At 40.9% G+C, this 72,089-nt stretch overlaps 1 protein-coding gene across 1 annotated transcript; it reads left to right on the forward strand.

Annotated features, from left to right (window-relative positions):
- The first annotated feature begins 1,971 nt into the window (after positions 1–1,971).
- Positions 1,972–34,909, forward strand: LOC133540354 (fibronectin type III domain-containing protein 7-like). Its single transcript, XM_061882877.1, has 14 exons — positions 1,972–2,102; positions 2,233–2,248; positions 2,355–2,603; positions 4,065–4,325; positions 11,236–11,496; positions 13,511–13,774; positions 14,001–14,255; positions 14,315–14,572; positions 18,002–18,256; positions 22,849–23,103; positions 23,911–24,168; positions 33,761–33,790; positions 33,871–33,908; positions 34,274–34,909. Exons 1-14 carry the CDS (start codon positions 2,049–2,051, stop codon positions 34,295–34,297), a joined length of 2,478 nt encoding a protein of 825 aa, XP_061738861.1. The 5' UTR covers positions 1,972–2,048; the 3' UTR covers positions 34,298–34,909.
- The last annotated feature ends 37,180 nt before the right edge of the window (positions 34,910–72,089 follow it).

The raw sequence follows: 72,089 nt of genomic DNA on the forward strand, positions 1-72,089 counted from the left end.
TTTTAAATTTAAAAAAAAATATTCGAATTAGTTAGTTTTTTTCTTCTTTTTTTCGCTTGAATTTTGAATTTTAAAGAGTCGAAATTGAAGATAAACTATGTTTCAAATTTTAATTTAGATTTTTTTTGTGTTTTCTCCTCTTTTAAACCGTTCAATTAAGTGTTTTGTTCTCGACAAAAAACATTCCGTAAAAGGAAAAAAAAAATGTACGACGGAATGACAGACAGAAATACCCAGGGAGAATTCACATCCAGTGGGACGCCAGTGACAATGCTGACTATGAGAAACCTTGGAGAGGACCTCGGATGTGGGCAACCCCCCCCACCCCCCCTCTAGGGGACCGAAAGCAATGGATGTCGAGCAAGTCTAACATGATACTGTGAAAGTTCAATCCATAGTGGCTCCAACACAGCCGCGAGAGTTCAGTTCAAAGCGGATCCAAGACAGCAGCGAGAGTCCCGTCCACAGGAAACCATCCCAAGCGGAGTCGGATCAGCAGCGTAGAGATGTCCCCAACCGATACACAGGCGAGCGGTCCATCCTGGGTCTCGACTCTGGACAGCCAGTACTTCATCCATGGTCATCGGACCGGACCACCTCCACAAGGGAGGGGGGGACATAGGAGAAAAAAGAAAAGAAGCGGCAGATCAACTGGTCTAAAAAGGAGGTCTATTTAAAGGCTAGAGTATACAGATGAGTTTTAAGGTGAGACTTAAATGCTTCTACTGAGGTAGCATCTCGAACTGTTACCGGGAGGGCATTCCAGAGTACTGGAGCCCGAACGGAAAACGCTCTATAGCCCGCAGACTTTTTTTGGGCTCTAGGAATCACTAATAAGCCGGAGTCTTTTGAACGCAGATTTCTTGCCGGGACATATGGTACAATACAATCGGCAAGATAGGATGGAGCTAGACCGTGTAGTATTTTATACATAAGTAGTAAAACCTTAAAGTCACATCTCAAGTGCACAGGAAGCCAGTGATTCATAATTATTTTTTGAGCAATGACACTTAAAAACAAATCACACTAAAATAGTTGGGGATCCAAAAGTGTCCTACTTAATAAAGTGTTAAAAAATAAATTATACATTTTTTTTATTGTTTACTTTTAGCGCAGTAATCTCGAGATCAACTTCAGATATATCCGTCAATTTTAAGTTTTATTGTTGTTTATGTTTTGTTTGTTTGTTTTAGGCCCTTCTTTAAATAAAAAAAAACAGCTCAGTTTTTTGTATGGTAAAACACAAAATATGCAACATTTTCCCCAAAAAATATCTCAAAGTGGAATATTTAATGTGACGTAATTGACGCCTTGAATAGGTCAATAATTCATAATGACATTGATTTTGATTCATTATTATTTTTTAAAGAAATAAACAGCCTGCATGGCAGCTTTGTGTTATTAGAGTAATAAGCATTGCAACAATTTCTTGTTACATTTCACCTGTTTGCTCTTTTATACCACTTTTTATTTTTTAAATTTTTTTTTAAAATTGTATTCTTAAAATGTGCCGTGGCCGTTAAAAAATGACATGCGGGCCGCACTTTGGACAGCTCTGTGTTAAGCAATGTCAGCTAAGATTTATCTGAGAGCCAGATGCAGTCATCAAAAGAGCCAAATCTGGCTCTAGAGCCATAGGTTCCCTACCCCTGCTATAACATAACAAAATGTTAAAAGTTGGTATGGTAAAACGCCGTATTGTATGTTGTCTATTTGTGTTGGCATTACCATGAGCTGGCGACATGTCCAGTGTGGACCCCGCCTTCCACCCGTGTGCAGCCAGGATAGGCTCCAGCACCCCTCCCCCATTAAACCGGGAAAGTCCAGGTTCTCTGTCACATGTCATTGACCCATCCAAAAAAACCTGCCCCCTCTCTCCATTTGATTGGTTACCTGTGTGAAAGGGGCGGGGACAAAGTGGAGGCATTCCATCCAACACAGAGAGCAGGTACTTTTAAGAAAAGGTGAGACCACTGAGAGCGAGACTGAGGTTCAAATCTGACGATCGCTGGGAAAGAAAGCTACCAGTATTGAAACGGTTGTGAAAAATGGGTGCATCAAAGGGGTTGGTGGCTTTAGTCTTGCTGTATACTTGCACACAGGTAAGTCCTTTTAGGTTGGGAAATGTGTAATTGTAGAACAAAAAATGTGTAATTGTAGAACAAAATATGATATTTGGTTAAGGTTGGTGTATTATTTTGAATTATTTTTGTCTTTTTGTGGCATTGACAGGCTGCAGCGCTCACAGGTATTATTATTTCCATTCTTGTATTTTTTTATTTCAATAACAGACAAAAATAATTTTGACGTAGTGTTGCGAATTTTGTTTCACCTCTTGTGTTAAATGCTCGCAGTGTCCGTGTTCGCGACCACGTCCAAAAGTAAGACCCTGCGATGGAACAGGCATCCAGGGGCCGGCTCATACTTGGTCACCGTGCGGGAAAAGTCCTCATCAGCGGTGACCGCTTTTGTCCAATTCGGGGCCAACACCGTGATGGGCACCGTCAGGCCCCTGGCCCCCAACACGGTCTATGACTTCACCGTGGAAGCTTTGGACGCGGACCAACTGAGGCTGGATGTGGCGGTTGTTGAGTCCTTAACAGGTGAGTTGTGATTGGCGTTGAAGAGGTAAATATGTTCTTTTCTAAGATGCATCTTTTTGGTTGGACTCTAATATTTCTACTGTCGTCCTAAATATCAATTAATCAATCAATCAAAGTTTACTTATGTAGCCCTAAATCACGAGTGTCTCAAAACGACATCCTCAGCTCAGATCCCACATCAGGGCAAGGAAAAACTCAACCCAATGGGATGACAATGAGAAACCTTGGAGGGGACTGTAAATGCGGACTAACATAATAGTGTGAGAGTCCAGTCCATAGTGGATCTAACATAATAGTGATAGTCCATTCCATAGTGGATCTAACATAATAGTGAGAGTCCAGTCCACAGTGGATTCAACATAATAGTGGGAGAATCCAGACCATAGTGTATCTAACATAATAGTTAGAGTCCACTTCATAGTGGATCTAACATAATACTGTGAGAGTCCAGTCCATAGTGGATCTAACGTAATACTGTGAGAGTCCAGTCCATAGTGGATCTAACATAATAGTGAGAGTCCAGTCCATAATAGATCTAACATAATAGTGTGAGAATCCAGTCCATAAGGGATGAAATGAAATGAAATGAAATGAATTATATTTATATAGCGCTTTTCTCTAGTGGGATCTAACATAAAATTCTGATAGTCCAGTCCATAGTGGATTTAACATAATAGTGATAGTCCAGTCCATAGTGGATCTAACATAATAGTGTGAGAGTCCAGTCCATAGTGGATCTAACATTGTAGTGTGAGAGTCCAGTCCATAGTGGATCTAACATAATAGTGTGAGAGTCCAGTCAATAGTGGATCTAGTTAATAGTGTGAGACTCCAGTCCATTGTGGATCTAACATAATAGCATGAGAATCCAGTCCATAATGGATCTAACATAATACTCTGATAGTCCAGTCCATAGTGGATCTAACATAATAGTGAGAGTCCAGTCCATAGTGGATCGAGCGTAATAGTGAGAGTCCAGTCCATAGTGGATGTAACATAATAGTGAGAGTCCAGTCCATAGTGGATTTAACATAATAGTGAGAGAGTCCAGTCCATAGTGGATCTAACATAATAGTGAGAGTCCAGTCCATAGTGGATTTAACATAATAGTGAGAGTCCAGTCCATAGTGGATCTAACATAATAGTGAGAGTCCAGTCCATAGTGGATCTCACATAATAGTGAGAGTCAGGTCAGTAGCACAGAGACCTCACCAACTGAAGCACATATGAGTGGTCCACCCTGGATCCTGACTTTTAACAGCTATCATCTGTGGTCACCGAATCCGTGCGTTCCACGAAGGAGAGGGGGGGCAGATCAACTGGTCTAAAAGGGGTCTCTATTTAAAGGCTAGAGTATACAATTGAGTTTTAAGACAGGGCTTAAATGCTTAAATATCTGAAGTTATGAAGAAACTCTGCGGCTGAAAAATGAATATGACATCTCATTTTGTTCTGTTTCAGCACCTCCACTAATGGACCCCGTCCAAAAAGTCAAGCCGATGGACAGCGAGACCCTAATAGTGGAGTTTGACTCGGTCACCGGAGCCACTCATTACGTCGTACGGGTCCAAAACGATGACGGCTTTTTCAGAGAAGACACGGTCTATTCCTCCCCCGCCGAGATTGCCTCCCTCGCCCCGTACACAGAGTACACTCTCAGCATCATGGCGGGGAACGCTGGCGGCCGCAGTCAACCATCCCTTTCTGCGACTGGAAAGACAGGTAAATATTTTTGTCACACATTGTAAAAATTGTATTATTCATTGAATTATTGGCTAATAATTGTATTGTTAACTAGATGAGGCAATTCCTGAAGGAATTACATGTGAATGCTCCAATGCTGAAGTTGAACTGAAACCCTGGAATTTTGTTTAATTTATTTTAGAATTGTTGAAGTAGAGCACACACAATTCCCAAACAGGCTGAATATTTTGAAGTTAAAACGGTTTGAATCAGATGAAAAATGTGGGAATTGTGGAACTTTGAAGAATGTTCCATTGATTTCAATGGGAATTTCCCCCAAAATGCGGAAATTTCGGGAAAATCGGGAATTTTTTTGAAAATGATGAAAACAACTTTCAACGGTTTGAATGAGTTTTATTTGTAAAAAAAAAAAAAAAAAAAAGTATTTTTACATTGAGCAAACAACCTCAAGGTGCTACAGTGTATTTAAAAAAAACAAGGTAAAATAAGATAAAATAAAAATAATAATAATAGTAAAAAGATAATAAAAATAAAAAATATCCATCCAACCATCCATTTTGAATGAATGAATGAATGGTTTATTTTGAGCCATACAAACAAAACAAGAGAATGACATAAAATACAAAAGAAATATATAAATACATTATTTTTACACCTACATTGAAAACATTACATGCGACTAATCTTTTGTAGATGTCACGATTGGCTCAAAAGGGAGTGGGAAGAAGTAAACTTGAAATAGTTGTTGTTGAAATTTTTCAAATCGGTCAAGAAATGTTGAAGTACTAACATAAATGGTATTACAGAATTCCTGGAAAACCGGGAGTTTTTCCAATTCGAAAAACAACTTTGTTCCTTTGTCCTAATTAAGAGGAATGATTTGACGGTGGAACGGTTGAAGTGGGTTGAAAAATGTGGAGGGGAGTAATCTCCAGAAAAAAAGGTGAAAATAGGGCTTTGGAAAACCAGGAGTTCTGGAAAATCCTGGAATTTTTTGGAACTTGGAAGAACGGTAGTTAAAATTTCTAGAATGGTGAAGTAGGTGGAAGGTGGAATGGTTTTGAATAGGTTAAAACATGTGGAAAAAGGTGGGAGTTTGAAAAATGGCCAATTTTATTCTGAATGGGAAAAATGTCCTGGAAAACTTGGAATTCTGGGAATTTTTTTGTACTTGGAAAAAAGTTGGTTTAAATTACTAGAATGGTGGAATAGGTTGAAGGTGGAATGGTTTGAATGGGTAGAAAAACGTGGAAATGGTGGAAGTTTGAAAAATGGCCAATTCATTCTTAAAGGGAAAAATGTCCCGTAAAACTTGGAGTTCTGGAAAATCTGGGAATTTTTTTGAACTTGGAAAAAAAGTTAGTTTAAATTACTAGAATGGTGGAATAGGTTGAAGGTGGAATGGCTTTGAATAGGTTAAAACATGTGGAAAAGGTGGGAGTTTGAAAAATGGCCAATTTTATTCTAAATGGGAAAAATGTCCCGGAAAACTTGGAATTCTGGGAAATTTGGGAATTTTTTTGTACTTGGAAAAAAGTTAGTTTAAATTACTAGAATGGTGGAATAGGTTGAAGGTGGAATGGTTTGAATGGGTAGAAAAACGTGGAAATGGTGGAAGTTTGAAAAATGGCCAATTCATTCTTAAAGGGAAGTTTGTCCCGGAAAACATGTAATTCTGGGAAATGTGGGAATTTTTTGATTTTTTCAAATGGGCTGAACAGTTTGAAGTTGGAACAGTTTGAATCAGATGAAAAATGTGGGAATTGTGAAACTTTGAAGAATGTTCCATTGATTTTATTGGGAATTTCCCCCCAAAATGTGGGAATTTAAGGAAAAGCGGGATTTTTTTTTTAAATGGTACAAAAAAACTTCAATGGTATGAATGAGTTGAACTGGTTGGTGTTGAAATTTTTCAAATCGGTCGAGAAATGTTGAAGTACTAACATAAATGGTATTACAGAATTCCTGGAAAACCGGGAATTTTTCCAATTCGAAAAACAACTTTGTTTCTTTGTCCTAATTAAGAGGATTTGACGGTGGAACGGTTGAAGTGGGTTGAAAAATGTGGAGGGGAGAAACCTCCAGAAAAAAAGGGTGAAAATAGGGCTTCGGAAACCAGGAATTCTGGAAAATCCTGGAATTTTTTGGAACTTGGAAGAACGGTAGCTTAAATTTCTAGAATGGTGAAGTAGGTTGAAGGTGGAATGGTTTTGAATAGGTTAAAACATGTGGAAAAAGGTGGGAGTTTGAAAAATGGCCAATTTTATTCTGAATGGGAAAAACGTCCTGGAAAACTTGGAATTCTGGGAATTTTTTTGTACTTGGAAAAAAGTTGGTTTAAATTACTAGAATGGTGGAATAGGTTGAAGGTGGAATGGTTTGAATGGGTAGAAAAACGTGGAAATGGTGGAAGTTTGAAAAATGGCCAATTCATTCTTAAAGGGAAAAATGTCCCGTAAAACTTGGAGTTCTGGAAAATCTGGGAATTTTTTTGAACTTGGAAAAAAAGTTAGTTTAAATTACTAGAATGGTTGAATAGGTTGAAGGTGGAATGGCTTTGAATAGGTTAAAACATGTGGAAAAGGTGGGAGTTTGAAAAATGGCCAATTTTATTCTAAATGGGAAAAATGTCCCGGAAAACTTGGAATTCTGGGAAATTTGGGAATTTTTTTGTACTTGGAAAAAAGTTAGTTTAAATTACTAGAATGGTGGAATAGGTTGAAGGTGGAATGGTTTGAATAGGTTGAAAAACATGGAAATGGTGGAAGTTTGAAAAATGGCCAATTCATTCTTAAAAGGAAGTTTGTCCCGGAAAACATGTAATTCTGGGAAATGTGGGAATTTTTGGATTTTTTCAAATAGGCTGAACAGTTTGAAGTTGGAACAGTTTGAATCAGATGAAAAATGTGGGAATTGTGGAACTTTGAAGAATGTTCCATTGATTTTATTGGGAATTTCCCCCCAAAATGTGGGAATTTAAGGAAAAGCGGGATTTTTTTTTGAAAATGGTGCAAAAAAACCTCAATGGTATGAATGAGTTGAACTGGTTGGTGTTGAAATTTTTCAAATCGGTCAAGAAATGTTGAAGTACTAAGATAAATGGTATTACAGAATTCCCGGAAAACCGGGAATTTTTCCAATTCGAAAAACAACTTTGTTTCTTTGTCCTAATTAAGAGGAATGATTTGACGGTGGAACGGTTGAAGTGGGTTGAAAAATGTGGAGGGGAGTAATCGCCAGAAAAAAAGGGTGAAAATAGGGCTTTGGAAAACCAGGAGTTCTGGAAAATCCTGGAATTTTTTGGAACTTGGAAGAACGGTAGTTTAAATTTCTAGAATGGTGGAATAGGTGAAAGGTGGAATGGTTTTGAATAGGTTAAAACATGTGGAAAAAGGTGGGAGTTTGAAAAATGGGCAATTTTATTCTGAATGGGAAAAATGTCCTGGAAAACTTGGAATTCTGGGAAATTTGGGAATTGTTTTGAACTTGGAAAAAAAGATAGTTTAAATTAGTAGAATGGTGGAATAGGTTGAAGATGGAATGGTTTTGAATAGGTTAAAACGTGTGGAAAAGGTGGGAGTTTGAAAAATGGCCAAATTTATTCTGAATGGGAAAAATGTCCTGGAAAACTTGGAATTCTGGGAAATTTGGGAATTGTTTTGAACTTGGAAAAAAAGATAGTTTAAATTAGTAGAATGGTGGAATAGGTTGAAGGTGGAATGGTTTGAATAGGTTGAAAAACATGGAAATGGTGGAAGTTTGAAAAATGGCCAATTCATTCTTAAAGGGAAGTTTGTCCCGGAAAACATGTAATTCTGGGAAATGTGGGAATTTTTGGATTTTTTCAAATGGGCTGAACAGTTTGAAGTTGGAACAGTTTGAATCAGATGAAAAATGTGGGAATTGTGGAACTTTGAAGAATGTTCCATTGATTTTATTAGGAATTTCCCCCCAAAATGTGGGAATTTAAGGAAAAGCGGGATTTTTTTGGAAAATGGTACCAAAAAACTTCAATGGTATGAATGAGTTGAACTGGTTGGTGTTGAAATATTTCAAATCGGTCGAGAAATGTTGAAGTACTAACATAAATGGTATTACAGAATTCCTGGAAAACCGGGAATTTTTCCAATTCGAAAAACAACTTTGTTTCTTTGTCCTAATTAAGAGGAATGATTTGACGGTGGAACGGTTGAAGTGGGTTGAAAAATGTGGAGGGGAGAAATCCCCAGGAAAAAAAGGTGAAAATAGGGCTTCGGAAAACCAGGAATTCTGGAAAATCCTGGAATTTTTTGGAACTTGGAAGAACGGTAGTTTAAATTTCTAGAATGGTGAAGTAGGTTGAAGGTGGAATGGTTTTGAATAGGTTAAAACATGTGGAAAAAGGTGGGAGTTTGAAAAATGGGCAATTTTATTCTTAATGGGAAAAATGTCCCGGAAAACTTGGAATTCTGGGAAATGTGGGAAATATTTTTAACTTGGAAAAAAGTTAGTTTAAATTACTAGAATGGTGGAATAGGTTGAAGGTGGTATGTGGCTTGAATGGGTTCAAAAATGTGGAAATTGTGGAAGTTTGAAAAATGGCCAATTTGTTCTTAAAGGGGAAAAATGTCCTGGAAAACTTGGAATTCTGGGAAATGTGGGAATTTTTTGAACTTGGAAAAAAAGGTAGTTTAAATTAGTAGAATGGTGGAATACGTTGTAGGTCGAATGGTTTGAAAAACATGGAAATGGTGGACGTTTTAAAAGATGGCCATTAAATGCTGAATGAGGAAAAAAGTCCTGGAAAACTTGGAATTCTGGGAAATGTGGGAATTTTTTGAACTTGGAAAAAAGGTCGTTTAAATTACTAAAATGGTGGTATGGTTTGAATGGGTTGAAAAACATGGAAATGGTGCAAGTTTGAAAAATGGCCAATTCATTCTTAAGGGGAAAAATGTCCCGGAAAACGTGGAATCCTGGGAAATCTGGGAATTTTTGGAATTCGTCTAGGGAAAATCAGCAATTCTTAAATAAGCTGAACAGTTTGAAGTTGGAACGGTTTGAATCGGATCGAAAATGTGGAAGGTAGAGCGCGCCAAAATCTGGAGAAGAAGAAAAATAGATGGATGAATTTTGGTGTAGAAAATCATATTTAGCTCAAGTAGTCGACGGAAACCCTTAAGAGACAAACTAGTTTGAATTTACAGGGTTTTGACGCAATATTGGAGAGCACAATGATTACTGTATTTTACTGTGTTAATTACTGTAAAATATATATATATATATATAATCATTTGTTGCACTGTTACAGTACATTTTCAGTATAGTATTTTCACTGTTAAAACTTTATGATAAAGCCCCGGGTACATTTTTAAAGTGCATGTGCGATTTGCACATGAAAAAGTTTCATTTAAACGTCCGGTAAAAATATATTTGAGTCACGTCACTCCCTGATCCCGGTGGAAGTCACCGGATCGTACTTATTGTCCTATAGTGCGTGTTGTTCTGTACGATATCAGACTCCAGGTTGTCATTGTAGGAGATTTACACCCACAACCCCCGAGGGCTTGTCCTGTATCGCTTGTAACTCTCCCAGGATCTTCTATGTGAAACACAAAGAGTTGACCTCATACTGTATTTATCTTCTCCACCCTCGCCCAGGTGTGAGGTATCTATCACCTGATCTACAGTATCACCCAGAAACATAATCTAACCTGTGAAAGTGGTGCATTTCAGCTACCGTATTTCCTTGAATTGCCGCCGGGGCGCTAAATAATTTAAAACCTCTTCTCACTCCGGCGTTTACCAAAGGCATGCGGTAAATTTAGGCCTGCGTTTATACATTTGAGTGTGATGTAAGGATACCAGCATGAAAAGCACATTTAATAAAAAAAACGTAATGGTCTTACCTTTACTTATAAATGAAGCACATGCGCAGCTCCTTCTGATCAAAAGCTTCGATAACTTGTTTATAGAAGTCTTCCTTATCTTTCTTCAGTTTTAAAAGTATTTATGTCTCGATGGAGATATTCCTTTATTACCTCCTGCTTGGATTGAAAGTCCAGTTTAGAAAAAAGCCCAGGGAGCTCATCAGTGACAGGTGTGCAGATTGCAGATTGACCACACCAGTTTTGTGTTTGGAGGTACGCTCAGCACCAGCGTGCAGTTGAACGCGCCCAGGCCGTGACACTACCCTTCCTGGTGTGTGTACACCTGAACTAGTAAACACATCAACAGAACAATTAACCAGAAAAGCGAATCAGAATGCTTCGAGTCCCACTCATTGTTCAGCCTCGTCGGATGGTGTGTACATGCCAAGGGAAATTGGTGTAGAATATGTCTCCAAAACGGAAGGCTCCCAACCGGGAATCATAGACCTGTACGAAATATTTGACTCGTTTGCGAACATCAGATCTTTATTTGTAACTGAAAGCCATTAGTCAAACATATCTGTCAGGTTCAAACGCTGATGACATCTATTAAACAGACAAGAAGCAAGGAATCATGCAGAGACAGTGTTCAATTTAGCTCAACGAGGAGAGTAGTTTTAGCCTGTACTCTAGTTACAGACCCAAACTACGCTCTAAAGTCCAGCCCACGTGCTCCAGTATTTATTCGGGAGGTCCCTGGTTAAATCACTGAGGCTGCTGCTTAAGGGAGAGGGGTAATCTCAGCAGCGCCATTTAGACACAATATAGGACTATTCATGAAATGCAAATGTGCTGACACTCGTGATATCGCCCTGTCTCTGCTCTGTCTGCGAAGCTCTGGACACAAACACTGATACGAGACGATATCCCTTTGCACTGATAGAAAAGTACAACTTCAGCACAATTGATAACAACTATAGCAACGACCTTTAAGCATAAGAGTTGTGTGATAACTTACACATAATTATTCTAACAATATCACCTCATTTTCTATCAAAACTTGCTTCCATCTTCCACAGTTTTGCCGCCTCTCCAGCTCTCCGCCTCGTCTCCCAGTAACGACAGTATCGTGGTATCCTGGGACCTGCTCGTGGATGCCCTCCAGTACACCTTGAGCGTGTACGAGGTGGGCTCCAACAACAGTATAACAAAGAACACCACCAGCACGGATCTGACAATCTCGGGACTGGACGCTGGCTCTCTCTACATGATCATGGGCTATGGTTGGGACCCTGAAGAGAGAAAGGGAGAGGGAAGTTATTACATCAACCAAACCACACGTAAGGATGCACATTTCTGTTTGGGTTCTATAGGAGAGACACAGTACTGCAGGGATATACAACTGGTGGTCCGGGGGCCAAATCACCATACGGACATGGGTTCAGTTCAGAAACTTCCGACATTTGCAGATCCTTGCATTGACTTTTGAACCTCGCTAACAAACATAGAACCCCGGGCTCCAAACTTGTGACTTACTTACAGTACTCTCCTTTTGATTTAACTCACTAAGATGTCGCTGGAGCTGAACTTATTTAGTTCTACAGTCGTGGTCAAAAGTGGACATACCCTAGCCATCCACAAGCTTCTGGTTGAATTTTTGACCACACCTCTTGACAAAATTGGTGCAGTTCAGCTAAATGTGCTAATTTTCTGACATGGACTTGTTTCTTCAGCATTGTCCACATGTTTAAGTCAGGATTTTGGGAAGGACATTCAAAAAACCTTAATTCTAGCCTGATTCAGCCATTCCTTTACCTCTTTTGACGTGTGTTTAAGGTCATTGTCCCGTTGGAACACCCAACTAAGCCCAAGACCCAACCTCCGGGCTGATGGTTTTAGCTTGTCCTGAAGAATTTGGAGGTATATATATATATATATATATATATATATATATATATATATATGTATATGTGTATATATATATGTGTGTGTATATATGTATGTGTGTATATATATGTGTGTGTGTGTGTATATGTGTGTGTATATATATATATGTGTGTGTATATGTGTATATATATATATATGTATGTGTGTGTATATATATGTATATATGTGTGTATACATGTGTGTGTATATATACATATATATATATATGTATATATGTACATACATATGTATATATGTGTGTATATATGTATGTATATGTATATATATATGTATGTATATATGTATGGGTGTACATATATGTATGTGTGTGTGTATATATGTGAGTGAATTAGTGAATTATATTTATATAGCGCTTTATCTATATATATATATATATATATATATATATAATTATATATATATATATAAGTATGTATGTATATTTGTATATATATAGTGGTGTGTGTATATATATATATATATATATATGTGTGTGTGTCTGTGTCTATGTATATGTGTATGTGTGTACTATATGTATATGTGTATATGTATATGTGTATTTATATATATATATGTATATATATATGTGTATGCATATATATATATATATATATATATATATATATATATATATACATATATATATATATATATATATATATAGGTATATGTGTGTACATGTGTATATGTGCCTTGGAATTCATATATATGTACAGTATGTGTTTATATGTATATTTGTACATGTATGTATGTATATGTATGTATTTATATATATGTGTGTATATATATATGTATATGTATGTATATGTGTGTATATATGCGTCCATATATGTGTATATACATATGTATGTGTATGTATATATATATATACATATGTGTGTATATGTAAATATGTGGTATGTATATGTATGTGTATATATATATATATATATATACATATATATATATATATGTATATGTGTGTGTGTGCGTATATGTATATATATGCATATATATGATATATGCATGTGTGTGGATGTATAGGTATATTTATGTTTATTTATATTTAATTACTATATCATTGTGTATGCACCTTAGGGGATCTGCTCCAATTTTGTAGTTCTTTGAACCTGTTTACTGTATTAATGACAATAAAACTCTATTCTATTCTAAGTCTGACAAAAATCCAAAGACCAAAATCAAATGTCTACTGTAGAGGACACAGACTCTCTGGAATAAACAAAATAATAGTGAAAGAATAAGTCTGGCCCCCCGGTCCTTAGCTTTGTGTCTCCCAAAAATTACTAGTTGAATATCCCTGCATTACACTGATACCAAATCCTTGAAAGTCTGATTCAAACTTGGGTTTTATTCTAAGCATGATAATACATTCTACACACACAATATATACACTTTACTATTGTTGCATACCCATGTTCGTATTGACAGGGCCTCCAATGCCTGTTTCCATCAATGTCTCCGTGGTGACGGCTGATGACCTGGCCGGACTGTCCGTCTCCTGGGAATTGGATCAGCTGGTCTACGGGCCCATTGAGTACCACGTGACCAGCGATCAGAACCGTACATGTAACTCCACATCAAGCCTCTGCCTCCTCTCGCCGGTGGGCTGTGGGGAGATGCACACCATCCAGGTTACTGCCTCCAATGAGGCCGGGCCCGGTCATCCATCCGTGCCATTCCACTTCGTCACCTGTGAGTATGACAACTTCAACTCGCTATCATGTGATTCTCAATAATTTTCCGTCATGCTGCCACAGCACTAACATTAACACAGTAATAAAACTGATAATACCTCAACATCCAAGCATAATTGATACTGTGACAGAGCTCTTACCTTAAAACGCTCATCTGAAATCAACATCTCCGATTGAAATTTTGCTATGGTTGAAAACTTATTGTTGTGGTCTGTCTCTGTCAGTCCCCTGCCCACCTGAGTCCTTAGCTATGGTCGAGTCAATGGAAGCCAACTGCACTCTGTCTTGGGATACGGCGCCGTACGCCGACCGCTACATGGCCTACGTAAAGAGAGTTGACGGCACGGAGGAGACGTGCAACACCACCAGCAACTACTGCGCATACCACTGCCAGTGTGGCTACACGCACCTGGTGTCGGTCTTCGCCTTCAACGACGCCGGCTCCAGTCCTCAAGGACCGGTTATCAACCACACCACAGGTAAGTCCGAGCGCAGGCGTCCCCAGCTTGGTGTGTCTCAACCTGTCTGTGTCGGTCAGTGCCATGTTGTCCGGAGGGTGTGGCCGTCACCCTGGTGGGCACGGAGACCCTGGAGATCACCTGGGCGGCGTCACTGGGGGCGGAGCTGTACGAGACCCGGGCTGCGGACGGTTCGGAGGTCATCCTGTGCAATGACACGGCGCCGGTCTGCGCCCTCTCTGACCTGGGTTGTGACAGTCCCTACAGCGTGGTGGTGACCCCCTGCAATGACGTCAGCGGGTGCAATCGGGCATGCGGCGCCCACACCAGAGACACAGGTAAAGAACCCACACCTGGATGTTCATCTTGGCCACCGAAAGCTATTTTAATAGTTGATGTTTTTGTCGGGTTAATTCTAGGGTTGGGCAATACGGAAAATATAAACGATAAATACAGTCATGGTCAAAAGTTTACATACACTTGTAAAGGACATAATGTCCTGGCTGTCTTGACCTTCCAATCATTTCTACATTTTGTAGAGCCAGAGAGCCCATCCTAAGTTAATTAATGTCCTGAATAGTTATTGTATTATTAGAGTTATCAGACAGGTCCTAGTCTTATTTATATGTCCAAAAATATTTGAAGAAGAAGAAGACGGCACAGAATGCAGGGATGTAGTTTTATGTGTTCGTTATATTTACAAAAGTATGTAGTGTGAAACTAATCCAAAATGTTCACGGTGTGCGACTATGTGTCACGATTATCCGATGAGTGTTACCGGAAGTGTTGAAGTCCAAGGGAGCGAGGCAAGCATGGAAGTCTGTGGGACGGACATGAGATCAAGGGCAGGGGAAAGGTATCAAAGTCTGTGTCTAGGTGGGAGGTCGAGATCCAAGAGGCGGCCCGGGAACCAGAGGGAATGGGGGGAGACAAGACATGGTGCTTGTGATGTGGGAACGGAGGAATGCCGCTGTGGGGCGGCATAGCTCGGTTGGTAGAGTGGCCGCGCCAGCAACTTGAGGGTTGCAGGTTCGATTCCCGCTTGTGCCATCCTAGTTACTGCCGTTGTGTCCTTGGGCAAGACACTTTACCCACCTGCTCCCAGTGCCACCCACACTGGTTTAAAATGTAACTTAGATATTGGGTGTCACTATGTAAAGCGCTTTGAGTCACTTGAGAAAAGCGCTATATAAATATAATTCAATTCACTTCACACTGCTGGAAGAAGACACGGGACACGAGACAAATGAACACGGAGGAGGAGAAACCATACTTGCCAACCTTGAGAACTCCGAATTCGGGAGATGGGGGGAAGGAGGGTGGGGTTGGTTTGGTGGTAGCAGGGGATGTATATTGTAGCGTCCTGGAAGAGTTAGCTCTGCAAGGGGTTCTGGGTTTTTGTTCTGTTGTGTTTATGTTGTGTTACGGTGCAGATGTTCCCCTGAAATGTGTATGTCGTTCTTGTTTGGTGTGGGTTCACAGTGTGGCGGATATCTCTAACAGTGTTAAAGTTGTTTATACGGCCACCCTCAGTGTGACCTGTATGGCTTTTTGTTAATAAATTTGTTAGATCTTACCTTTGTTGTGTTCTTCGTTTGACGCATCCTCGAGGGAATCGAACCCGGTACCACGATGCCGAACCGGCGTTACAAGTAGTGTCAAAGCGCTTTGAGTACCTTGAAGGTAGAAAAGCGCTATACAAGTACAACCCATTTATCATTTATCATTTAGAGGACGCTAAAGGCAGTGACTTTTAGGCACGCCCCCCAATAATGTTGTCCGGGTAGAAATTGGGAGAATGTTTGCCCCGGGAGATTTTCGGCACTGAAATTCGGGAATCTCCTGGGAAAATCGAGAGGATTGGCAAGTATTGGAGAAACGATGAGTGTTACCGGAAGTGTTGAAGTCCAAGGGAGCGAGGCAAGCTTGGAAGTCTGTGGGCGGACATGAGATCAAGGGCAGGGGCAAGGTATCAAAGTCTGTGTCCAGGTGGGAGGTCGAGATCCAAGAGGCGGCCCGGGAACCAGAGGGAATGTGGGGAGACGAGACACGGTGCTCGTGATGTGGGAACGGAGGAATGCCGCTGTGGGGCGGCATTGCTCGGTTGGTAGAGTGGCTGTGCCAGCAACTTGAGGATTGCAGGTTCGATTCCCGCTTGTGCCATCCTAGTTACTGCCGTTGTGTCCTTGGGCAAGACACTTTACCCACCTGCTCCCAGTGCCACCCACACTGGTTTAAAATGTAACTTAGATATTGGGTGTCACTATGTAAAGCGCTTTGAGTCACTTGAGAAAAGCGCTATATAAATATAATTCAATTCACTTCACACTGCTGGAAGAAGACACAGGACACAAGACAAATGACCACGGAGGGGGAGAAACCATACTTTCCAACCTTGAGAACTCCGAATTCGGGAGATGGGGGGAAGGAGGGTGGGGTTTGGTGGTAGCGGGGGGTGTATATTGTAGCGTCCCGGAAGAGTTAGCTCTGCAAGGGGTTCTGGGTATTTGTTCTGTTGTGTTTATGTTGTGTTACGGTGCAGATGTTCCCCCGAAATGTGTATGTCGTTCTTGTTTGGTGTGGGTTCACAGTGTGGCGGATATCTCTAACAGTGTTAAAGTTGTTTATATGGCCACCCTCAGTGTGACCTGTATGGCTTTTTGTTAATAAATTTGTTAGATCTTACCTTTGTTGTGTTCTTCGTTTGACGCATCCTCGAGGGAATCGAACCCGGTACCACGATGCCGAACCGGCGTTACAAGTAGTGTCAAAGCGCTTTGAGTACCTTGAAGGTAGAAAAGCGCTATACAAGTACAACCCATTTATCATTTATCATTTAGAGGACGCTAAAGGCAGTGACTTTTAGGCACGCCCCCCAATAATGTTGTCCTGGTAGAAATTGGGAGAATGTTTGCCCCGGGAGATTTTCGGCACTGAAATTCGGGAGTCTCCTGGGAAAATCGGGAGGGTTAGATAGATAGATAGATAGTACTTTATTTATTCCGTCAGGAGAGTTCCTTCAGGAAAATTAAAATTTTCAGCACAATCCCATTCATCCATCCATCCATTTTCTACCGCTTATTCCCTTTCGGGGTCGCGGGGGGCGCTGGCGCCTATCTCAGCTACAATCGGGCGGAAGGCAGGGTACACCCTGGACAAGTCGCCACCTCATTCAGGTTTAGACAAACATTACAGGGAGACAGAACAGGATCGCTGACGGGTCTGCCGGCTTCCAGCGCCCCTTACAAAAACAAAAAAGATGAGATAAAGGTAAACAAAGAGGGGGGGTGGGAGAAAAAAAAAGTAAGTATTGGCAAGTATTGGAGAAACACAGAGAAAGAGAGTGTGTGAATAGAGCTAGAGATATTCCTACTTACTGTACTGGAACAGGTAGCTACGTTCTGGCCCGGAACACAGAAAAATTTGCATTGGAATGCGCCCGGGCCGTGACAATATTGTTATCAAAAAAGGCAACATAATTTAACTTGATATAGATTGCCCATCTTAAGTTAATTAATGTCCTGAATCGTTATTATCAGAGTTATCTAAAAGGTCTTAGTCGTAACCAGTAGGCTGCATGCTATCTATTGTGTTTATGTTGTTGGAAAGTCTGCTTTACGTCTTCTACTGCGATGCCACGTATTTACTTCGTATGTTGCTTCAGTGTTTTGGTAAAAACATGCTGATGGAACAAACACCAGACTCTAATTTTGCTTGTTTGAATGCAAACGATTTGACGGTTTCCTTCCTCTATTTGTCCCGGTCAGCTCCCTGCATGCCCGTGAACATGCAGCTCCATCAGAAAAACTCTTCCTGTGTCACGGTGAGCTGGACGGGAAACAACCGTGCCGCCAATTACAGTGTGAGCGCGGCGGGAGCGGAAGGTACGCTCACCTGCATCTCCGCTGGAAGCAGCTGTGACCTCACGGGTCTTCCTTGCGGCTCCGTCTTTGAAGTCAGCGCCATAGCGACAAGCGCTGCCGGACAGAGTTTACCCAGCTACTCGGAAACCTTGGAAACAGGTGAGTTGAATGCACAACTGCACATACCTTAAAGGCCTACTGAAATGAGATGTTCTTATTTAAACGGGGATAGCAGGTCGGACCGAGAAAACGACAATTCCCCCATTAATTTGAGCGAGGATGAAAGATTCGTGTTTGAGGATATTGATAGCGACGGACTAGAAGAAAAAAAAGGAGTTAAGAACGCAAATGCATTGGGACTGATTCCGATGCTTTTAGACACATTTACTAGGATAATTCTGGGAAATCCCTTATCTTTCTATTGTGTTGCTAGTGTTTTAGTGAGCCATAGCATGGATGTACCTAATGAAGTGGCCCATAGCATGGCTGCCTTATTAGCATCGCCGGTAAAATGTGCGGACCAAACGATCAGGACTTTCGCATCTTGTGACACTGGAGCAACTTAAATCCGTCGATTGGTAAGTGTTTGTTTCGCATTAAATGTGGGTATCTAGTTTCAAATGTACATACAGCTAGCGTAAATAGCATGTTAGCATCGATTAGCTGGCAGTCATGCCGTGACCAAATATATCTGATTAGCACATAAGTCAACAACATCAACAAAACTCACCTTTGTGAGTCTGTTGACTTAATGGTTGCAAATGCATCTGCAGGTTATCCATACATCTCTGTGCCATGTCTGTCTTAGCATCGCCGGTCAAATGTGGAGACACTCTGGCACATTCAATGGGGGTCTGGCGGCAGATTTCTTGCCAGTGGTGCAACTTGAATCCCTCCCTGTTAGTGTTGTTACACCCTCCGACAACACACCCACGAGGCATGATGTCTCCAAGGTTCCAAAAAATAGTCGAAAAAACGGAAAATAACAGAGCTGAGACCCGGTGTTTGTGATATGTTGAAAATGAATATGGTGGGTGTGTTACCTCGGTGACGTCACGTTCTGACATCATCGCTAAAAGACCGATAAACAGAAAGGCGTTTAATTTGCCAAAATTCACCCATTTAGAGTTCGGAAATCGGTTAAACAAATACATGGTCTTTTTTCTGCAACATCAAGGTATATATTGATGCTTACATAGGTTTGGTGATAATGTTCCCCTTTAAGAGAGAAGCCCTGCCTCTACCGGAAGTCGCAGACGATGACGTCACATGTTGATGGCTCCTCACATATTCACATTGTTTATAATGGGAGCCTCCAACAAAAAGTGCTATTCGGACCGAGAAAACGACAATTTCCCCATTGATTTGAGCGAGGATGAAAGATTCGTGTTTGAGGATATTGATAGCGACGGACTAGAAGAAAAAAAAGGAGTTAAGAACGCAAATGCATTGGGACTGATTCCGATGTTTTTAGACACATTTACTAGGATAATTCTGGGAAATCCCTTATCTTTCTATTGTGTTGCTAATGTTTTAGTGAGTTTAATAGTACCTGATAGTCGGAAGGGTGTGTCCACGGGTGTCTTGACGCGCAGTGTCTCAGGGGAGTCGACGGCAGCTTTATGGGCGGCACAAGCTCAGCTTTTCTCCGGTTAGAAGCTGTCATGATCTGTAGTCTGGATCATGTTTAGTTCGGTTATTTTCTGTTAGTTTGGACTCCCTTTATTGTTTGTGTACCTTGTGAGTTAGTCTGGTCACCATGGTAACATATTAATTTCACCTGCTGCGCGTTCCAGATGCACACCTGTTTTTGTTAATTACTTTCCTATTTAAGCCTGCCTTGTCCCGTCAGTCGGTCTTGGTCCCTTGTTTGCGGTATGCAACTGTTTCGTTGGTAATTACTAGATTTCTTGTTACCTGATCCTGTGCTAGTGTTAGCATTAGCTTCTGTGCTTTCGCCACGGGTTTCTTTTCGTCTGTTTTTGTACCAGTGTTTTGTTATTAAATCATTCTTACCTTTACCTTACGTGTCTATGTTTGCGTTGGAGGAACGATCCCGCATTAAAATGCGACCCGCACGTGACAGAAGCGACTTTTTAACCACAATTTTCTCACCGAAACCTGCTGGTTGACATGTGGTCGGGATCCATGTTGGCTTGACCGCGCTCTGATCCATAGAAAATGTTCACCTCCGGGAATTTTAAACAAGGAATCATCATGTGTTTGTGTGGCTAACGGCTAAAGCTTCCCATCTCCATCTTTCTACTGTGACTTTTCCAATATTAATTGAACAAATGGCAAAAGATTCAGCAACACAGATGTCCAAAATACTGTGTAATTATGCCGTTAAAGCAGACGACTTTTAGCTGTGTGTGTGTGCAGCGCTCATACTTCCTTAAAACCTGTGACGTCTTGCGTACACGTCATCATTATGCGACTTTTTCAAACTGAAACTTCCAGGAAATTTAAAATTCTAATTTAGTAAACTAAAAAGGCCGTATTGGCATGTGTTGCAATATTAATATTTCATCATTGATATATAAACTATCAGACTGCGTGGTCGCTAGTAGTGGCTTTCAGTAGGACTTTAATGGTGTATGTACCTGTTTGTAATGAGTGTACAGTCATGGTCAAAAGTTTACATATACTTGTAAAGAACATAATTTCTGTCTTGAGTTTCCAATCATGTATATATATATATATATATATATATATATATATATATATATATAAGGGGTGTGGGAAAAAATCGATTCGAATACGTTGTGCGATTCAGAATCGATTCTCATTTTAAAAAAAATCGATTTTTTTTTCATCAATCCAACAAAACAATACCATAACAATGCAATCCAATTCCAAAACCAAACCTGAGCCAGCAACACTCAGAACTGCAATAAACAGAGCAATTGAGAGGAGACACAAACACCACACAGAACAAACCAGAAGTAGTGAAAAAAAATGAATATTATCAACAACAGTATCAATATTAGTTATCATTTCAGCATAGCAGTGATTAAAAATCCCTCATTGACATAATCATTAGATATTTATAAAAATAAAAAAAGAACAATAGTGTCACAGTGGCTTACACTTGCATGGCATCTCATAAGCTGGACAACACACTGTGTCCAATGTTTTCACAAAGATAAAATAAGTCATATTTTTGGTTCCTTTAATAGTTAAAACAAATTTACATTATTGCAATCAATTGATAAAACATTGTCTTTTACAATTATAAAAGCTTTTTTTTTTTAAAATCTACTATCTGGGGTAGATTCTGCTGAAGTCCTATGTATTGAATGAACACGGAATCCTTTTGAATCATAAAAATATCGTTTTTGAATTGAGAATCGAATCGAATCGAAAAAAATCGATATATTATCGAATAGTGACCCCAAGAATCGATATTGAATCGAATCGTGGGGCACCCAAAGATTCTCAGCCCTAGTATACATATGTACATATATATATATATATATATCTAGATATATATATATATACACACACATATATATATATGTACATATGTATACTAGGGCTGGGAATCTTTGATATAGATATATATATATATATATATATATATATATATATATATATATATATATATGTGTCTTGATTGGATTATCCAGAGAATAATGCTCGATACCATGGTAGAGCGCAATATATATGTGTGGGAAAAATCACAAGACTACTTCATCTCTACAGAACTGTTTCATGAGGGGTTCCCTCAATCATCAGGAGATTTTAATGGAAGCATTCACATACAATGGTTTATATAGGGCACAGAGTGGGTGGGTACAAGCAGGCGTAGGGTGTGGTGATTGGCTCATGTGTTACCTAGGAGGTGTTTCCGTCTGTGGCGGCATGTTGAAATGATTTCACTGCGCTTGTTGAGGGATGATAGATCTGGATGATATATAATAAACAGTTTCTCTTTTAAGCATAGGTTGCATCTTTTATTACCACTGTTGTAAGGTGTGCTGGATGCACAAATTTGCCATGTTATTGCATATTCAACATTATTGTCTTTGATGTTCCAAATGTGTTTGCTGAGTTCTGTAGAATTCCGCAAAGTCTGGTTTCTAAAGGAGGCCTTGTGGTTATTCCATCTTGTTTTGAACGCTCCTTCAGTTAATCCTACGTACGTGTCGGATGTGTTAATGTCCTTGCGTGTTACCTTTGCTTGGTAAACGACTGATGTCTGTAAGCACCCTCCGTTGAGAGGGCAATCAGGTTTCTTGCGACAGTTACATTCCTTATTGGTTTCAGAATCGTTTAGTCCAGGGTTGGGCAGTCCTTTTGCAATTGCTTTGTTGTGGTTTGAAATGATTTGTTGCATGTTATTTACACACAGCTGTAGCTCAATTTAATGTTGTTCTTGTTGAATATTTTTCTTAGGGTGTTGCCTTTGGGGAAGTGTTTGTCGATCAGAGTGAGGAACTTGTGGCCGATATTGGTTGAGACGTTTTTACTGAATGGCGGATTGTACCAGATGATGTTGTTTCGTTTTCTGCTCTTTTTTGGTTGGTTTCCTGGAGTGGGTTCTATGAACTCCAGTCTTGTGATTTTTCCCACACCTATATATATATATATATAGATAGATAGATAGATATCTCGATATAGATACATAGACATATATTTAATCGAGTTTAGATCTTTTCTAATCGATGATTCATTTTAAAAAACATACTTTTGCCTCCCATGATACATCCACATGTACACAAGTATTGTTCCTGCTTCCCCCCCCCCAGAACCCTGTTGTCCAGTCAGCCTCACAGTGGACCAGACCACTCAAGCCATGACCAACCTCTCATGGTCCCACGCCCAAGGTGCTTACTCCTTCATGGCCTCCTTGTGGTCACCGCGGGGTCACGCCAGGTGTCACACTCAGGACCACCACTGCCTCATGGGATGCATCACCTGTGGCACCAACTACACCGTCACCATGGAGGTTCACAGCCACAGCGGGCGCAGCGCCAACTGCACCTACCAGGGCTTCTCGTCCAGTGAGTGCTTGATGATGAATCATTTCTTACCAAAGAGAAGCACTTTAATGTTGTAAATGTGGGTTGAAAAGCTACATCAGTGCCTATGAGAGTTCTCCGTGGTTATCCCATACGTTAAATAAAGTCAAGCACAGGCAACCTCCATAAAGGGATACACCCCTACCAGGAGGATCGTCATACTCGTTTCAAGTGACCGCCGATGAAGACATACAGCTAGCCTAAATGGCCCGATTAGGACTCCAAAAAGTCAATAACAAAGCGCACCATTGTGCATTCACGCACAGCATAAAACGTTTGGTGGACAAAATGAGACAAAGAAAGAATGGAAGATTTTTACACGGTCCACACTATGGTGGGTTCAAGAAACGGCGAGATTGGTAGGACAAAATGATGTTCACCAAATGCTGTCATCGGTGAAGTTGCGTCCTCGCAGTCTCGCTGTCAGACACGGCACAGGAGCCAAGCATGCAGGTTTTAACAATGTTTTAATAATCAGATGTTTATAACAAAACTTTTCAGCCAAGTCCGTATAACCTCCCCCCCCCACCCCCCTGCTCCAGGCCGCTTACTGGTAAAGACAACAGATGATTACATTAACACGTACCACCTGTGAAATCGAATCACCTGCCAGCTGTGTCTCGCCGTCAGCACTGGCGCTCTGTCCTCAGCATCATGGACGGTGGCGGTGACCTTTGCTCCTGCAGGCAACCCCCATCTTTTTCCATTTTCAATCATTTTTTTTTAAATGCTCCAGGGCGCTAAAGAAACCCGCTGGTCACGGCTCGCCTCTGTCTTCCTGTCTCGCAGGCGCGTGTTGCCCGTCGGGCATCAAACTTTACAGGACGGCCGAGAACTCCCTGCGGCTGCACTGGCGCACGGCCGGCGGCAACGCACGTTACACCGCCGAGATGCTGGGCAGCAGCAACTACACCTGCACCACAACCGCAGGGGAGAGCGGCTGCGAAGTCGCCGGCGTCCAATGTGGGGAAGTGTATCACGTAATAGTCTCCCCGCTGACCCGGGACGGCAGCAAAGTCTCATTCTGTCCTCAGAGGATTTACTCAGGTATGGCAGCATATGAACATACATCACACATGCATAAATGCAACATGATACATCACACATGCATAAATGCAACATGATACATCACACATGCATGCATACAACATGATACATCACACATGCATGCATACAACATGATACATCACACATGCATGCATACAACATGATACATCACACATGCATGCATACAACATGATACATCACACGTGCATGCATACAACATGATACATCACACATGCATGCATACAACATGATACATCACACGTGCATGCATACAACATGATACATCACACATGCATGCATACAACATGATACATCGCACATGCATGCATACAACATGATACATCACACATGCATGCATACAACATGATACATCACACATGCATGCATACAACATGATACATCGCACATGCATGCATACAACATGATACATCACACATGCATGCATACAACATGATACATCACACATGCATGCATACAACATGATACATCGCACATGCATGCATACAACATGATACATCACACATGCATGCATACAACATGATACATCACACATGCATGCATACAACATGATACATCACGCATGCATGCATACAACATGATACATCACACATGCATGCATACAACATGATACATCACACATGCATGCATACAACATGACACATCACACATGCATACATACAACATGATACATCACACATGCATGCATACAACATGATACATCACACATGCATGCATACAACATGATACATCACACATGCATGCATACAACATGATACATCACACATGCATACAACATGATACATCACACATGCATGCATACAACATGATACATCACACATGCATGCATACAACATGATACATCACACATGCATGTATACAACATGATACATCACACATGCATGCATACAACATGATACATCACACATGCATACAACATGATACATCACACATGCATGCATACAACATGATACATCACACATGCATACAACATGATACATCACACATGCATGCATACAACATGATACATCACACATGCATAAAGGCAACATGATACATCACACATGCATAAATGCAACATGATACATCACACATGCATAAATGCAACATGATACATCACACATGCATGCATACAACATGATACATCACACATGCATGCATACAACATGATACATCACACATGCATGTATACAACATGATACATCACACATGCATGCATACAACATGATACATCACACATGCATACAACATGATACATCACACATGCATGCATACAACATGATACATCACACATGCATACAACATGATACATCACACATGCATGCATACAACATGATACATCACACATGCATAAATGCAACATGATACATCACACATGCATAAATGCAACATGATACATCACACATGCATAAATGCAACATGATACATCACACATGCATGCATACAACATGATACATCACACATGCATGTATACAACATGATACATCACACATGCATGCATACAACATGATACATCACACATGCATACAACATGATACATCACACATGCATGCATACAACATGATACATCACACATGCATACAACATGATACATCACACATGCATGCATGCAACATGATACATCACACATGCATAAATGCAACATGATACATCACACATGCATAAATGCAACATGATACATCACACATGCATAAATGCAACATGATACATCACACATGCATGCATACAACATGATACATCACACATGCATGCATACAACATGATACATCACACATGCATGCATACAACATGATACATCACACATGCATGCATACAACATGATACATCACACATGCATACAACATGATACATCACACATGCATGCATACAACATGATACATCACACATGCATGCATACAACATGATACATCACACATGCATGCATACAACATGACACATCACACATGCATGCATACAACATGACACATCACACATGCATGCATACAACATGATACATCACACATGCATGCATACAACATGATACATCACACATGCATGCATACAACATGACACATCACACATGCATGCATACAACATGACACATCACACATGCATGCATACAACATGATACATCACACATGCGTGCATACAACATGATACATCACACATGCGTGCATACAACATGATACATCACACATGCATGCATACAACATGATACATCACACATGCATGCATACAACATGATACATCACACACGCATGCATACAACATGATACATCACACACGCATGCATACAACATGATACATCACACACGCATGCATACAACATGATACATCACACACGCATGCATACAACATGATACATCACACATGCATGCATACAACATGATACATCACACACGCATGCATACAACATGATACATCACACACACATGCATACAACATGATACATCACACACGCATGCATACAACATGATACATCACACACGCATGCATACAACATGATACATCACACATGCATGCATACAACATGATACATCACACATGCATGCATACAACATGATACATCACACATGCATGCATACAACATGATACATCACACATGCATGCATACAACATGATACATCACACATGCATGCATACAACATGATACATCACACATGCATGCATACAACATGATACATCACACATGCATGCATACAACATGATACATCACACATGCATGTATACAACATGATACATCACACACGCATGCATACAACATGATACATCACACATGCATGCATACAACATGATACATCACACATGCATAAATGCAACATGATACATCACACATGCATGCATACAACATGATACATCACACATGCATAAATGCAACATGATACATCACACATGCATAAATGCAACATGATACATCACACATGCATAAATGCAACATGATACATCACACATGCATAAATGCAACATGATACATCACACATGCATAAATACAACATGATACATCACACATGCATAAATGCAACATGATACATCACACATGCATAAATGCAACATGATACATCACACACGCATGCATACAACATGATACATCACACATGCATGCATACAACATGATACATCACACATGCATGCATACAACATGATACATCACACATGCATGCATACATGATACATCACACATGCATGCATACAACATGATACATCACACATGCATGCATACAACATGATACATCACACATGCATAAATGCAACATGATACATCACCCATGCATGCATACAACATGATACATCACACATGCATAAATGCAACATGATACATCACACATGCATAAATGCAACATGATACATCACACATGCATAAATGCAACATGATACATCACACATGCATAAATGCAACATGATACATCACCCATGCATAAATACAACATGATACATCACACATGCATAAATGCAACATGATACATCACACATGCATAAATGCAACATGATACATCACACATGCATAAATGCAACATGATACATCACACACGCATGCATACAACATGATACATCACACATGCATGCATACAACATGATACATCACACATGCATGCATACAACATGATACATCACACATGCATGTATACAACATGATACATCACACACGCATGCATACAACATGATACATCACACATGCATGCATACAACATGATACATCACACACGCATGCATACAACATGATACATCACACACATGCATGCATACAACATGATACATCACACGTGCATGCATACAACATGATACATCACACATGCATGCATACAACATGATACATCACACATGCATGCATACAACATGATACATCAGACATGCATGTATACAACATGATACATCACACATGCATGCATACAACATGATACATCACACATGCATGCATACAACATGATACATCACACATGCATGCATACAACATGATACATCAGACATGCATGTATACAACATGATACATCACACATGCATGCATACAACATGATACATCAGACATGCATGCATACAACATGATACATCACACATGCATGCATACAACATGATACATCACACATGCATGCATACAACGTGATACATCACACATGCATGCATACAACATGATACATCAGACATGCATGTATACAACATGATACATCACACATGCATGCATACAACATGATACATCACACATGCATGCATACAACATGATACATCACACATGCATGCATACAACATGATACATCACACATGCATGCATACAACATGATACATCACAATGATTCCATCATTTAATTCCACATACTGATATACTGAAGGTGTTAAGTGTTGTACGTGCATACAAATGTTTTAATATTACATATTTCTCCTCTTTTGTTGAGAAAAAAATGCTGGTAACACTTAAGTATGGGGAACACATATTCACCATTAATTAGTTGCTTATTAGTTGTTCCTAATTAGTCATTATTAAGTACTTATTAATGCATTATTCTGCATGGCCTTGTTATACAAACAGTAAGCCATTAACTAAGAGTCTTCCACCAATAAACTCAGGATTATTGCTTGTTAGTAACCTTAACCCAGTGATGTCCAAAGTGCGGCCCGCAGGAAGTGTTTTAACAGCTCTAAGCACATTCTACAAATACAAAACATAAAAAGTGGTATAATAGAGCAAAGACGTGAAATTTAACAAGAAAATGTTGCAATGTTGTCTCTAATAACACAAAACTGCCATGCAGGCTGTTTCTTTCTTAAAGAAAAATAATGAATCAAAATCTATGTCATTATGAATTATTCACCTATTGAACGCCAATATTAGGTCACATTAAATATTCCACTTATTCCACATATTTTGTGTTTGCCACACGTTTTTGTTTTAAAACGAACAAACACAAAACATAAACAACAATAAAACTTATAATTGACGGATACATCTGAAGTTGATCTCGAGATTATTGTGTTGGAAGTAAACAAAATAATAATAATTTATCTTTTAACACTTTAATGAATAGGACCGTTTTGTATTCCCCAATAATTTTAGTGTGATTTCTTTTAAGTGCCATTGCTCAAAAAGTAATAATGAATTAAAAATCAATGTTGTTATGACTTATTGACCTTTTTAAAGCTACACTAATTATTCCACTTAAAAATATTGAGTTTTGTCTATTAAAAAAATGGTTATCTTTGATGAAAAGACCATACAACTTAATTTTTTAAAATATTATATTGACAGATAGTCCTAATGTTGATGTAGAGATTTAAGCCTTTAGTAATAATAATACTGAATAATGACACATTTTTGATATTTTTTGGACCAGAACCCTTTGGTGTCACCGGGATCAAGCCTGAGTGGAGGCCTAAATGTATATTTTTATACATATATTGTATTGGTTTTTAAAATAAAATAAATATCAAAATGACCCCAGCTTGCTTTGATTTTTCAGTGTGCGGCCCTCAGTGGAAAAAGTTTGGACACCCCTGCCCTAACCTTAACCCTTATACGTTCCCCTTGTGTTCAAATAACTGTAAATTAAATATTTGTTACTTTAATAAGCAACTAATTAATAGTGAACATCTTCCCCATACTAAAAAGTTACCGAATTGTTGTATATTCTTGGGTAGCAGGTTGTAGTTTGCTTTATGTATCATAGAATTTCATTATTTTCTATTCAATAAATAAAGGGTTTGTACGTTCTCTATTTCCAACATGATGTATTATTCTAACTGATCTTTTTTGTACACAATTAATGAAGGAAGTTCACATTTTGTAGTTATTTCCCCATATTTCTGCACAAAAACTTGTAATCATAAGAGAATATGAAGTGATTTTTGGTCTAAAACAGGGGTCTCAGACCAACAGGGGTTCTATTTTGCGGCCCCCGCCTTAATATGAAAGTCTAATGTTAGTCTGGCCCGCAAGTTTTATGTGAATGGCGCTTGACAGCGTTGTGTTATTTGGCTCCAAAATTACTCTTTCAACGTTCTGGGTTGCCTACCCCTGCATTAGTGGAAAAGCAGCAAATGAGTGGAAGCGACGGAGAGGTTGCCATGGATACGAAGGTTTTCTTACCTGCCCGGCTGCAGTCACACAACGACACCTGTCCGTCGGTAATAACAGTCCCCGATAACCTCGACCAATTCCAACCGTTATTTGTAGAGATATCCGATAATATTGGTCTGCTGATATTATCTGCCAATAAATGCTTTAGACCAGGGGTAGGGAACCTATGGCTCTAGAGCCAGATGTGGCTCTTTTGATGACTGCATTTGGCTCTCACATAAATCTTAGCTGACATTGCTTAACACGATAATTATGAATAATTCCGCTGGTAATCACAATGTCAAAAATATTGGTCAAAATATAAAACATTCTCATGCATTTTAATCCATCCATCCGGTTTCTACCCCACCTGTTCAAGAAGTCGTATTAATGGTAAGAAGTATTTTATTTATTCTTGGTTAGCTTCAGAATAACAATGTTATTAACAAGAATAAGATACTTATTATACTCTAAAAATGTTGGTCTAAATTAAAAATGCACGCATTTAGTTGTATTCAGTGTTAAAATACACATTATATGGCTCTCACGGAAATACTTTTTAAAATATTTGGCTTGTATGGCTCTCTCAGCCTAAAAGGTTCCCGGACCCCTGGTGTAGATCAAGGGTCACCAACCTTTTTGAAACCAAGAGCTACTTCTTGGGTACTGATTAATGCGAAGGGCTACCAGTTTGATACACACTTAAATAAATTGCCAGAAATAGCCAATATGCTCAATTTACCTTTTAATAAATAAATGAATAAATATATATATATATATATATATATATATATATATATATATATATATATATATATATATATATATATATATGTAACTGCTGTGTACCCGTCCCGTCAAGAATCCACACACAGGCTGGTTTGGATGATGTGGTTCTTTACTGGTAGCTGCAATGAGTGATCAGAATGCACATACACACAATATGTGGTTAGCACCTCTGCTGGTTTCGATGTCATTAGCAGAGTGCAGGAAGTCTGCTCAAATACATAACATTTTCATATTTTTACAAATACATGAAATACAATTGCAGGTGTAACTTAATACAATAGTTTTTAACAGTATACTTTTTCTGTGTGTGATCGTATAGTGGTTTTAACTTGCTTTTATCCTCACTGGTATTACAATCAATTCAATACAATATATTTTTAACTTGTTTTTTAACCAACATCATCCTTTTTTTTTATATATTTATGAAATAGAAGATAGAAAAGTACAAGATACAATACATGACATGACAAAATCATTAAATGGACTTTTAGCACCCTCTGGTGGCGACTGGCGAAAATGACAGACCACTTTGCGTCCATGGCAAAATGTCGGACAATTCAAACTTAAACATGAACTTACGGACACGTAACACGCAAATAGTGCAACAATTATTACCTGCAATGAGTGATCAGAATGCACATACACACAATATGTGGTTAGCACCTCTGCTGGTTTCGATGTCTAAAAGGGGAAAATAATATCGACTTCAGTGCAAAATAGTAGTACATCTAACGTAACCAATTCAAAACAAAGATTCCACAACATGGCATTTCAACTGCTGTTAAATAACTGTATCTTACAATAAACATCACGTTAGCTTTAGTGTAATTTACAATATTTTGCGGAGCAATATCGGAACATGTCTTACCATTAGCAGAGTGCAGGAAGTCTTTCCGGTCATATTTACAGATTTTCAGGTACCAGCAGATGGCGCAATTGGACCTCATTGCATTACAAAACAATGTACATATTTTAGCAGGAATTTCACTCAAATAAATAAAGTATTTTTTTATACCCGTTACATATATAATAAAAAAAAATGGGTATTTCTGTCTATTGTTCCGTGGTACATTTTTTTTTCTTTTACAGAAGGTTTTTGGTAGAGAATAAATGATGAAAAAAAACACTTAATTGAACGGCTTCAAAGAGGAGAAAACAGGAAAAAAAATGAAAATTTAATTTTGAAACATAGTTTATCTTCAATTTCGACTCTTTAAAATTCAAAATTCAACCGGAAAAAAGAGAAAAACTAGCTAATTCGAATCTTTTTGAAAAAATAAAAAAAACATCATTAGTAATTTTTCCTGATTAAGATTTATTTTCGAATTTTGAAGACATGTTTTAAATAAATTAAAATCCACTTTGAAATAAGATTTCAATTATACATTTTCTATGGCTCTCACGGAAATACTTTTTAAAATATTTGGCTTGTATGGGGGCTTCACGGTGGCAGAGGGGTTAGTGCGTCTGCCTCACAATACGAAGTTCCTGCAGTCCTGGGTTCAAATCCAGGCTCGGGATCTTTCTGTGTGGAGTTTGCATGTTCTCCCCGTGAGTGCGTGGGTTCCCTCCGGGTACTCCGGCTTCCTCCCACCTCCAAAGACATGCACCTGGGGATAGGCCCCTCCCACCTCCAAAGACATGCACCTGGGGATAGGCCCCTCCCACCTCCAAAGACATGCACCTGGGGATAGGCCCCTCCCACCTCCAAAGACATACACCTGGGGATAGGCCCCTCCCACCTCCAAAGACATGCACCTGGGGATAGGCCCCTCCCACCTTCAGAGACATGCACCTGGGGAATGGCTCCTCCCACCTCCAAAGACATGCACCTGGGGATAGGCCCCTCCCACCTCCAAAGACATGCACCTGGGGATAGGCCCCTCCCACCTCCAAAGACATGCACCTGGGGATAGGTTGATTGGCAACACTAAATGGTCCCTAGTGTGTGAATGTTGTCTGTCTATCTGTGTTGGCCCTGTGATGAGGTGGCGACTTGTCCAGGGTGTACCCTGCCTTGCGCCCGATTGTAGCTGAGATAGGCGCCAGCGCCCCCCGCGACCCCAAAAGGGAATAAGCGGTAGAAAATGGATGGATGGGCTTGTATGGTTCTCTCAGCCAAAAAGGTTCCCGACCCCGGTTTTAGAATGTAGTATCGAAAATTATCGGTACCACTTTCAAAAAGTAAAATGTATGACTTTTTAAAACGCCGCTGTACGGAGTGGTACACGGACGTAGGGAGACTTACAGACCGCCAATAAACCTTAAAGGCACTGCCTGTGCGTGCCGGCTCAGTCATGTAAGATCTATGGCTTTTCACACACACACAAGTGAATGCAAGGCATACTTGGTCAACAGCCATACAGGTCACACTGAGGGTGGCTGTATAAACAACTTTAACACTGTTACAAATATGAATGACAAACACAATTTGGGAGAACATCCGCACCGTAACACAAAATAAACAGGACAGAACAAATACCCAATCCCTTGCAGCACTAACTCTTCTGGGACGCTCACCCAGAATCTGCATATATTGTCCCCCGGGTGAATTGAGTTTGAGACCCCTGGTCTAGAACATGTTTTGATTTATTCATTATTGACGTTTATTCATTATGTTGTATTTATTTAGTTTTTTTACATGAGATTTCCAAGTCAATTCATCCTCAATTCACATACATTTGACAGAAAGTTATATATAGAAAACTTGAAAATGGCTTTAGAAACTCCCTCCAAAAAAAAAAACTAATTGGGCCTTATTTGTTTTTATTTCTGCCCTTTCAGTCACGTGCATTGGAGGTGACGTCGGCACAGGTGAGTGCTTTATTTCATTTTCACATTTCATTATATAATCAATTTCTATTAAAAAAAATGTGTTTTTCCTTTTTTTGCAGTGATTTACAGAGGAAAAAGAAGTGTGGCTGAGCAGACTGTAAGTTGATATATTGTACATAACTAAAAAAAATGTAATTTTTTTTTAAATGACTCAAAAGCCACATTTTTGCCATGTGTTATAAAATCAACCAATCAAATCAACCAATCAAATCAATCAATCAATGTTTATTTATCTAGCCCTAAATCACAAGTCTCTCAAAGGGCTGCACAAGCCACGACGGCATCCTCGGTCCAGCCAAAGGGCAAGGAAAAACTCGCAACCCATTGGGATGTCAATGTGAATACACTATTAGAAACCTTGGAGAGGACTGCGGATGTGAAAATTGTTCAAATGCTTTGGTTGACTCTACAAACAGTTGAATTTGTAACCCGCAACCTGAATAAACAAATTTGTGTCCACAGCCTGCCGCCGTTCAACAAACCTAGAATGACGTTCTTCACCAACACCGTCGTCCTTCTGCAACAGCCGTCCTCCTCCTCTGGATGCATGTTAGATCCTCTCCTTCAGGGGTGTCAAACGTACAAGAGTTTGCTAAGTATAAAAAACGAGACAAAATGTTTTGACTGAAAGAAACCGCTGTTCTAAATGTGTCCACTAGATGTCGCAATAGCAATTCTTTGTAGATGATGCTACATTCGTCACGTCACGGGAGTCAGGTGTGCCGATTTGAATAAAGATTAAATGTACCGCCGGAAACTCATCAATGATCTTTCCAGATACTGAGGACGTTGCAGTCTTTCCAAGTTCCGTCTCCTACTGTTAAAGACAACAAGGTGGACTAGATGACTCGTAACACCTGGGGAATCTAATCACCTGTCCAGCTGTGTCTCGCCGTCAGCTCTGCCACGACCCCCACCTGATGGTGCTCTGTCCTCAGCACCACGGACAGAGGCGGTGACATCCGCTCCTGCAGGCAGCGCTGGCCACACCTCCCTCCACACAAAAAAAAAAAACACATGTTAGTGCACAAGTCGAGGAAAATGAGCAAGCGTAAATAACATCCTGTAATTTGATTTTTTTAATAATATTTTTCTATCTTGATATTTTCTATCTTGATAGATTGAAAATGAACACCAATGAGTTGACTGATGAACATTATCACCTAAATAACAACAAATAAAGATAAAATACTATTAACCTTAACATGTAAGTGTACAAAAAAACCCAAAATATTATAATTTGTACGTTTTTAAAATGTAGTTCTATTTTTAAATAAAAAAAACAATCTAAAGTTGTCTTTATTTGAAGTTATCGTGCAGTGAGAGTAGATTTTTCTCGAAAAAAAAAGAGTTTGACACCCTTGATCTGGTTTTAAACACACCTTCTTGTTTGTCCTTGAAACTTAGCTGCCAAGTCATGAAATGATGAACTTTAACACTGATTTGTTTTGTAAACGTCCATCCATCCATCTTCTTCCACTTATCCAAGGTTGGGTTGCGGGGGCAGCAGCCTAAGCAGGGAAGCCCAGACTTCCCTCTCCCCAGCCGCTTCGTCCAGCTCTTCCCGGGGGATCCCGAGGCGTTCCCAGGCCAGCCGGGAGACAAAGTCTTCCCAACGTGTCCTGGGTCTTCCCCGTGGCCTCCTACCGGTCGGGCGTTGCAGCCTAAAAACAAACCTAGGGAGGTGTTTAGGGCAGGTGTTCTTTACTCTGAGTTCCTATCTCTAAAGGAGAGACCCGCCACTTTGCGGAGGAAACTAATTTCGGTTGCGTGTACCCGAGATGTTGTCCTTTCGGTCATAACCCAAAGCTCATGACCATAGGTGAGGATGGGAACGTAGATGGACTTGTTCATTAAAACAACTTTGATAGGAATTGCCCCAAATAGGAAGCCTCCTGAGTTGGAACAAGAACAATGTTGAGTGGTTTCATCATCATAAACTCACAAATGTTCTTTTTCTTAGGATGAAAGTTATTCGAGTGTTTCACCTGGGTTGAAACCTAATGCATATTTCTGTCATTAAAACAATTACTTTATTATCTTGTATGTTTTTTATTTATATACAATGACACAAAAACACTGGTGATTGCTTTAAAACTGTAAAGGAAGCTCAGCTTCCTCTAAAATGATGTGAGTCAGGTGTTCTGATCACAGGTGTATCAAATCAAGCCTCCGAGGGAATTTAAGTTGCTGGTCAATCCCACAATCCCAAGTTCTTTTGATGACACATAAGATGATTATAAATGATAACCCAGAACAGAATAGGTATTTTGCAATTTATTCCAAAGCTTTGGAGAGACCAACCTAAAAACAACACATTTAAATCACGCCGCCCTGTTGATCTGAAAACCTTACGGAAGCGCTGTCTTCTTCAATATCTCTCTCTCGCCCCCACCCACCGGAACAAATACACATATCTATTGTTCTGCTTAGCTTGGGACAGGAAAAGATAAGAAGGGCATATAGCTACTCCTTACATTCCTAAAGCTTCAAGGTTAACACACACAGTTTACTAGTGGACAACCAAAAAGAGAACAAATAGAAAAACACTAGCTGTTTTCAAATATGACTATGAATATAAAGAAATAACTCTTAAATATGGATATATGTAGATATCTATCTCCGTCACCACCCATCCAAATGATCAGAATCAAGTTTCCTAATCACTTGGCCCGGTCACAGGTGTATCAAATCAAGCAGTTAGGCATGGAGATTGTTTCTACAAACATGAGTGAAAGAATGGGCCGCTTTCAGTGATTTCCAGCGTGGAACTGTCATAGGAGGCCACCTGTGCAACAAATCCAGTCGTGAAATATCCCCGCTCCTAAACATTCCAAAGTCAACTGTCGGCTTTATTAAATAAAAGTGAAAATTTTGGGAACAACAGCAACCCAGCCACCAAGTGATAGGCCATGTAAACTGACAGAGAGGGGACAACGGAGGCTGAAGCACATAATGCAAAGACTTTCTGCATTGTCAGTTGCTACAGAGCTCCAAACTTCATGTGACCTTCCAATTAGCCCACGCACAGTACGCAGAGAGCTACCAATTTTGTCGAGGGGAGTGGTCAAAAATTCAACCAGAGGCTTGTGGATGGCTACCAAAATTGCAGTGAAACTTGCCAAAAGACATGTAAGCAAATATTAACATTGCTGTACGTATACTTTTGACCCAGCACATTTGCTGACATGCTCAGTAGACCCGTAATAAATTCATAAATTCATGAATATTTTTCGTGAGCAACAAGTATGTGCTCCAATCACTACATCACAAAAAAATAAGAGTTGTAGAAATGATTGGAAACTCAAAACAGCCATGACATGATGTTCTTTACAAGTGTATGTACACTTTTGATCGTGATTATACATGCATGGATTTGTTCTAAAATAAGGGCATGTAAAATGTCAATTAGTGATTAACAGGGCGTTTCATATGAAATTTTAGTACTCGGTTCTTATAGTCTTAAAAGTACTAAATTTTTGTTCTTAAAATGTTAGAATAATTATGTATAAGTTATCACACAACTCTTATGCTTAAAGGCTGTTGCTATAGTTATTATCAATTGTGCTGAAGTTAAAGTTAAAGTACCAATGATTGTCACACACACTAGGTATGGTGAAATTGGTCCTCTGCATTTGACCCATCCCCTTGATCACCCCCTAAGAAGTGAGGGGAGCAGTGAAGTGAAGTGAATTATATTTATGTAGCGCTTTTCTCAAGTGACTCAAAGCACTTTGCATAGTGACACCCAATATCTAAGTTACATTTAAACCAGTGTGGGTGGCACTGGGAGCAGGTGGGTAAAGTAACTAGGATGGCACAAGCGGGAATCGAACCTGCAACCCTCAAGTTGCTGACACGGCCACTCTACCAACCGAGCTATGCTGCCCAGTGGGCAGCAGCGGTGCCCCACCCGGGAATCATTTATGGTGATTTCTAATTTTCTATCTGTGCACATGCACACAACTTGTTATCTTCCATTGCGAGTTGTCTCGCATCAGAGGTTTGTTTCCAGACCCTGCCTGCTGAAAAGCCAAGGACGGACATCGAGTACCTCAACGCAGAAAAAACAGCGACAGGGCAAAATCAGGAGTGTCAGATTTCTAATTTTCTATCTGTGCACATGCACACAACTTGGTATCTTCCATTGCGAGTTGTCTCGCATCAGAGGTTTGTTTCCAGACCCTGCCTGCTGAAAAGCCAAGGACGGACATCGAGTACCTCAACGCAGAAAAAACAGCGACAGGGCAAAATCAGGAGTGTCAGATTTCTAATTTTCTATCCGTGCACATGCACACAACTTGTTATCTTCCATTGTGAGTTGTCTCGCATCAGAGGTTTGTTTCCAGACCCTGCCTGCTGAAAAGCCAAGGACGGACATCGAGTACCTCAACGCAGAAAAAACAGCGACAGGGCAAAATCAGGAGTGTCAGATTTCTAATTTTCTATCCGTGCACATGCACACAACTTGTTATCTTCCATTGCGAGTTGTCTCGCATCAGAGGTTTGTTTCCAGACCCTGCCTGCTGAAAAGCCAAGGACGGACATCGAGTACCTCAACGCAGAAAAAACAGCGACAGGGCAAAAACAGGAGTGTCAGATTTCTAATTTTCTATCTGTGCACATGCACACAACTTGTTATCTTCCATTGCGAGTTGTCTCGCATCAGAGGTTTGTTTCCAGACCCTGCCTGCTGAAAAGCCAAGGACGGACATTGAGTACCTCAACGCAAAAAAAAACAGGGACGGCGAAATCAGGAGTGTCAGCACATTTCCATTCTGAATAATCATTCATTGTGTCTACTGGGGCTGCCTGCATTACCCAACTCTTCAGAAGCAGCCTCGGTGACGTTAAATCGAGAACTCCCGAATAAATAGAGGAGCGCGTGGGCTGTACCTTAGAGCGCAGGCTGAAACTGTAACTGAGGGTACAGGCCAATACTGTCATGACGCGGAGTCGAACCCGCGTTTCCTCGGCGGCTGGATCCGCGGTTGCCTCCTCTGACGGCGCGCTAAGACGTTCCTCCGTTGACGGCATGCTCGTGCTGAGCACAGCACGCCCACGCAGCAACGAGCCTGCACACAATCAATGACCAAAACACCTGGGCTTGACGAGAGGGGGCGGCATAAAAGACCAGTGAAGCCAGGAAACCTTCGCCAGAACGTAGCCAGTCTCCCTTGAGTAAGCATCACATCTGGCACCCTTGCCTTGTTCTTTGTTCTTTGCTCGCCTTCTTGTGCTCTTCCTCGATCCGGACTTGATGTCTTTTGTGTTTTCCCCAGTGTCTTTTGTGATCGTGTCCTGCCTTTAGACCTCCTCCTGGATCTTTGCTTGCCCTCCCCGATCCTTGACCACTGCTTGGACCCGGACATTTTTTGCCTCTCCCTTGCTCCCGACCGCTTGCCTCTCTGTTGACTGCCTCTTAGCCTTTCCCCTTGGAATCGACGAAAGATACATCCAACACCCACAGACAACACCCTCTGGTAAATTCCACATTATTTCCACACATCGTCCGCGTTCATTCTCTAGAACAGGGGTAGGGAACCTATGGCTCTAGAGCCAGATGTGGCTCTTTTGATGACTGCATCTGGCTCTCAGGTAAATCTTAGCTGACATTGCTTAACACAATAATTATGAATAATTTCGCTGGTAATCACAGTGCTAAAAATAACGCGCAAAATATAAAACATTCTCATGCATTTAAATCCATCCATCCATCCGTTTTCTACCGCACCTGTTCAAGAAGTTGCGTTAATGGTAAGAAGTATTTTATGTCACGATGCAGGGTCGTTCTCCCAGAAAGGCAGACGGACTACTCGGGACATAGCATTTAGGTAAAAACATGATTTAATTTTAACTAAAAAAATACAAACAAAAATTGCTCACAGTGGAGGCACAACTTGGGCTAAAGAACAAAGCTAACGCATAAACAGACTATGAACATAAATCAAATAAAACTTACCTGGCATGGCATGAAGCACGAAACTATGGCAAGGCATGAAACAAGTCAGCACAGAGCAAGAAAAGATCACATTGAGGCCAGGGCGACTGACTGGCAAAGACGAGCTTAAATACTGCCTCGGATTAGTGCTCGGGAAGCAGGTGACAGGTGGACAAAATGAGTAACCAAGGAAACCAGACAAGGGAGTGTAAAAAAACAGGAACTTAAAGAGTCCAAAGGACAAACAGCACATGGTCAAACAAAAACATGATCAACAGACATGACGTTTGATTTATTATTGGTCAGCTTCAGAATAACAATGTTATTAAACAGAATAAAAGACTAATTATGCTCTAAAAATGTTGGTCTTACTTAAAAATGCACACATTTAGTTGTATTCAGAGTTAAAAAATATGATACGGCTCTCACGGAAATACATTTTGGAATATTTGGCTTTCATGGCTCTCTCAGCCAAAAAGGTTCCCGACCCCTGATCTAGTGGAAGCATACACACCCCACACATTCATCAAAGGTTTTAATGAACCTTCTAAAACCGCAGTCCTGTCCTGGTTTTTGCCTCCTTCCCTTTGCCTAGCACACAACAAATACGACTCACCTCATGAGCAAAATTGAACTCTGTCTCTGCCGATTCCTTCTTCTGGTCTTGTTTAATAGATCTTCCTGAGATGCGGCTGATTGGCACCTGGCCACACCTGGTGTCAATCAGCCCGCTCCTATTTGTACCTGCTTTCTCTTCCAGTCAGTGCTGGATTATTGTCTTGTCGATGTCTCTTGTGTATTGTCGCTCCTGTCGTATCGTTTCATGTCATTGCAGCGTAGCGGTAAGCTATCTTTCGGTATCTGTTTGTCATTTACTGTCTTTTGTTCCCTGCTTCCGTTTTATTTTCATTCTACAAGTAACGACTTCTGTTTGCCTGTTCGCTACCCGCTAGCTTCCACGCTAGGCCCCTTTTTGTTTGTTGCTAGCTTCCATGTTAAGCTCCTTTTATTTTCTAGCTCCCATGTTAGCTCCCTTAGTTTGTTATCCTTTTGTGTTTGTACCCTTTGTTTGGTTTTGTTCTAGTATTTTATATTAAAACCACGTTTCCTTATTCAATGCCTGCCTCCTTCTCTGCATCTTGGGGTTCGTCAACAACAGACTTTGACGGATAGTCTTGTATGTGGAAGACAGGTGGTGTCGCAGACCACCACCTCTGTTCTGAGATGGTTGTTCAACCTTGGCGTAGATGGCTTCCCTAAGTTCTTTCATACTATCCGTCCTGGCTGTGCAAAATTGATAAATTTTTGTTCTCAAAATGTCAGAATAATTATATATGTTATCCCACAACTCTTATGCTTAAAGGCTGTTGCTATAGTTATTATCAATTGTGCTGAAGTTGTACTTTTCTATCCGTGCAAAGGCACACAACTTGTAATCTTCCATTGCGAGTTGGTTAAACATTCTTATGAGTTTCTCGGATAGATCTGATAGATATGGAATGACAATATTTTTGTGTCTGTCACCTAATCAGTCCAAACTGTCAAAGCTAACGACAGTTGTTAAAGTGTATTTTCCCCTCGTTAGCATTGAGATATTGTGTGGCAGAATGATGGATGTGGATCGACTACTACCAGTCCAAAATAGTCGGAATCCCCATTGTAAGCATTCCATTCAGTTGTAAACAAATGGTACAAATGGGGTTCTGGTCAACTTCTGTGACCAGAATGTTTCTATCTCCTGTTATTTGTTGGAGGCTAAATTGCAGTCTTTTAGGAATAGTTGAAAGGACAGTGTCAGGCTTGCCACTGACAGTTTGTTAGTGTTTTAGTTTTTCCTCTTAGTGTTTAGTATTTCCTGTCCTTAGCTCCTGTCAGCACTCTTATTTTGGTTCAGCTTCCTGTTTGTCTCCCTTAGTGCTTTGTTTCCCCTTAGATGTGGCTGATTGGCATCCGGCAACACCTGGTGTCAATCAGCCCGCTCCTATTTGTACCTGCTTTCTCTTCTAGTCAGTACTGGATTATTGTCTTGTCAATGTCTCTTGTGTATTGTCGCTCCTGTCGTATCGTTTGATGTCATTGCTGCGTAGCGGTAAGCTATCTTTCGGTATCTGTTTGTAGCTTACTGTCTTTTGTTCCCTGCTTCCGTTTTATTTTCATTCTACAAGTAACGACTTCTTTTTGCCTGTTCGTTATCCGCTAGCTTCCACGGTAGGCCCCTTTTTGTTTGTTGCTAGCTTCCATGTTAAGCTCCTTTTAGTTTGTAGCTCCCATGTTAGCTCCCTTAGTTTGTTATCCTTTTGTGTTTGTACCCTTTGTTTGGTATTGTTGTAGTATTTTATATTAAAACCATGTTTCCTTATTCAATGCCTGCCTCATTCTCTGCATCTTGGGGTTCGTCAACAACAGACTTTGACGGATAGTGTTGTATGTGGAAGACAGGTGGTGTCGCAGATTTTTCAACCTTGACGTAGATGGCTTCCCTAAGTTCTTTCATACTATCCATCCTGGCTGTGCAGAATTTATACATTTTTGTTCTCAAAATGTCAGAATAATTATGTATGTTATCCCACAACTCTTATGCTTAAAGGCTGTTGCTATAGTTATTATCAATTGTGCTGAAGTTGTACTTTTCTATTTGTGCAAAGGCACACAACTTGTAATCTTCCATTGCGAGTTGGTTAAACATTCTTATGAGTTTCTCGGAGAGATCTGATAGCTATGGAATGACAATATTTTTGTGTCTGTCACCTAATCAGTCCAAACTGTCAAGGCTAACGACAGTTGTTAAAGTGTAATTTCCCCTCGTTAGCATTGAGATATTGTGCGGCAGAACGATGGATGTGGATCGACTACTACCAGTCCAAAATAGTCGGAATCCCCATTGTAAGCATTCCATTCAGTTGTAAACAAATGGTACAAATGGGGTTCTGGTCAACTTCTGTGACCAGAATGTTTCCATCTCCTGTTATTTGTTGGAGGCTAAATTGCAGTCTTTTAGGAATAGTTGAAAGGACAGTGTCAGGCTTGCCACTGACAGTTTGTTAGTGTTTTAGTTTTTCCTCTGTGTGTTTAGTATTTCCTGTCCTTAGCTCCTGTCAGCACTCTTATTTTGGTTCAGCTTCCTGTTTGTCTCCCTTAGTGCTTTGTTCCCCCTTAGATGTGGCTGATTGGCATCCGGCAACACCTGGTGTCAATCAGCCCGCTCCTATTTGTACCTGCTTTCTCTTCCAGTCAGTGCTGGATTATTGTCTTGTCGATGTCTCTTGTGTATTGTCGCTCCTGTCGTATCGTTTCATGTCATTGCATCATAGCGGTAAGCTATCTTTCGGTATCTGTTTGTTGCTTACTGTCTTTTGTTCCTTGCTTCCGTTTTATTTTCATTCTACAAGTAACGACTTCTGTTTGCCTGTTCGCTACCCGCTAGCTTCCACGCTAGGCCCCTTTTTGTTTGTTGCTAGCTTCCATGTTGAGCTCCTTTTAGTTTCTAGCTCCCATGTTAGCTCCCTTAGTTTGTTATCCTTTTGTGTTTGTACCCTTTGTTTGGTTTTGTTCTAGTATTTTATATTAAAACCACGTTTCCTTATTCAATGCCTGCCTCCTTCTCTGCATCTTGGGGTTCGTCAACAAAAAACTTGGACGGATAGTCTTGTATGTGGAAGACAGGTGGTGTCGCAGATTTTTCAACCTTGACGTAGATGGCTTCCCTAAGTTCTTTCATACTATCCATCCTGGCTGTGCAGAATTTATACATTTTTGTTCTCAAAATGTTAGAATAATTATGTATGTTATCCCACAACTCTTATGCTTAAAGGCTGTTGCTATAGTTATTATCAATTGTGCTGAAGTTGTACTTTTCTATTTGTGCAAAGGCACACAACTTGTAATCTTCCATTGTGAGTTGGTTAAACATTCTTATGAGTTTCTCAGATAGATCTGATAGATATGGAATGACAATATTTTTGCGTCTGTCACCTTACCAGTCCAAACTGTCAAAGCTAACGACAGTTGTTAAAGTGTAATTTCCCCTCGTTAGCATTGAGATATTGTGTGGCAGAACGATGGATGTGGATCGACTACTACCAGTCCAAAATAGTCGGAATCCCCAGTGTAAGCATTCCATTCAGTTGTAAACAAATGGTACAAATGGGGTTCTGGTCAATTTCTGTGACCAGAATGTTTCTAACTCCTGTTATTTGTTGGAGGCTAAATTGCAGTCTTTTAGGAATGGTTGAAAGGACAGTCTTGTATGTGGAAGACAGGTAGTGTCGCAGATCACCATCTCTGTTCAGGGAGGGTTTTTCAACCTGGCTTCCCTAACTTCTTTCATAACATCCGTCCTGCCTGTGCAGAATCTCAAGATTGTTGTTCTCAAAATGTTACAATAAGTACGTACAAGTTATCACACAACTCTTATGCTTAAAGGCCGTTGCTATAGTTATTATCAATTGTGCTGAAGTTGTACTTTTCTATCCGTGCAAAGGCTCACAACTTGTTCATTTCCGTTGCGAGTTGTCTTGCTTCAGAGGTTTGTTTCCAGACAGTCAGGATGTTGTTTTGGTTAAACATTCTCATGAGTTTCTCAGATAGATCTGATTAGAAATGAAATGACAATATTTTTGCGTCCGTCACCTTACTAGTCCAAACTGTCAAAGCCAAAGTCGAAGAGTAAATTTCCTTCCCACAGGACCAGCCTGTTCCTTATGTAAGTCAGACCCAACAAGGTCATTTGGAAGGTTAATATGTTTTCTAAAGACCGGTTCCTGTGGTTGAGGCCCAAGAGTCCTAATTCCCAAGTTCACTGACTTGACTTTGGTTTCAGTTGCACTTGTTTCCATTGCTTGAAGGACTCCTCCCTGCCTTTTATCTGTGGTTGTTTTCTGGTGTTCTCATGCATTGTAGTGTGGATGATGTAAGGGATCCAACACCATTGGAACTTGTACCTTGCATCTAGTCTGTAATGTGGGCATCTAGTCTGTAATGTGTGCATCTAGTCAGTAATGTGTGCATCTAGTCTGTAATGTGTGCATCTAGTCTGTGATGTCTGCATCTAGTCAGTAATGTGTGCATCTAGTCTGTAATGTGTGCATCTAGTCTGTAATGTGTGCATCTAGTCTGTAATGTGTGCATCTAGTCTGTAATGTGTGCATCTAGTCTGTAGTGTGTGCATCTAGTCTGTAATGTGTGCATCTAGTCTGTAATGTGTGCATCTAGTCTGTAATGTGTGCATCTAGTCAGTAATGTGTGCATCTAGTCTGTAATGTGTGCATCTAGTCTGTAATGTGTGCATCTAGTCTGTAATGTGTGCATCTAGTCTGTAATGTGTGCATCTAGTCTGTAATGTGTGCATCTAGTCTGTAATGTGTGCATCTAGTCAGTAATGTGTGCATCTAGTCTGTAATGTGTGCATCTAGTCTGTAATGTGTGCATCTAGTCTGTAATGTGTGCATCTAGTCTGTAATGTGTGCATCTAGTCTGTAATGTGTGCATCTAGTCTGTAATGTGTGCATCTAGTCTGTAATGTGTGCATCTAGTCTGTAATGTGTGCATCTAGTCTGTATTGTGTGCATCTAGACTGTAATGTGTGCATCTAGTCTGTAATGTGTGCATCTAGTCTGTAATGTGTGCATCTAGTCTGTAATGTGTGCATCTAGACTGTAATGTGTGCATCTAGTCTGTAATGTGTGCATCTAGTCTGTAATGTGTGCATCTAGTCTGTAATGTGTGCATCTAGTCTGTATTGTGTGCATCTAGACTGTAATGTGTGCATCTAGTCTGTAATGTGTGCATCTAGACTGTAATGTGTGCATCTAGTCTGTAATGTGTGCATCTAGACTGTAATGTGTGCATCTAGTCTGTAATGTGTGCATCTAGTCTGTAATGTGTGCATCTAGTCTGTAATGTGTGCATCTAGACTGTAATGTGTGCATCTAGTCTGTAATGTGTGCATCTAGACTGTAATGTGTGCATCTAGTCTGTAATGTGTGCATCTAGTCTGTAATGTGTGCATCTAGTCTGTAATGTGTGCATCTAGTCTGTAATGTGTGCATCTAGTCTGTAATGTGTGCATCTAGTCTGTAATGTGTGCATCTAGACTGTAATGTGTGCATCTAGTCTGTAATGTGTGCATCTAGTCTGTAATGTGTGCATCTAGTCTGTAATGTGTGCATCTAGTCTGTAATGTGTGCATCTAGACTGTAATGTGTGCATCTAGTCTGTAATGTGTGCATCTAGTCTATAATGTGTGCATCTAGTCTGTAATGTGTGCATCTAGTCTGTAATGTGTGCATCTAGTCTGTAATGTGTGCATCTAGTCAGTAATGTGTGCATCTAGACTGTAATGTGTGCATCTAGTCTGTAATGTGTGCATCTAGACTGTAATGTGTGCATCTAGTCTGTAATGTGTGCATCTAGTCTGTAATGTGTGCATCTAGACTGTAATGTGTGCATCTAGTCTGTAATGTGTGCATCTAGACTGTAATGTGTGCATCTAGTCTGTAATGTGTGCATCTAGACTGTAATGTGTGCATCTAGTCTGTAATGTGTGCATCTAGTCTGTATTGTGTGCATCTAGACTGTAATGTGTGCATCTAGTCTGTAATGTGTGCATCTAGACTGTAATGTGTGCATCTAGTCTGTAATGTGTGCATCTAGTCTGTAATGTGTGCATCTAGTCTGTAATGTGTGCATCTAGTCTGTATTGTGTGCATCTAGACTGTAATGTGTGCATCTAGTCTGTAATGTGTGCATCTAGTCTGTAATGTGTGCATCTAGTCTGTAATGTGTGCATCTAGTCTGTAATGTGTGCATCTAGTCTGTAATGTGTGCATCTAGTCTGTAATGTGTGCATCTAGTCTGTAATGTGTGCATCTAGTCTGTAATGTGTGCATCTAGACTGTAATGTGTGCATCTAGACTGTAATGTGTGCATCTAGTCTGTAATGTGTGCATCTAGACTGTAATGTGTGCATCTAGTCTGTAATGTGTGCATCTAGTCTGTAATGTGTGCATCTAGTCTGTAATGTGTGCATCTAGTCTGTAATGTGTGCATCTAGTCTGTATTGTGTGCATCTAGACTGTAATGTGTGCATCTAGTCTGTAATGTGTGCATCTAGTCTGTAATGTGTGCATCTAGTCTGTAATGTGTGCATCTAGTCTGTAATGTGTGCATCTAGTCTGTAATGTGTGCATCTAGTCTGTAATGTGTGCATCTAGTCTGTAATGTGTGCATCTAGTCTGTAATGTGTGCATCTAGTCTGTAATGTGTGCATCTAGTCTGTAATGTTTGCATCTAGTCTGTAATGTGTGCATCTAGTCTGTAATGTGTGCATCTAGTCTGTAATGTGTGCATCTAGTCTGTATTGTGTGCATCTAGTCTGTAATGTGTGCACCTAGTCTGTAATGTGTGCATCTAGTCTGTATTGTGTGCATCTAGTCTGTAATGTGTGCATCTAGTCTGTAATGTGTGCATCTAGTCTGTAATGTGTGCATCTAGTCTGTATTGTGTGCATCTAGTCTGTAATGTGTGCACCTAGTCTGTAATGTGTGCATCTAGTCTGTAATGTGTGCATCTAGTCTGTAATGTGTGCATCTAGTCTGTAATGTGTGCATCTAGTCTGTAATGTGTGCATCTAGTCTGTAATGTGTGCATCTAGTCTGTAATGTGTGCATCTAGTCTGTAATGTGTGCATCTAGTCTGTAATGTGTGCATCTAGTCTGTAATGTGTGCATCTAGTCTGTAATGTGTGCATCCTAGTCTGTAATGTGTGCATCTAGTCTGTAATGTGTGCATCTAGTCTGTAATGTGTGCATCTAGTCTGTAATGTGTGCATCTAGTCTGTAATGTGTGCATCTAGTCTGTAATGTGTGCATCTAGTCTGTAATGTGTGCACCTAGTCTGTAATGTGTGCATCTAGTCTGTAATGTGTGCATCTAGTCTGTAATGTGTGCATCTAGTCTGTAATGTGTGCATCTAGTCTGTAATGTGTGCATCTAGTCTGTAATGTGTGCATCCAGTCTGTAATGTGTGCATCTAGTCTGTAATGTGTGCATCTAGTCTGTATTGTGTGCATCTAGTCTGTAATGTTTGCATCTAGTCTGTAATGTGTGCATCTAGTCTGTAATGTTTGCATCTAGTCTGTAATGTGTGCATCCAGTCTGTAATGTGTGCATCTAGTCTGTGATGTGTGCATCTAGTCTGTGATGTGTGCATCTAGTCTGTAATGTGTGCATCTAGTCTGTAATGTGTGCATCTAGTCTGTAATGTCTTTATCTAGTCTGTAATGTCTGCATCTAGTCTGTAATGTATGCATCTAGTCTGTAATGTGTACATCTAGTCTGTAATGTGTGCATCTAGTCTGTAATGTGTGCATCTAGTCTGTAATGTGTGCATCTAGTCTGTAATGTGTGCATCTAGTCTGTAATGTGTGCATCTAGTCTGTAATGTTTGCATCTAGTCTGTAATGTGTGCATCCAGTCTGTAATGTGTGCATCTAGTCTGTGATGTGTGCATCTAGTCTGTGATGTGTGCATCTAGTCTGTAATGTGTGCATCTAGTCTGTAATGTCTGCATCTAGTCTGTAATGTATGCATCTAGTCTGTAATGTGTACATCTAGTCTGTAATGTGTGCATCTAGTCTGTAATGTGTGCATCTAGTCTGTAATGTGTGCATCTAGTCTGTAATGTGTGCATCCAGTCTGTAATGTGTGCATCTAGTCTGTAATGTGTGCATCTAGTCTGTAATGTGTGCATCTAGTCTGTAATGTGTGCATCTAGTCTGTAATGTTTGCATCTAGTCTGTAATGTGTGCATCTAGTCTGTAATGTGTGCATCTAGTCTGTAATGTGTGCATCTAGTCTGTAATGTGTGCATCCAGTCTGTAATGTGTGCATCTAGTCTGTAATGTGTGCATCTAGTCTGTAATGTGTGCATCTAGTCTGTAATGTGTGCATCTAGTCTGTAATGTGTGCATCTAGTCTGTAATGTGTGCATCTAGTCTGTAATGTATGCATCTAGTCTGTAATGTGTACATCTAGTCTGTAATGTGTGCATCTAGTCTGTAATGTGTGCATCTAGTCTGTAATGTTTGCATCTAGTCTGTAATGTGTGCATCCAGTCTGTAATGTGTGCATCTAGTCTGTGATGTGTGCATCTAGTCTGTGATGTGTGCATCTAGTCTGTAATGTGTGCATCTAGTCTGTAATGTCTGCATCTAGTCTGTAATGTATGCATCTAGTCTGTAATGTGTACATCTAGTCTGTAATGTGTGCATCTAGTCTGTAATGTGTGCATCTAGTCTGTAATGTGTGCATCTAGTCTGTAATGTATGCATCTAGTCTGTAATGTGTGCATCTAGTCTGTAATGTGTGCATCTAGTCTGTAATGTTTGCATCTAGTCTGTAATGTGTGCATCTAGTCTGTAATGTTTGCATCTAGTCTGTAATGTGTGCATCTAGTCTGTAATGTGTGCATCTAGTCTGTAATGTGTGCATCTAGTCTGTAATGTTTGCATCTAGTCTGTAATGTTTGCATCTAGTCTGTAATGTGTGCATCCAGTCTGTAATGTGTGCATCTAGTCTGTGATGTGTGCATCTAGTCTGTGATGTGTGCATCTAGTCTGTAATGTGTGCATCTAGTCTGTAATGTCTGCATCTAGTCTGTAATGTATGCATCTAGTCTGTAATGTGTACATCTAGTCTGTAATGTGTGCATCTAGTCTGTAATGTGTGCATCTAGTCTGTAATGTGTGCATCTAGTCTGTAATGTATGCATCTAGTCTGTAATGTGTGCATCTAGTCTGTAATGTGTGCATCTAGTCTGTAATGTTTGCATCTAGTCTGTAATGTGTGCATCTAGTCTGTAATGTTTGCATCTAGTCTGTAATGTGTGCATCTAGTCTGTAATGTGTGCATCTAGTCTGTGATGTGTGCATCTAGTCTGTAATGTATGCATCTAGTCTGTAATGTGTGCATCTAGTCTGTAATGTGTGCATCTAGTCTGTAATGTGTGCATCTAGTCTGTAATGTGTGCATCTAGTCTGTAATGTGTGCATCTAGTCTGTAATGTATGCATCTAGTCTGTAATGTGTGCATCTAGTCTGTAATGTGTGCATCTAGTCTGTAATGTTTGCATCTAGTCTGTAATGTGTGCATCTAGTCTGTAATGTTTGCATCTAGTCTGTAATGTGTGCATCTAGTCTGTAATGTGTGCATCTAGTCTGTAATGTGTGCATCTAGTCTGTAATGTGTGCATCTAGTCTGTAATGTGTGCATCTAGTCTGTAATGTGTGCATCTAGTCTGTAATGTTTGCATCTAGTCTGTAATGTGTGCATCTAGTCTGTAATGTGTGCATCTAGTCTGTAATGTGTGCATCTAGTCTGTAATGTCTGCATCTAGTCTGTAATGTGTGCATCTAGTCTGTAATGTGTGCATCTAGTCTGTAATGTCTGCATCTAGTCTGTAATGTGTGCATCTAGTCTGTAATGTGTGCATCTAGTCTGTAATGTCTGCATCTAGTCTGTAATGTGTGCATCTAGTCTGTAATGTCTGCATCTAGTCTGTAATGTGTGCATCTAGTCTGTAATGTGTGCATCTAGTCTGTAATGTGTGCATCTAGTCTGTAATGTCTGCATCTAGTCTGTAATGTGTGCATCTAGTCTGTAATGTGTGCATCTAGTCTGTAATGTGTGCATCTAGTCTGTAATGTGTGCATCTAGTCTGTAATGTCTGCATCTAGTCTGTAATGTGTGCATCTAGTCTGTAATGTCTGCATCTAGTCTGTAATGTGTGCATCTAGTCTGTAATGTGTGCATCTAGTCTGTAATGTGTGCATCTAGTCTGTAATGTCTGCATCTAGTCTGTAATGTGTGCATCTAGTCTGTAATGTGTGCATCTAGTCTGTAATGTCTGCATCTAGTCTGTAATGTGTGCATCTAGTCTGTAATGTGTGCATCTAGTCTGTGATGTGTGCATCTAGTCTGTAATGTGTGCATCTAGTCTGTAATGTGTGCATCTAGTCTGTAATGTGTGCATCTAGTCTGTAATGTGTGCATCTAGTCTGTAATGTGTAAATCTAGTCTGTAATGCGTGCATCTAGTCTGTAATGCGTGCATCTAGTCTGTAATGCGTGCATCTAGTCTGTAATGTCTGCATCTAGTCTGTAATGTGTGCATCTAGTCAGTAATGTGTGCATCTAGTCAGTAATGTGTGCATCTAGTCTGTAATGCGTGCATCTAGTCTGTAATGCGTGCATCTAGTCTGTAATGTGTGCATCTAGTCTGTAATGTGTGCATCTAGTCTGTAATGTGTGCATCTAGTCTGTAATGTGTGCATCTAGTCTGTAATGTGTGCATCTAGTCAGTAATGTGTGCATCTAGTCTGTAATGTTTGCATCTAGTCTGTAATGTGTGCATCTAGTCAGTAATGTGTGCATCTAGTCTGTAATGTGTGCATCTAGTCTGTAATGTGTGCATCTAGTCTGTAATGTGTGCATCTAGTCTGTAATGTGTGCATCTAGTCTGTAATGTGTGGATCTAGTCAGTAATGTGTGCATCTAGTCTGTAATGTGTGCATCTAGTCTGTAATGTGTGCATCTAGTCTGTAATGTGTGCATCTAGTCTGTATTGTGTGCATCTAGTCTGTAATGTGTGCATCCAGTCTGTAATGTGTGCATCTAGTCTGTAATGTGTGCATCTAGTCTGTAATGTGTGCATCTAGTCTGTAATGTGTGCATCTAGTCTGTATTGTGTGCATCTAGTCTGTAATGTGTGCATCTAGTCTGTATTGTGTGCATCTAGTCTGTAATGTGTGCATCTAGTCTGTAATGTGTGCATCCAGTCTGTAATGTGTGCATCTAGTCTGTAATGTGTGCATCTAGTCTGTAATGTGTGCATCTAGTCTGTAATGTGTGCATCTAGTCAGTAATGTGTGCATCTAGTCTGTAATGTGTGCATCTAGTCTGTAATGTGTGCATACATGTATATACTGTATATGTATGTATACATGTGTATATATATATATATATATATTTTTTTTTTATATATATATATATATATATATTTATATATATATATATATATATATATATATATATATATATATATATATATATATATATATATATATATATATATATATACATATATATATACATATATATATATGTATATATATATACGTATATATATATACATATATATATATGTATATATATATTTTTTTTTTTTTATATATATATATATGTATATATATATATATATATATCCTGTGTATGCTTGTACAAGGACAATAAATATTCTTCTTTTCAAAGCCAATACAATAAACATGTATAGATTTTTCAAACAAAAAAATTACCTTTGTGTTTTTACTAGGGGTGTATGATAAATATTGGACAGGTGATGAGAAATTATGACATGAATGACATAATTATGACATAAATGCTGCAATTGAAACATATTATTATTTTGATGAGGCTAAATTATCAATACTGTACTGTAGTTATGTCAGAGTGAGCAAATCAAGCGCTCCTTTTCTCCCGCTTTTTCATCATAAACAACAAGACTTGTTGTGTACGATTTCAACCAAATTGTCTCCAGACAAAATAACATTTCTCTTCAACACATATTGAGAGCTGTGAAGTGAAGTGAATTATATTTATATAGCGATTTTCTCTAGCTAAGTGATGCATGCTTGGTTACGCTTTAAAGTCATACATGCAACAATTGTGACAAAGACTTTTCACTGTTTTTGTTATTTAACAATATCTGCTGATGATGTAACTCCGCATTTTTTCAACGCAAAAAAAACTTGCCTCGGCTCAAAAAATGTTGCAAAACACTGATGTCCAGTATCATTTTACATCCGTCCAAGCAAATAAGAGGTGTGAGAAGACGAGAGCGACGCTGGAACGCCTCAGGTGTGTCCGGCCTAAACGCACCTCCATGAACGCATCACGCCCTCCTGCTGGGTCCCCAGGGAACGTTCTCCCAGCCCCGGGCCTTAGTTGGGACAGCCTGGCCCCTTTTGGGGACTACTGATTGGCTCTCATAGACACCAGGGTCCACCTCAAAAGAACCGGGACTACCAGACTGAACTAATTGTAGTCCATCTCACTCAATGTCAAAGATGGGATGGCTGGGAGGTATTTATTTGGCTCTGCTCTCTCTAACACAGGTAAATACTTTTGTTTTTAATCAAATATAGCAATATTAGTCAAATTTGTCTTATATACACTGTTTTGTTATTGTTTTTATTTGTAGATATGCCATAGTGCAGAAGGTAAGTCACCAAAGGAGAACTCCAAGATAAAATATATACATTTGGAATAACTTTTACAGGCTTGTCCCTGACACTTTGGCCATGTTTTAGTTTTTCCTCTGTTTGTCTTATTTTGTCCGTTTCCTGTTTGTCTCCCTGAGTGCTGTGTCTCCCCAGCTGTGGCTGATTGGCACCTGGCCACACCTGGTGTCAATCAGCCAGATACTATTTAAAGCTGCCTGGATTATTGTCACCACTACCTGTCAATGTCATTAATACTTCGTTGTAGCGATGTCTACTTCTGTTCACTCTGCTCATCTCATAGTTCCTTCGTGTCACAGTAAGTGTTTTTGTTTCTAGTCCACAGTTAGCCTTGGTGCTAGTTTTTGTTCATAGCCAAGTTTGATCTCCATCTTGTATGCGCCTTTTGTTTGTTCTTGTCTTAGTGTTCAATTTAATCATGTTTACCTGAACTATGCCTGCCGCCTTCCCTGCATCTTAGGGTTCGTCACCAACAACAACATGTGATATACATCAATAAATATATATTTTTTCCAGGCTGCCGGATCTTAACAGCTGCACCTTTTGGCCCGGCGTCTATTCTGGTGAAATGGGAGCAATACGCCGGGGCCACCAACTACTTTTTGGACCTTCGGGTGAAAAACAATACGAATATTGCACCTGTTGTGGTGACTCTGCCAGTCACCCGGACAGAGAAGATTGTCCAAGGGTTGCGTCCTGGAACTAATTACAGTGTGACTCTCAAAGTCTTCCAGTTTTACTTTGTGGTGTGTGTGGACAGAAGTGAAGCATCTACAGGTAAAAAACAAACAAAAAAAACACCCCAAAAAATGATGTGATGAATTGATTAATTATTACACACAGAAGAAAATGCGCTAATGAATAGAATAGAATAGAAAGTACTTTATTGATGCCTGGGGGAAATTCAGCACCACAGTTCGCTCACAATGGACAACAAAAACCTTTTTTTTTTTTTACATGTGAATAATATAAATACAGTCTATTATACATTATTCACGTGTAAATAATATAAGTACAGTCCATTGCGCAACATTATTCACATGTGAATAACATAAATACGGTCTATTATACAGGATTATTCACATGTGAATAACATAAATACAGTCAATTATACAGCATTATTCACATGTGAATAACATAAATAGAGTCTATTATACATCATCATTAACATGTGAATAATATAGTCCATTATACAGCATTATTCACAGGTGAATAACATAAATACAGTCAATAATACAGCATTATTAACGTTAATAATATAAATACAGTCTATTATACAGCATCATTCACATGTGAATAACATAAATACGGTCAATTATACAGAATTATTCACATATGAATGATATAAATACAGTCTATTATACAGCATTATTCACATGTGAATAACATAAATACAGTCTATTATACAGCATTATTCACATGTGAATAACATAAATACAGTCAATTATACAGAATTATTCATATATGAATGATATAGATACAGTCTATTATACAGCATTATTCACATGTGAATAACATAAATACAGTCTATTATACACCATTATTCACATGTGAATAATATAACTACAGTCTATTATACACCATTATTCACATGTGAATAACATAAATAAAGTCAATTATACAGCATTATTCACATGTGAATAATATAGTCTATTATACAGCATTATTCACATGTGAATAATATAAATACAGTCCATTATACAGCAATATTCACATGTGAATAAAATAAATACAGTCTATTATACAGCATTATTCACATGTGAATAACATAAATACAGTCTATTATACAGCATTATTCACATGTGAATAATATAAATACAGTCTATTATACACCATTATTCACATGTGAATAATATAACTACAGTCTATTATACATCATTATTCACATGTGAATAACATAAATAAAGTCAATTATACACCATTATTCACATGTGAATAATATAACTACAGTCTATTATACATCATTATTCACATGTGAATAACATAAATAAAGTCAATTATACAGCATTATTCACATGTGAATAATATAGTCTATTATACAGCATTATTCACATGTGAATAACATAAATACAGTCAATTATACAGCATTATTCACATGTGAATAACATAAATACAGTCAATTATACAGCATTATTCACATGTGAATAACATAAATAGAGTCTATTATACATCATCATTAACATGTGAATAATATAAATACAGTCTATTATACAGCATTATTCACATGTGAATAATATACATGCAGTCTATTATACAGCATTATTCACAGGCGAATAACATAAATACAGTCAATAATACAGCATTATTAACGTTAATAATATAAATACAGTCTATTATACAGCATCATTCACATGTGAATAACATAAATACTGTCTATTATACAGCATTATTCACATATGAATGATATAAATACAGTCTATTATACAGCAATATTCACATGTGAATAATATAAATACAGTCCATTATACAGCATTATTCACATGTGAATAATATAGTCTATTATACAGCATTATTCACATGTGAATAATACAAATACAGTCCATTATACAGCATTATTCACATGTGAATAACATAAATAAAGTCAATTATACAGCATTATTTACATATGAATGATATACATACAGTCTATTATACAGCATTATTCACATGTGAATAACATAAATACAGTCTATTATACAGCATTATCCACATGTGAATAATATAAATATAGTCAATTATACAGCATTATTAACGCGAATAACATAAATACAGTCTATTATACAGCATTATCCACATGTGAATAATATAAATATAGTCAATTATACAGCATTATTAACGCGAATAACATAAATACAGTCTATTATACAGCATTATTCACATGTTAATAATATAAATACATTATACATTTACAGTACATGTACAGTCAAAAGGAACATAAGCATTATAGAGTCTGATGGCTGTCGGTAGGAAGGTGTTATTGAATGTTTATATTGAGTATCTACACCATAATGTATGTTTCCTTCTGTCACTCTCCGTCCCAGTCCCTGATGCTTCCCAGATAGTAGCCGGGAGGACACTGTCAAGTCGTTCCATCTCAGTCACCTGGACCGAGGTCCCCTCTGCGGACCACTACTACCTGCAGGTCACCTCCCAGGACGGCAGCCAAATGTTTAACCTGAGCGTCACCGAGACGTCGGCGGTGGTGGCGGGCTTGACCCCCTCCACCAACTACGACTGCTTCGTCTACACCGTCAACCACGCAGGCGTGGGCGGCCGGAGCAAAGTCAGGACCGTCACGACGTGTAAGTCACACCTTTTACGCTCTCTGCAGTTGTGAGCTGTGTTGAAAAATATTGAAAACACTAACTCATCCGGTATTAAAATTAGGATATTATTTATTCCTAGGACCAGATCATTAGACTAGCTAATAATAATGCTCTATTATATTTGACAAAATAATATATAACTTACGTACGTATCATTTTCAGTTGTTATATCAAAATCAAACAACGTACAAATTCACGATACCATTTTACGATTACATTAGTAGTGAATACCCATGTAAGGATGGTGGTAAGTGAATGGAATGGTGAGACATGGTGGCAAGCACAAAAATGTGATACGACAAACACAAAATAGGAGCATAAAAGCAAGCATACACATACATAAATACTTTCAACCACGCCCAACCCAACAGCGGTCTACCCCGAAGCCACCCACAAGTGACAATGCCAATCCTTTAAAGGACCACGAGCCGTTCACATGAGGCATTAGAGATAGGTGGTTAATAGGTATGCTTTATGGATAGGATAGGACTTTATTGTCATTGCACAAGTACAACCAAACTATGTTTTGGTGTGTGTGTACATGCCCATTGTCTTGGGTGTGTCGACGTAGTGTCCATAGGCCTGGGGCCGTTCTGCATGCAAGCAAAAGTTCGAAATGGCTTGCTGCTGGCGTCGAAATGAACATCTTTCTTGTCAAACTGGGTGTGGTCCACGTAAGCTTCCTTCACTATTTCCATCAGTCCTGCAATTCCCGGTTCTTTGCAGTTGCTGTGATAAAAGACTTTTATTGACTATTGAGTATTTTATTGATTATGGGATAAGCAGCAGAAAACGGATGGATGATACTTTTTCGTCACTTATTGTTTGTCTTTGGTACACTAATGTGTTTTAGGCCATTGGTTCTTTGTTTTATTTTTGCAAAAATGTATACAGTATATCTATTTTTATATTGCTATTTTTATCTTTGGTATGAAAATTATTAAGTAACAACATCTATTAGTATTTTTTGGTTCTTTGTTATTGCTATTTTTGTATTATGACAATTTATTATTGGATCATGTTGTACTGCATTTTAATCGTTTGTTCTGTGGTTGTGTGATGTTTTTTGCCTGGACCCCAGGAAGAATAGTCTCCACTGCGGTGTAGACTAATGGGGATCCTTAATAAACTAAATAAATAAACTCCAGGTGTCGTTGAGGAGGGAGGGAGGTCAAAAGTGTCCATTATTGAGGGGTCCCCAGGGGAGGTTTTCAGAACAGCCTGCTCCTGTTGTTGCAGCGTCAAGGCCATTCGAGGGAGTCAAATCATAGCTTAGGATTTTTGTTTTTCCGCGAGCAGACAATACAATGGCGCGTCTGTTCTATTTGTCCATGCTGGCTCTCATATCCAATTTTTCCCTTTTCCATGATGTGATCCATCTTGCGATTCAGTTCAGAAATCGCCCCAGTTTGTGATCCCACAGCCCGCCCAAACCTTCCATTGGGACAAACAGCCTTTGTGCTCCTTGAGTGGCTGCCATCGTCTTACGAATTTGACGATACACCAGAGCAATGCCCAACCCAATCAGCAGGTGCCCCTCGATCACGGTTCCAAATAGGTAGAAGTCTTTCACGTCCTCGATGGAAAGGACTGAGAGGCACATGATTCTCCATTTATTCCAGGAATTAGCAATGGTTCCATGAGGGCAACCAGGCTCCGCAGAACCTATTTTCCTCGTCTAAAAGATTTTGGCAATTGAGTCGAGAGTCCAGCCGATCATTTCCATGTCTGATGTTTAGATTTGGAGGACCAGAGCAAAGAAAGAGACTTTGAAAAAGTGTAAACAAGACTAAACAAAGAGAGCAAGCAGGGAGAAGGGAGCGGAAAAATAGGCGACCGCCCTCATCAGACGCAAGACAGTTTCTTTTTGAAGTTGTAGAATGAATACAGCATCCTGAGGCTCTCATCAAGCCGGTTCCAGATCTTTGGTCCCCTGCATACAACACTTCGTGCAGTACAAGCCAGGAGATGATGTGTACCTGATATCAGGTTAAAGTTACGAGTGTTGTGGGCATGCTGGGGGACGATAGATAGGAACCAAGCTACAGAGCCTGAGATTCAGTCTGTGGAAGACCTGCTAGTTTAGACAAGCATTGTGATGAATATTGAACTCTGTAAGTCTTAAGAGATGATAATTCAATCAATCAATTAATGTTTATTTATATAGCCCCAAATCACAAATGTCTCAAAGGACTGCACAAATCATTATGACTACAACATCCTCGGAAGAACCCACAAAAGGGCAAGGAAAACTCACACCCAGTGGGCAGAGAGAATTCACATCCAGTGGGACGCCAGTGACAATGCTGACTATGAGAAACCTTGGAGAGGACCTCAGATGTGGGCAACCCCCCCTCTCTAGGGGACCGAAAGCTATGGATGTCGAGCGGGTCTAACATGATACTGTGAAAGTTCAATCCATAGTGGCTCCAACACAGCCGCGAGAGTTCAGTTCAAGCGGATCCAAGACAGCAGCGAGAGTCCCGTCCACAGGAAACCATCTCAAGCGGATCAGCAGCGTAGAGATGTCCCCAACCGATACAGGCGAGCGGTCCATCCTGGGTCCCGACGAGCGGTCCATCCTGGGTCTCGACTCTGGACAGCCAGTACTTCATCCATGGTCATCGGACCGGACCCCCTCCACAAGGGAGGGGGGGACATAGGAGAAAGAAAAGAAGCGGCAGATCAACTGGTCTAAAAAGGAGGTCTATTTAAAGGCTAGAGTATACAGATGAGTTTTAAGGTGAGACTTAAATGCTTCTACTGAGGTAGCATCTCGAACTGTTACCGGGAGGGCATTCCAGAGTACTGGAGCCCGAACGGAAAACGCTCTATAGCCCGCAGACTTTTTTGGGGCTCTAGGAATCACTAATAAGCCGGAGTCTTTTGAACGCAGATTTCTTGCCGAGACATACGGTACAATACAATCGGCAAGATAGGCTGGAGCTAGACCGTGTAGTATTTTATACGTAAGTAGTAAAACCTTAAAGTCACATCTTAAGTGCACAGGAAGCCAGTGCAGGTGAGCCAGTACAGGCGTAATATGATCAAACTTTCTTGTTCTAGTCAAAAGTCTAGCAGCCGCATTTTGTACCAACTGTAATCTTTTAATGCTAGACATGGGGAGACCCGAAAATAATACGTTACAGTAATCGAGACGAGACGTAACAAACGCATGGATAATGATCTCGGCGTCTTTAGTGGACAAAATGGAGCGAATTTTAGCGATATTACGGAGATGAAAGAAGGCCGTTTTAGTAACGCTTTTAATGTGTGACTCAAATGAGAGAGTTGGGTCGAAGATAATACCCAGATTTTTTACAGAGTCACCTTGTTTTATTATTTGGTTGTCAAATGTTAAAGTTGTATTATTAAATAGAGGTCGGTGTCTAGCAGGACCGATAATCAGCATTTCCGTTTTTTTGGCATTAAGTTGCAAAACGTTAGCGGACATCCATTGTGGAATAGATGTATTGACCATGACCATGTATTGTCTGGTTGTAGTGATGCCGCCTCCAGTGGACGTCACCGTGACGCAGACGGGCCTGGACACAGTGAGGGTGACGTGGCAGCCAGTGGAGGATGTCCTGGTGTACCGGGTGGAGGTCCAGAACACTGACCAACCAGGGGGCAAACCAACTGTGTACAACGTTACTACTAACCCCCGACTTGATGTGGATAGCGTCCTCCCATGTTCCACGTATACCATATCAGTGTCCTCATTCAACGACTTCCTGGTACCGAGCGAGCCCACAGTCTACACGTACACCACCAACAGTGAGTCTGCAGAGAAAACATAACCGGGTTACCAAAAACCAGGTTTCGGAACTAAACAATACTGTAAACCATTTTTGTGTGTTTGTATCAACTTGGTATCAAAGTATACTTTGGAAAACCCTCTGTTTGACTTGCAGAGTTGACTCCGGTGTCAGCAGTGTCAGTGGACTACAGCTGCGCCTCTCAGTCCGTTATGGTGCACTGGACCAGCGTGTTTGGAGCAGACTCCTACAGGGCCACGGCCATGGACCAGAACGGCACGCTGTTGACGTGCACCAGCCACAGCGCCAGCTGTCACATCGGCGGACTTCACTGCGACCAGACCTTCAAGGTTCAGGTCGCACCTATTTCTGAGAACTGTGAGAACATGGCCAACACCACCTGGGCCACTTTCGACACAGGTGAGACTGGACATCAATACCGATACCGGTACTACTACTCCGCTTTTAGATCTGATTGATGCGATACATTTTGTGATTAATGCACTAAATTTGATAGCCCAAATGTTCATGGATGGACGCAAAGTGAGCCAAAGGCCTTTCTTGAAACTGCAATTTTTAATTGATGGATCAAAACTGAGGGCTTCACGGTGGCAGAGGGGTTAGTGCGTCTGCCTCACAATACGAAGTTCCTGCAGTCCTGGGTTCAAATCCAGGCTCGGGATCTTTCTGTGTGGAGTTTGCATGTTCTCCCCGGCTTCCTCCCACCTCCAAAGACATGCACCTGGGGATAGGCCCCTCCCACCTCCAAAGACATGCACCTGGGGATAGGCCCCTCCCACCTCCAAAGACATGCACCTGGGGATAGGCCCCTCCCACCTCCAAAGACATGCACCTGGGGATAGGCCCCTCCCACTTCCAAAGACATGCACCTGGGGATAGGTTGATTGGCAACACTAAATGGTCCCCAGTGTGTGAATGTGAGTGTGAATGTTGTCTGTCTGTCTGTGTTGGTCCTGCGATGAGGTGGCGACTTGTCCAGGGTGTACCCCGCCTTCCGCCCGATTGTAGCTGAGATAGGCGCCGGCGCCCCCCGCCACCCCAAAAGGGAATAAGCGGTAGAAAAATGGATGGATGGATTAAAACTGATTGTCAGGGTAGAACATCTTTCTCACAGCGCTGAGGTTCTGGGTTTGGTCTACGACAGGCTGCAGCTCAACATGACTCTGATCAGAATGATAACTAAAGAATATTGTCAGGGTCCATGGATGAGTCATTCACAACCCAACAACAAACAAGTCATATGGAAAAATATGTAAAAACTGTTTAAATACTGCAAAAGGATGAATGGCTTCAACACAAATACCAAAACGGCTTAAACAGTGACAAGGATTCACTTAGTACGCTACCAAACGGTCAATGCTAGCCAATTGAATCCATCTTCTTCCGCTTATCCGAGGTCTAAGCAGAGAAGCCCAGACTTCCCTCACCCCAGCCATTTCTTCCAGCTCCTCCCGGGGAATCCCGAGGCGTTCCCAGGCCAGCCGGGAGACATAGTCTTCCCAACGTGTCCTGGGTCTTCCCCGTGGCCTCCTACCGGTTGGACGTGCCCTAAACACCTCCCTAGGGAGGCGTTCTGGTGGCATCCTGACCAGATGCCCGAACCACCTCATCTGGCTCCTCTCCATGTGGAGGAGCAGCGGCTTTACTTTGAGTTCCTCCCGGATGGCAGAGCTTCTCACCCTATCTCTAAGGGAGAGACCCAAGACCCGGCGGATGAAACTCATTTGGGCCGCTTGTACCCGTGATCTTGTCCTTTTGGTCATAACCCAAAACTCATGACCATAGGTGAGGATGGGAACGTAGATCGACCGGTAAATTGAGAGCTTTGCTCCTTCTTCACAACGGATCGATACAGCATCCGCATTACAGCATCCGCCTGTCAATTTCACGATCCACTTTTCCCTCACTCGTGAACAAGACTCCGATGTACTTGAACTCCTCCACTTGTTATCATCATCATCGGCGGTCACTCGAAACAAGTATAACGATCCTCCTGGTAGGGGTGTATCCCTTTATGGAGGATTCCTGTTTAACGTGCACAGACAGTCACCACATGATCCTTGACAGAATCGGGTCAGGATCCATTGGCATGGAGTCCAAGACGACTGGGAACCCTTTTCTGCTGCAGCCTTCATCTGCAATCGTGGCCGTTGTGGTAGTTCTTAAATCTACCGTCTTCCGCCAGCTCCGCCGTTGAGGTTTTTACTGTATCCCTGGCTAGGGGGCGGTCAGGTACTAGGTCTTTGCCAAGGGCCACCTGGGGTAACAGTGGTAAAGGGGTTAACCTCCTAGTGCAGGGGTAGGGAACCTATGGCTCTAGAGCCAGATGTGGCTCTTTTGATGACTGCATCTGGCTCTCGGATAAATCTGAGCTGACGTTGCTTAACACGATAAGTAATGAATAATTCCACTTGTAATCAAAGTGTTAAAAATAATGTTCAAAATATAAAACATGCTCATGCATTTGAATCCATCCATCCTTTTTCTACCACACTTGTTCAAGAAATTGCATTATTTATTTATTGTTTTTTTTAGGGCTTGCCCTCCTGGGGGTTCTTCAGACCACCAAGCACCGACATGAAAGCCTTTTTCAGGGTTACGATATTTTTTTATTTTTCAATAAGTCTCTCAGTTGGTTTCCAGCAATTGTCTTTTTCTTTCGTTCTCGCTCGTGCTCTGGCTCCAGCTCCAACCGCCATCTCTCCTCCTGGCTCCTGCTTATAAACAGAGCGACGGGTGATTAGAAAAAAAAGGCCCAGGTGGGCCATGTACGCACCTGTCGCTGATTTCGAGTCTGGTCCTGGCAACACCCTGCTTCGCTGCAGGCCCGCAGACCACACCCCCCTCCACAGTTAGCTTAAGAATAACAATGTTATTACAAAGAATAACAGACCTATTACAATCTAGAAATGTTGGTCTTACTTAAAAGTGTACGCGTTTAGTTGTGTTCAGTGTTGAAATACATTTTGAAATATTTGGATTTTTGGTTCTCTCAGCCAAGAAGGTTCCCGACCCCTGTCCTAGTGCCTCAAGACCCCATAGAGGATCCTCCACTGCCGGATGCACTTTAACACCATGATAAAGATGTAGCTCCGGTGGGAGTACTAGGTTCCCTATTTCATTATTTTTTTTGTCAAGTGGTTTTGCTATTTGTGTACGGTCTCTAGGCGTTGCCTTTGAAAACTGATTATGCTATTGAGCTTTGCCAGATTCATCACAATGTGTTGTGTTCATCCCGTCTTAAACCTGAAACCTCATACGGAGCAACACAAAGACAGACTGTCATCCAGTCCTCAGAATCAGGGTCAGATCAGAATCAGTAGATTCACATCAGATCCGAAGAGTTTTCAAACAGTTTAACAATGCTTTGATTCTTCTATTGACCACTGCTTCTTTTTATCTTTGACTGTAACAAATAGTGTAAAACAAAAACATTTCTAAGTCGCTATTTTATTTTCTTTAAGTCCCCTGTGGTCCCAAGAACTTGGAGTTGTCGCACGATTGTTCCAGCCAAGTCATCGTCTTTTCCTGGGAACATACAAACAACACAGAGCACTACACGGCCAGGGCTGTAGACTCCGAGGTGCTACCAATATTATTATTTTGGGTGAAAACTGTCAAATTCATTAATTAATAACAAGTTTCTGTTCCCAGGGTGTGGTTCAAGAGTGTCTCACTGTAGACAACTCATGCTACTTCACAAATACTTTGTGTGGGCGACAATACTTCTTCACGGTCGACTCCATCTCTGGGCATTGCAGAAGTCAGACCAGCTCGACGGTTGATATCCGCACAGGTATGAGAGAGGTACTCTGCAATGGTATGACTGCACAGTTGTTTGCATTCTGGGGGATGTGTTGACATTTTCATTTTTGGACACATTATTGGGAGAAAATTCGTATTTTTCCAGTTTGGAACTAAGCTGTGATCCTAACTTGGAGCCAAAAATGGTCTTGCATTTGTCAATTTTGATTGATTTCTGACATTTTACATCGAACAAAGGAAGGATTAATGAAAACTGTGCAACAAATGTGCAATTACCATGAATTGATTAACGTGGACCTCGACTTGAACAAGTTGACAAACGTATTCGTGTCAGAGTTAGTTTGTGACCAACCCCAAAATGCAGAGAAGGAGGCAGGCATTTTGCAGGTGAACATAATTTAATCTTTAAATACTAAAACAAGAACAAAACCAAAAGGGTACAAAGCGGATAACAAACTTGGCTATGAACAAACAAACCTGGAAGAGGGGAGCAAAAGACAGTAAGCTACAAACTGCTAACGAAATATAGCTTACCGCTACGCTGCAATGGCACGACACGACACGAAATAACAATACATGACAATAACCCAGCACTGACTGGATGGGAAGACAGGCCTAAATAGGATCGGGCTGATTGACACCAGGTGTGGCCAAGTGCCAATCAGCCACAGCTGAGGGGACACAGCTCTCAGGGAGAAAGACAGGAAACAGACAAAATAAGAGCGCTGACAGGAACTGAAGACAGGAAATACTACACACACAAAGGAAAAACTAAAACACAAACAGTCAGGGGCAATCCTGACAATTGGGGTGTTACCATTTAGTGGTTAATTGTACGGAATATGTACTGTACTGTGAAATCTACTAATACAAGTTTCAATCAATCAATCAATTAATCAGTCCCACATCGCTAGCAAGATGGATCCCTGTTCTTTGTTTGAATTTCAACTTCTACACTGCAAGTATGTTTCTAGAAGGTTTAGTAAAGGTATAGAAAACCGACAGACCCAACAGGTTTGCTGCTGATTCTCTGAAACTGAATCATTTACCTACATGTACCAAATCAGTGTCCTCGTGGTTAGAACGTCCGCCCTGAGATCGGTAAGTTGTGAGTTCAAAGCCCGGCCGAGTCATACCAAAGACTATAAAAATGGGACCTATTACCTTCCTGCTTGGCACTCAGGAAGGTAAGGGCTGGAATTGGGGGTTCAATCACGATGAATGATTCCCGGGCGCGGCCACCGCTGTTGTCCACTGATCCCCTCACCTCCCAGGGGGTGCAGAGGACACATTTCACCACACCTGGTGTGTGTGTGACTATCATTGGTTCTTTAACTTAATTTCCCGAAAGGGGCGTGTTAAAAAAATAGCAGTGTTGAGTTCAATTAGTGAGGTCATTGATTATGTGGGGGGAAAAGGTGTTAAACAGGTGGTCATTTGTCCTTGAAAAACAGAGTAAAATGGGTTGCTCAAGACTCTGTTTAGAGGAAGAGTGTTCTTTGATTAAGAAATTAGGAAAACACCTATAAAGAAGTGCAGAAAATCATAGGCTGTTCAGCTAAAATGATATCAAATGCTTTAAAATGGCAGCCACAACCGGAAGAAAAAGAAAAAGAATTATTGGAAAGGTATGGGAGAATAACCAAAATGGCAAAATCTCAGCCAATGATCAGCTCTATCAATCAATCAATCAATGTTTATTTATATAGCCCCCCAACCCCCCACCCCCCCTTTAGGGGACCGACCGAATGCAATGGATGTCGAGCGGGTCTAACATGATACTGTGAAAGTTCAATCCATAGTGGCTCCAACACAGCAGCGAGAGTTCAGTTCAAGCGGATCCAAGACAGCAGCGAGAGTCCCGTCCACAGGAAACCATCCCAAGCGGAGTCGGATCAGCAGCGTAGAGATGTCCCCAACCGATACACAGGCGAGCGGTCCATCCTGGGTCCCGACTCTGGACAGCCAGTACTTCATCCATGGTCATCGGACCGGACCCCCTCCACAAGGGAGGGGGGGACATAGGAGAAAGAAAAGAAGCGGCAGATCAACTGGTCTAAAAAGGAGGTCTACTCAAAGGCTAGAGTATACAGATGAGTTTTAAGGTGAGACTTAAATGCTTCTACTGAGGTAGCATCTCGAACTGTTACCGGGAGGGCATTCCAGAGTACTGGAGCCCGAACGGAAAACGCTCTATAGCCCGCAGACTTTTTTTGGGCTTTAGGAATCACTAATAAGCCGGAATCTTTTGAACGCAGATTTCTTGCCGGGACATATGGTACAATACAATCGGCAAGATAGGCTGGAACTAGACCGTGTAGTATTTTATACGTAAGTAGTAAAACCTCTAGGAGGATCAAAAAAGATCTAAGATTGCCAGTGAGTACTGGAACATTCAGACTACGTCTATGTGAAGCCAAGCTACAAGCAAGAAGCCCCCGCAAAGTCCATCCATCCATCCGTCCACCCATCCATCCATTTTCTTCCGCTGAGGTCGGGTCGCAGGGGCAGCAGTCTAAGCAGAGAAACCCAGACTTCCCTTTCCCCAGCTACTTCGTCCAGCTCCTCCCCGGGGGATCCCGAGGCGTTCCCAGGCCAGCCGGGCGACATAGTCTTCCCAACATGTCCTGGGTCTTCCCCGTGGCCTACTACCAGTCGGACGTGTCTTAAACACCTCCCTAGGAAGGCGTTCGGGTGGCATCCTGACCAGATGCCCGGAACCACCTCATCTGGCTCCTCTCGATGTGGAGAAGCAGCGGCTTTACTTTGAGTTCCTCCCGGATGGCAGAGCTTCTCACCCTATCTCTAAGGGAGAGACCCAAACTCATTTGGGCCGCTTGTACCCGTGATCTTGTCCTTTCGGTCATGACCCAAAGCTCATGACCATAGGTGAGGATGGGAACGTAGATCGACCGGTAAATTGAGAACTTTGCCCTCCGGCTCAGCTCCTTCTTCACCACAACGTATCGATACAGGGTTCGCATTACTGAAGACGCGGCACCGATCCGCCTGTCGATCTCACCATCCACTCTTCCCTCACTCGTGAACAAGACTCCTAGGTACTTGAATGTGCTGAAATGGTTACAATTTCCTAGAAAGAAATGGCGTGTTATTTTGTGGACTGATAGAGTAAGATTGTTCTTTTTGGGTCTGAGGGCCACAGATAGTTTGTCAGACGTCCTGCAAACACTGAATTCAAGTACACAGTGAAGCAAGGTGGTGCAAGCATCATGATATGGGGATGTTTCTCGTACTATGGTGTTGGTCCTATTTATCACATACTAGGGATCATGGCGAGCTGAGCCAGAAGGCAAAACTCTCGGTCTACCGGGCTAACTACATTCCTACTCTCACCTATGGTCATGACTGAAAGAATAGGATCGTGGCCCAAATGAGTTTCCTCAGAAGGGTAGCTGGCATCTCCCTTAGAGACAGGGTGAGAAGTTCAGTCACCCGAGAGAGACTCGGAGTAGAGCTGCTGCTCCTTCGCTTGGAAAGGAGCCAGCTTAGGTGGTTGGGGCATCTCGTGCGGATGCCTCATAAGCGTTTCCCTCGGGAGGTCCTAGTTCCATGTCCCACTTGGAGGAGACCCCGCGGCAGGCCAAGGACCAGATGGGGCGATTACATCTCCTCTCTGGCCTGGGAACGCTTCGGGATCCCAGGAGGAAGTTGCTAATGTTGCTCTGGAGAAGGAAGTCTGGGGGTCTCTGCTGAAGCTGTTGTCTCCACGACCTGATTCCGGATAAGCGGTTGAAGATGGATGGATGGAGGGATCATGGATCGGTTTGAGTACATCAGAATACTGGAAGAAGTCATGTTGCCGTACGTTGAAGAGGAAATGCCCTTGAAATGGATGTTTCATAATACAACTTTAAAATTTGACAACCAAACAATTAAACAAGGTGACTCGGTAAAAAATCTGGGTATTATCTTCCACCCAACTCTCTCCTTTGAGGCACACATTAAAAGCGTTACTAAAACGGCCTTCTTTCATCTCCGTAATATCGCTAAAATTCGCTCCATTTTGTCCACTAAAGACGCTGAGATCATTATCCATGCGTTTGTTACGTCTCGTCTCGATTACTGTAACGTATTATTTTGGGGTCTCCCCATGTCTAGCATTAAAAGATTACAGTTGGTACAAAATGCGGCTGCTAGACTTTTGACAAGAACAAGAAAGTTTGATCACATTACGCCTGTACTGTATATACCTTTATATACATATATACATACATATATACTTATACTGTATATACCTTTATATACATATATACATACATATATACTTATACTGTATATACCTTTATATACATATATACATACATATATACCTGTACTGTATATACCTTTATATACATATATACATACATATATACCTATACTGTATATACCATCCATCCATCCATTTTCTACCGCTTATTCCCTTTCGGGGTCGCGGGGGGCGCTGGCGCCTATCTCAGCTACAATCAGGCGGAAGGCGGGGCACACCCTGGACAAGTCGCCAACTCATCGCAGGGCCAACACAGATAGACAGACAACATTCACACTCACAGTCACACAGGTATATACAGTATTGGGATAGGTTGATTGGCAATACTGTATATACCTTTATATACATATATACATACATATATACCTATACTGTATATACCTTTATATACATATATACATACATATATACCTATACTGTATATACCTTTATATACATATATACATACATATATACCTATACTGTATATACCTTTATATACATATATACATACATATATACCTATACTGGCTCACCTGCACTGGCTTCCTGTGCACTTAAGATGTGACTTTAAGGTTTTACTACTTACGTATAAAATACTACACGGTCTAGCTCCATCCTATCTTGCCGATTGTATTGTACCGTATGTCCCGGCAAGAAATCTGCGTTCAAAAGACTCCGGCTTATTAGTGATTCCTAGAGCTCAAAAAAAGTCTGCGGGCTATAGAGCGTTTTCCGTTCGGGCTCCAGTACTCTGGAATGCCCTCCCGGTAACAGTTCGAGATGCTACCTCAGTAGAAGCATTTAAGTCTCATCTTAAAACTCATCTGTATACTCTAGCCTTTGAGTAGACCTCCTTTTTAGACCAGTTGATCTGCCGCTTCTTTTCTTTCTCCTATGTCCCCCCCTCCCTTGTGGAGGGGGTCCGGTCCGATGACCATGGATGAAGTACTGACTGTCCAGAGTCGAGACCCAGGATGGACCGCTCGTCGGGACCCAGGATGGACCGCTCGCCTGTATCGGTTGGGGACATCTCTACGCTGCTGATCCGCTTGTGATGGTTTCCTGTGGACGGGACTCTCGCTGCTGTCTTGGAGCCACTATGGATTGAACTTTCACAGTATCATGTTAGACCCGCTCGACATCCATTGCTTTCGGTCCCCTAGAGGGGGGGGGGTTGCCCACATCTGAGGTCCTCTCCAAGGTTTCTCATAGTCAGCATTGTCACTGGCATCCCACTGGATGTGAATTCTCCCTGCCCACTGGGTGTGAGTTTTCCTTGCCCTTTTGTGGGTTCTTCCGAGGATGTTGTAGTCGTAATGATTTGTGCAGTCCTTTGAGACATTTGTGATTTGGGGCTATATAAATAAACATTGATTGATTGATTGATTGATTGATGTTTCAACAAGACAATGACCCGCAAAATCATGGTTCCAGACAAACAGAATTCAAGTAATGGGGTGGCCAGCACAATCCCCGGACTTTAACCCCATTGAAAACTTGTGGGATGAAATAAAAAATGCTGTTCATGAGGCAAAACTAAGGAATGCAGAGGAATTGTGGAAAGTAGTACAACTGTCCTGGGATGCAATAGAAGTTGGTGGACTCCATGTTCCACAGGTGTGAAGCGCTTATCAGAAACTGTGGTTATGCAACTACATAATAGTTAGTCCATTCTCAGGAAAGTAGAATCTGCAAGCCGTTCTTAGTTTTTACAGAACATTTGAGTTTTGTAAAGAAAGATGTCAACACTGCTATTTGTTTGTTTTATATTTCCAGCACCCTGCATACCCCAAAATCTGCAAACATCTGCCGACTGCAACTCTAACCTTCTGGTCAGCACGTGGGACCTCGCCGAGGGTGCACTCCGCTACACGGTGGAGGCTTTTGGCAATAAGGGAAACAGCCACTACAACTGCAGCACCTTGTCCAATAGCTGTGCCATCGAGGGTGTTCACTGCGGAGAGTATTTGAGCATCTACATCACAGCTTTTGATGATAAATGTGCCAGTCCAAGGAAACTTGGCCCCGTCGCTGAGACAGGTAAGGACAACAATCATTTCTTCCATACAAATAAACAATTGTCACAGTCATTATCAGCCATGAAGAAAACATCAACTACAGTCAATGATTCAGAGTTTCACTTTTTATCTGAGTTCTTGGAGTGCGTATCCAGTATCAGAAAACTGGTTGTCCTCAAATGTCCTCCAGATAAATTCTAACAAAACGGAGACTCTGATAATTTGTTCCGGATAAAAAGGTCCCCCTGATCAAGAACTCCCTTGGTGCTCTGGGTGCATGTGTTAAAAGCAGCCTCAGGAACTTTGGGGTTGTGTTCGATCAGTCCATGTCTCTGGAGGTTCCCTGTCGTCTATTGACCAAAAACTGTTTTTATCATCTCAGAAATATTTCATATCCATCCATCCATTTTCTTCCGCTTATCCGACGCCGGGTTGCTAGGGCAGAAGGCTAAGCTATTTTGTCCAGCTCTTCCCGGGGGATCCTGTGGCGTTCCCTGGCCAGCTGGGGTCGTAGTCTTCCCAACATGTCCTTGGTCGTCTCCGTGGACTCCTACCGGTCGGACATTCCCGAGGCGTTTGGTGACCAGATGCCCGAACCACCTCATCTGACTCCTCTCCATGTGAAGGAAAATCGGCTTTAGTTTGAGTTCCTCCCGGATGGCAGAGCTTCTCACCCTATCTCTAAGGGAGAGACCCACCACCCGGCAGAGGAAGCTCATTTCAGCCGCTTGTACCCGTGATCTTGTCCTTTCGGTCATAACCCAAAGCTCATGACCATAGGTGAGGATGGGAACGTAGATCGACCGGTAAATTGAGAGCTTTGCCTTCCGGCTCAGCTCCTTTTTCACCACAACGGACAGATACAGCGTCCGCATTACTGAAGACGCCGCACCGATCCGCCTGTCGATCTCACGATCCACTCTTCCCTCACTCGTGAACAAGACTCCGAGGTACTTGAACTCCTTCACTTGGGGAAGGGTCTCCTCCCCAACCCGCAAATGGCACTCCACCCTTTTCCGGGTGAGAACCATGGACTCGGACTTGGAGGTGCTGATTCCCATCCCAGTCGCTTCACACTCGGCTGCGAACCGATCCAGTGAGAGTTGAAGATCTTGGCCAGATGAAGCCATCAGGACCACATCATCTGCAAAAAGAAGAAACCAAATCCTGCAGCCACCAAACCGGATCCCCTCAACGCCTTGACTGTGCCTAGAAATTCTGTCCATAAAAGTTCTGAACAGAATGGGTGACAAAGGGCAGCCTTGGCGGACTCCACCCCTGTTTTTATCCAGTCTTTATTGGCTTCCAGTTAAATTCCGCATTGAGTTTAAGATTATAGTCCTGACATTCCATGCGTTGCATGTTGGAGCCCTCAGTACTTCACTGACTTACTATGCTCCTACTCCTCAGGGCGCAGCCTCCGGTCTTTAGGCCAGGGTCTTCTAAAGATCCCAAAAACCTGTGCATTCCAGGCTATAGCTCCCAGACTCTGGAACAACTTGCACCAGTCCCTACATGGTCTTGACTGTGTTGGAACTTAAAAGAAACATTTGAAAACTTTTTGTTTTTTAGTAAAATTTTTAGGTAAAATCTCTGATTTAAGTGCCAATACAAGCAGTCCTGCAGAGAGTTTACTTTGAATGCCCTCTGATAAGCACACAAGTTTGTTCTTTCCTTGTATTTTTACCGGGGTAAAATACCGTGTGACCCCGGGAATCATGCTTTATCAGTATCATGCAGTATACATGCTCTTGGTAATCAGTAATTGGGACTTCCAGAATTCCTGGTTTTCCAAAGCCCTATTTCCATCCTTTTTTCTGGCGACTACTCCTTCCACTTTTTCAACGCGTTTCAACCCTTTTACTGACAAAACATTCCTCTTAATGAGGACAAAAAAACAATATTTTTTGGACTGGAAAATATCT

Source organism: Nerophis ophidion, linkage group LG22, assembly GCF_033978795.1.
Source record: "Nerophis ophidion isolate RoL-2023_Sa linkage group LG22, RoL_Noph_v1.0, whole genome shotgun sequence".
NCBI classification, from domain to species: Eukaryota; Metazoa; Chordata; class Actinopteri; order Syngnathiformes; family Syngnathidae; genus Nerophis; species Nerophis ophidion.

Coding starts and splice junctions, on each gene's coding strand:
- LOC133540354 (XM_061882877.1), top strand. CDS start 2,049: ATGGGTGCATCAAAGGGGTTGGTGGCTTTAGTCTTGCTGTATACTTGC. Junction 11,497..13,510: donor TTACATCAACCAAACCACAC/GTAAGGATGCAC, acceptor TCGTATTGACAG/GGCCTCCAATGCCTGTTTCC. Junction 18,257..22,848: donor CTCGGAAACCTTGGAAACAG/GTGAGTTGAATG, acceptor CCCCCCCCCCAG/AACCCTGTTGTCCAGTCAGC.